Genomic DNA, 72,089 nt, shown 5'->3' on the forward strand with positions numbered 1-72,089 from the left:
ACAAGATTTCATGGACAAAGCTTGAAAGTTTGCAAATTTTTGTCTTCTGATGAAGGCTTATGGACCGCAAAGATAGTCCCTTACGGTCCGTAAGATGGCGGAGCTGGGCGATCAGGTCCGGAGAGCGGATACGGACCGCAAGGCCAAAGGCTTACGGTCCGTAAGACCTGTAACTGGGCGAATTTTTGGACAGTTGCCTGTTAAGCAGGTTGCACCACCTTATACGGGTGGTGTTCGAAAACAAGGACCTTGCAACTGGTATTTAGCAACATAGGGACACCTGGGAACATCTCATAACATTAGTAGAGTGGCTTGGCATGATCTTGTGCATTTGGGTTCACTATATAAAGGAATGGAAGTTGCAACATTTTTGTTTACTTCAACACTCACTTGGAAACATTGCTCTGGAGCTTCTCTGAACTTCAACAAGTTTTCTTAAAGTCCCTAATCATACTTAGGACTCTTGTAAGTGTCCTTAATCCTTTTTAATTCAGTTTAGCTTAGTTAATTAGCTAAAAGTCAAACCGTCGTAATTAAGGTTTGACTTCGAGATTAATCAATAATTATCCAGTCAAATCTCAAATTAAAAATACCTATGAGTGGGTAATTATGTGGGTAGCAAACCCTTAAAAGGGTACCCTCTGATTCCCACTCTATCTAGGTCAATTGTCGGGTCAAACTTGATCTTAAAAAGTCAACAAAAAGCTTAATTTCAAATAAATGCATAATTAGAAATGTATAAGCTATGCAACTTGTTTTATCATTAATATAACTTGGTAACTAATGTAAGAACATGTCTAAACATGTTCACCCCGACAATTTTCAGTTTAGGCTCGGTTTGGAACCGAAAGTCGCATAGTTTGACTTCTGCTTTGACTTTCAGTTCTGACCCATTTGAGCATAGTTTAGAAATGCCTTAGAGCTTATTTAGGACTAGGTTTCATGTTAGTATAACCTTTTGAGATTATACAACTTGATTCACTAGTTATCCAATTCACATGCATGTTTCCGTTAAATGCTTATATATTGACCATTATGCCCAAATGACCTTAAATTATGATTTTTGAAAATATAAAAGAGTAAACACCTTAGTTACTGATTTATAGACTTGTACCTAAAATTTGACATCAGTTTGAGGTATAGATTAGGAGTTATGCTCATTAGCGTAATTAGAAAGCTTTTTGTGAATTAAATGGCATAATTAGCATATAGCATATCTAAAACCAATTTTTGATACCAAACTTTATACCTACTGATATAAAATAATATTTTGGGATTTTAAGAGATTTTTATTTATTTTTAGGCTGAGCATAACTTAGAGTTCTAAGCTTATGTCGGTTATTGCCGGTTTTGCCCTTTCGGGCTATAAAATAAGTTTTACAAATCCTTTTGATACCAAACCTTTTTCTACTGATCTAATATGATAAATAAATTATTTTGAGCTTTCTGGAATTATAAAAATATCAGCTTTCCTTTGAAAATCCGGAAATGGCTCCAAATCGCCTTTTTAAGCGTTTTTAACGCATAGTATGGATCAAAATTATTTTAAACATATAAGGATTAATGCCTACTGATATATTCAGTAATTTTTTATACTTTAGCTATAAGCAAAAGTTTTAAACTCAGATTTCCAGTGTTGACCTTTTAGGCTTATGTGAAATTACCAAAATGCCCCTACGGTGCATAGTATGGTTATAATTAATAAATTTCACATATAGATGATACCCTACTGTTATAACTTGATAAATTAAGTATATTTACTGGTTAAATCAGACCTGTAACTCAGATTATTATTTAAACCCTTTTATAACCTTTTAAATGACCAAAATGCCCTTACGGGGCATAGTTTGAGTTTAAAATCATTATGGGCATAATAAAAGATATCTTACTGATATCACAACATATTTAAGGCATATTAACCTAGTAAACTTGTATATGACTCTTATGGTTACCCGTTACACACTTTCGCGTTCGAATCGGCTTATGTAACTAGTTTGCATATATTAGCCGAAACGGGTCAAACCATATCTTTTTGTCTCAAAATCCAGAATGTGTTTAGTTTACCCATATTATACAAGTATCCAAACTTGTCAGGTCTAAAACACATTCAATTCCGGTCTTCGCTTAATCATGCGTTTGAACCATATCTTTCTTTGAAACTAACCGGACTAAGCTTTGGCTAAATTAAAGACCCGTTAGAAATCTAATAGGTTATTATAAACCTTCGTTCCAGAATAGGAGACCTGATAAAAGCTACGTGCACTTGCTTATTGTGATTATTACTTGCAAAGGTAAATACTTTTAACTTATTTTCCCTTATACGGGCTTGGGGTACGGTATATAAAATACCGCTTGGTCGGGCATTGAATCTTTAATCAAATGAAGGTTAAATCATTGAAATGACCCGTTTATATCGTTTTGTTTGCTTAAAGCCTTTGGGGGGTTAATGACCATGTCCCGGATATCCTTGGCATCATTTTAAATGGCCACGACCTAAGCACGCGGGTGTAGTCGTACACCCGTTAGTGCATAAATAATTAATAAGGTATAACCGACGGTTTCGGGATTAACCGCTGCGGCACTATATCATGTGGTGTGTCTATTGATCTTTAACCCGGTGTAAACCCGGGCTACTGAACGCATAAGAAACATGTAATTCTTTTACAAGTTTATATTCAAATAATTATCCCAAGTTATAAAATCTTTTGTGCCATGTGCATTCAAATCAATTTTCAAACATTTTCAAAATGAGTCAGTTAAATTGTATTTATCAGTGCAAACTGACGTATTTTCCCAAAAAAGGTTAAGTGCAGGTACTACTCGTAATAGGCTGGCCTCTCCTTAGCATCAATAAGAGTCTCGCAAGCTTGGATGCATTAAGTCTGTTGAACAAGTTTCCTCTTTATTTTGATCCGCCTGTGGATCTGTTTCAACAACTTTGTGATACTTAAATATTACAATTTTATTTGGTTGAAATAAATCTATCTTTTGCTTCCGCTGTGCATTTAAATTTGTGTTGTTTGACTATGATGATATCAACTACGTCACGATACTCCCCACCGGGCCCACTGGTAATACGTGGAAATATCGGGGTGTGACAGCTCCCATCTCCCCTCGACGTTCGATGTTGAAGTCGCTACCGAAAGAACTGATGTCGTTAATTCTGTTCTCCGTGATTGTACTCTTGAGCTCAATAATCACATTTTCCCAATCGACCTTATTCCGATGCAACTCGGAAGTTTTGACGTCATAGTAGGCATGGACTTTCTTCACGAAAACCATGCTAAAGTTGTATGCTTCAACAAGATGATTCGATTCTCGCTCGCGAATGGTGATTTATTGTGTGTTTATGGTGAAACTGCTTTGAAAGGTCTCAAGCTCATGTCATGTGTCCAAGCTAGCAAGTATCTCCGCAAGGAATACGGGGCTTTCTTGGCTAACATCGTAGTTGCGGAGAAGGAAAAGAAAGGCAATCCTGGAAGGAACGATGTCCCCTTTGTTTGTGAATTTCCGAATGTGTTCCCTGATGATCTCCCCGGTTTACCTCCAAGTCGTGATATCGACTTCCGTATCGACCTCATTCCTGGAGCCAACCCTGTTGCCAAAGCTCTTTACCGACTCGCGTCGTCCGAAATGCGTGAACTCTCAAACCAACTCCAGGAATTACTTGAGAAAGTATTTATTCGCCCGAGCACCTCTCCTTGGGGCGCGCCAGTCCTTTTCGTTAAAAAGAAGGATGGGTCGTTCAGGATGTGCATCGACTATCGGGAATTGAATAAGCTAACCATCAAGAACCGCTATCCCCTGCCCCGCATCGACGATTTGTTTGATCAGCTACAAGGTGCTACGTGTTTCTCGAAGATCGATCTACGCTCAGGCTATCACCAGCTACGCATTCAGGAGGAAGACATACCCAAAACCGCTTTTCGCACTCGTTACAGCCACTATGAGTTCGTTGTTATGCCTTTTGGTTTAACCAACGCACCCGCGGTTTTCATGGATCTGATGAATCGCGTGTGTAAGCCATTTCTAGACCGTTTCGTCATCGTGTTCATCGACGATGTCTTGATCTATTCCAAATCGAAAGCCGAACACGCGCAACATTTACGTTTGGTTCTCGAGCTACTCCAGGGGAATCAACTCTATGCCAAGTTCTCCAAGTGCGAATTCTGGCTGGAGGAGGTTCAGTTTCTGGGTCACATCATAAATAGTCAAGGTATTCATGTCGACCCCGCGAAGATTGAAGCAGTCAAGAGTTGGATTACACCAAAGAACACGTCCGAGGTCCGTTCTTTTCTCGGACTAGCGGACTATTATCGACGCTTTATTGAAGGATTCTCAAAGATCGATGTGCCGCTTACCACTCTGACCCATAAAGACAATCCTTTTGTTTGGGGAACCAAACAAGAGTCTGCTTTCCAAGCCCTCAAGCACATGCTCTGCAATGCTCCTGTTCTCACATTGCCCGACGGAAACGATGGTTTCATTGTCTATTGTGATTCTTCCAACCTTGGTCTTGGTTGTGTTCTTATGCAACGGGACAAGGTTATAGCTTACGCATCTCGTCAGCTCAAAATCCACGAGAAGAACTATACAACCCATGATCTCGAGCTAGGCGCGGTTGTTTTTGCGTTAAAGATTTGGCGACACTACCTATATGGTACCAAGTGTACGATCTTCACCGATCATAGGAGTCTACAACATATCTTTGATCAGAAAGAACTTAATATGCGTCAACGCCGATGGGTAGAACTTCTCAACGATTACGACTGTGAGATTCGTTATCACCCAGGCAAAGCAAATGTTGTTGCCGATGCGCTCAGCAGACGGAGTTATTTACTTAGCATTCGCAATACTCAAGCCCAATACGATCTCGAAACTCTCATCCGCGAAGCCCAGCATGCCTGTTTTAATGAACGCACATTGAAGAAGGAGAGAATCTATCACGATGGAGCTCAGCTCGTAAGTAAATCCAATGGACCGAATTTGGATCCCTAAGCGGACCGAATTGCGAAAGATCTTGATGGACGAAGCCCACAAATCCCGGTATTCTATTCATCCCGGTGCCGACAAAATGTACCAGGATCTGCGCTACAAGTACTGGTGGCCGGGTATGAAAAGGGATATTGCTCTCTACGTTGGGAAGTGCCTGACTTGTGCAAGGGTCAAGGCTGAACATCAAAGGCCCTCTGGCTTACTCGAACAGCCACTAATCCCTATGTGGAAGTGGGAGAGTATAGCTATGGACTTCATAACCAAACTTCCGCACACGTCATCAGGTCACGACAGCATTTGGGTTGTTATTGATCGTTTGACCAAATCAGCCTACTTTTTGCCAATACGAGAAGACTACAAGGTGGAACGATTAGCCCGAATCTACACCGATGAGATCATTTGTAATCATGGGACGCCTCGCGACATCATCTCTGACCGTGATGCTCGGTTTACCTCGCGACTGTGGGAAACGTTTCAAGTTGCTCTTGGTACTACGCTTAATCTGAGTACCGCCTTCCACCCTCAAACCGACGGTCAGACTGAGAGAACGATCCGTACTCTTGAAGACATGCTCCGTTCGTGTGTCATAGATTTCGGTGGTAATTGGGATAAATACCTGCCGTTAGTCGAATTCTCGTATAACAACAGTTATCATGCCAGCATCCAAATGGCACCATTCGAGGCTTTATACGGAAGAAGATGTCGATCGCCTACTGTATGGCATGAGATTGGTCACTCGCAATTAACCGGTCCTGAGCTATTGCAGAAACGACTGACAAAGTCCTCTAAATTCGAGACAACTTGTTGAAAGCTCGAAGTCGACAGAAAAGTTACGCCGATAGACGACGTAAGCCCCTTGAATTTGACGTTGGCGACTACGTACTCCTAAAGGTATCACCTTGGAAGGGTGTGGTCAGATTCGGCAAGAAAGGGAAACTAGTGCCTCGATATGTTGGACCTTTTAAGATTTTGGAGAGGATCGAAAAAGTTGCCTACAGACTCGAACTACCGGAGGAACTTAGTAACGTCCACCCGACTTTCCATTTGTCGAACCTCCGAAAGTGCATAACTGAGCATGATTTAATTGAACCCCTCGATGACCTCCAAATAAACGAAACACTACACTTCGTGGAGAAGCCTGTCGAAATCATGGATCGCCAAACCAAGCAGCTCAGACGCTCGCACATTCCTATTGTGAAAGTCCGATGGGAAGGCAAACAAGGCGCAGAGTTCACTTGGGAACTCGAAAGCGACATGAAGACGAAGTACCCACAGTTGTTTGTTACGGATTCGGCCTAATTTCGGGACGAAATTCCCTAAACAAGGGGAGGCTGTAACACCCCAGTGTTTCGGAAGTCAAGGTCAAAGTCAAAGATTGAAGTCAAAGGAGGAAAAGATTGCTAATTGCAATCTGTCTCTCCTTGCTCAATTCTTGTTTGACTTCTTTGACTTATAGTTAGTCTATTTTATGTTTTACGTTAGTTGTATTATGTGGAGTAATTAATTATAATCACAGCAAAAGAAAAATATTATCGCTACGAATCGCTTTACGACTATGAATAATAGGAAGTAACAATGTGATAAAGTCAATTAAACGCTAATCGAACTAATCTAATCAACATCGCACTCGCAAACTCGAATTACGCATTTTTATGTTTGTTATACATGTGTGTGTGCCTTATGTGTTACTTGTGCATGTTTATTTATGTTATGTGTGGTAATCAATCGAATCGCAATCGAATTCAATCGCAATCGAATCACAATCGCAAACCAAATACGAAATAAGGATGATTGTATATTGATATAGTATGATAATTAGTGGAGAAGAGATAGTGCAAGATATGAGTGGTTGGGATTAAAAGTGATTTGATTAGGAAACTCTATCGCATCGCAGCACCCGCAATCGAAATCGAAATAGCGAAACTCGTCGCAGCGAACACTCGAACTAGGCGACCGATCGATCAGGCTATCAGCCGATTGACCAGCCGTCCGTTCGGACTGCCGTCCGATTAGACAGTCTGTCCGATCGAGCTGCCTAGCCGATCGGCTAGCCCTTTCCTCTTTTGGAACTCTATAAATACCCATGTCAGTTTCATTCTTTCTACTTTTGGCAACTCTCTAACCGAACAGCACGCTCTCCTCACCTTTTCTTCAATTTCTCTCGATTCCGGTAAGATCTCGACCTAAATCTTGTACTTCCTTAATCTACACACACTCCTACGCCTTTTCTATCTTTTAAATCTTAACTTTTAACTGTGAAATCACCAAGATTCAAGGTGTTCTAAGATGACGTCATCATATGTTCTTGAAGAACTTCAAGTTTTGGCCTCAATCCGCCAAGAACGACTTGAATCTAACCGATTTCCACATAAACAACAAAGATCTTTCATAGATCTAAACATATTCACGGTGAAAAGAATTGAGAGAATGTTTTCCAACCTTCTTTCAACTCTTTTACAATCAATGCACTCAAAACCGATAGAATCGGAGCTTGTACCGACACTCTACGCATTCTTGTGGTTGTGAGGGTCCAAGATCCGGATCCTATCGACGAGGGTTACCGATTATGGGTTAAACTTGGAACACCGTCCTGAACAGTTAACTGACCGGATTTGGGTGATTCTTGTCCGATCAGGAATACCAAGTATTGACGAGGTTTCTGTTGCTTAGCACGTTATCAAAAACATCTCGATAAAACGACAAACAATCAAAACCCCCAAGTGTGAGACGAACAGGACGAGGTGTCGTCCGATCGGACTGCTGTCCGAACGGACAGCCACCCGAATGGCCGGTCAGCCGAATGGCTTGCACTATGGGTCCCACACTTAACCAACTCTATCTGAAGTTTGAGTATTGAACGAATCGCTAACCGATCGGAATGCCACCCGATCGAACTGCTTTCCGATCGAGTGACATCCTGCTGAGAACTTGTTCTTGCTGAAGTGCCCAGCCGAACGGGTTGCCGGCCGATCGAACGCCCGTCCGATCGACCGACCTGAAAGGTAAAGATACTTCAATTTTTTCAAATGCTACAACAAAAACTTCAAAAGTCAAACCATCATACACAAACACATCCTTCTCAAAGGAAGAAACAATCCACTCGAACGGCCATCCGACCGGCCAGCCGTCCGAACGGATTATCAAACGCACGGCCAGCCGACCGATCGGACTACCATCCGATCGACCAGCTGACCGACCCATCGACACTTGTTTCCGTTTTACGCGTCACTTATCGTTATGCTATCGAACTATTCAGGCTAACCTCACTCTCAAGCGCTCCCTTCAATCCATCAACCGTTGTGAGTATACTCAATCCCTTTTTGCTTTACGCACTTTTGGGTATTACATATGTTACTTATACAAAATCACAATCGAACACACTACGCAATACTTTAAACGCTTACCATTACCGCATGTTATACGTGACTTAATGAATGCTTGTTTGTTATGTTTACACATGGAATGCTGTGTACCTGCCTTAACGACGATAGTACTATAGTTTGGACTCAGCACCCGTTCACACGGGGGCTGTTAAGGACAATTATTTGCATGGATTACAGTGGTGATCATGTATTACGAACTGCCTTGGGCAGTCAACCCGCAGTCATTGGTATCGATAGGTTCATGTCGATAACTAACATGCTTCATTTTCCTCTGTGTACGTGCTGGTTATGTGTAAACTGTTTCAAACTCTATATGCTATATCAAACTTGTATACTCGCATTTACACTATGTGTATTGACTTTATTTTAACGTATGTGACAGGTGTTTAGGATGCTTATCTGCTAGGAAAGCCAGGCTAGAATAAGGTCCTAGAGGCCAACAAATAGTTGTCTGTACAATGAAATCTGAGTTGTCAGAACAGAACTATTTGTCTAGATTTTGTCTGTAATAATTGTACTATCTTTTATGACATGGTATGGGACATGTTGTTTTAAGTAATTGATAAATATAATTGTTATGGAAACTTCTGGACAATCTGTTTCGCTCAGTGCCACGCCTCGATGTTTCCGTCATCGGTTGGGGTGTGACAGACTGACAATTATGATACTTACAACGAGGCAGACTTCGATATTTAGGGGGTATTATGCCCGAGTATAGTTTTATCACTTCAGAATTGAGAGAGGTCGAGAAAATTTTGAGCGAATTGAACTGAAGGCCAACGGCCTCTATTTATAGGGCTGATCCGACATCTGGCCGTGGCCAGCGACAGCCACAGCTGTCTTTCTCGCAGCCCGCGAGCTAGGTGGCTAGGGTTTAGCTTGAGTTAGTCACCACTATAGGCTCGCCGGGTGTTGTGCCACGTGGCACCCTAGGGTTCCGCCACCCCTTTACTCACTCGTGCCCCGCGACGGACCACGGGGGGGGGGGGGGGGGGGGGGGTCTGTCGCGTCCCGCCAGAACCACCTGATTTTTGTTTTTATTTAATTTTTATAAAATTAAAGTATTTAGGGCCCACTTTTCGTATACGGGGTATAATTTAGGACATATAGGGACATTTTAATTATATTAAGGGTGTCGGAAATATTTTGGAGGGTTGTTATATCCTCTCCACCTTGTTTTAGAACTCGTCCTCGAGGTCTACTGGAAAAAGTGTGGATATTTCCTTTGCATCTCTGATTCAATCTCCCATGTGTATTCTGATCCTCTTTTAGAGTCCCATTTCACTTTGACCAAAACTAATCTCTTGTGTTTGAGATTCTTGACTTTCATGTCTTCAATTTGTAGAGGTCTTTCCACAAACTTGAGTTTTTCATTTACCTCTATATCCTTAAGAGGCACTACCAGTGATTTATCAGCTAAGCATTTCTTGAGATTACATACATTAAATACATCATGTATTCCTGCCATTTCCTCTGGCAGTTGTAGCTGATAGGCTACAGGTCCTATTCTTCTAATAATCTCAAAAGGTCTAACATACCTGGGGCTTAGCTTTCCCCTTTTTATGAATCTTACCACTCCTTTCCAAGGAGAAACTTTTAATAACACCTTGTCTCCTGCCTGAAATTCCAACGGTTTTCGCCTATTATCTGCATAATTCTTCTATCGATCACGTGCTGCTTTCAGTCATTCCATGACTTGAATGATTTGGTCCGTTGTTTCTTGTACTATTTCTGGTCCAGATAGTTGCTTCTCTCCAATTTCTGCCCAACAGACTGGCGTTCGGCACTTTCGTCCATAAAGTGCTTCGAATGGTGCAACATTGATACTAGTATGATAGTTGTTGTTATAAGAAAATTCTATTAATGGCAGATGATCGTCCCAATTACCTCCGAAATCAATTACACAAGCTCTAAGCATATCCTCCATAGTCTGAATTGTCCTTTCGCTTTGTCCGTCCATTTGAGGATGATAAGATGTGCTTAGATTTAGCTTGGTTCCCATTGCTTTTTGGAAACTTGTCCAAAAATGAGAGGTAAAACGGCTATCTCTATCAGACACAATTGATAAAGGAATTCCATGTAATGAAACTATTTCATTCACATACAATTTAGATAATTGGCCCATACTGAAAGTCTCCTTCATTGGTAAGAAATGAGCTGAGTTAGTTAACCTATCTACAATCACCCAGATTGTATCATTACCTTTTCTTGTTTTGGGTAATTTGGTAACAAAATCCATTGTTATCAATTCCCATTTCCACACTGGCATTTCTAACTGCTGCAACAAACCTGAGGGATTCTGATGTTCAGCTTTAACTTGTGAACAGGTTAAACACTTGGAAACATAAGTTGTTATATCTTTCTTCATTCCTATCCACCAAAAATTCTTTCTTAAATCCTAGTACATTTTATCACTTCCAGGGTGCATCGTATATTTAAACTTATGGGCTTCTTCTAATATACGGTGGCGTAGGTTTCCTAATTTGGGTATCCAGATTCTTTACTTATGGAATCTCCAAATTTCATATGTCCCTTGTTCTAGTTCCTTAATCATTCCTTTCAACTTCTCAGTATCATCCTTGATTACTGATTCTTGTGCCTTTCTAATATGTTCATTTAAATCTACCTGTAGATTTAATTTAAGAGAACTTAATCTTTTTGGCTTTTCATGATACTTTCGACTTAAAGCATCAGCCACTACATTAGCTTTTCCTGTATGATACTGGATATTACAATCATAATCACTAAGTATCTCCATCCAGCTTCTTTACCTCATATTCAACTCCTTTTGTCCGAAAACATACCTTAAACTCTTATGATCAGTGAAAATGGTAAACTTACTACCGTAAAGGTAATGTCTCCAAATCTTAAGGGCAAAAATTATGGCTTCTAATTCCAAATCATGGGTTGAATAATTCTCTTCATGATTCTTAAGTTGTCTAGATGCATAAGCTATAACCTTTTGACGTTGCATTAACACACATCCATAACCTAACTTAGAAGCGTCACAATAGACTACAAAATCTTCAGTTCCTTCTGGTAATGCTAGTATGGGTGCGTTGGTTAGTCTTTGCTTAAGAATTCTAAAGGCTTCTCCTTGTTTTGGTCCCCATTCAAACATAACAGATTTACAGGTTAGCTTAGTTAAGGGAATGGCTATTCTTGAAAAATCTCGAATAAATCTTCTATAATAACCGGCCAATCCTAAGATACTTATAACCTCGGTTGGTGACTCAGGAGTTTTCCATTTAGTAATTGCCTCGATCTTGGTGGGATCCACATGAATTCCTTCATGATTAACTAAATGTCCAAGAAACTGTAACTGTTCTAACCAAAATTCGCACTTTGAAAACTTTGCATAAAGCTTTTCTTTTCTCAATAAACTTAGAAGTGCATGCAGATGTGCTGCGTGTTCCTCTTTACTCTTAGAGTAAATGAGAATATCATCTATAAAAACAATTATGAATTTATCCAAATATGGCTTACATATTCGGTTCATCATGTCCATAAATGCAGCTGGGGCATTGGTTAAACCAAATGGCATGACAGTAAATTCATAATGGCCATACCTTGTCCTAAAAGCGGTCTTAGGAATGTCCTCTTCCTATACCTTTAATTGATAATATCCTGAGCGTAAATCGATCTTAGAGAAAAATCGAGCTCCTTGAAATTGATCAAACAGATCATCAATTCTCGGTAATGGGAACCGATTTTTAATCGTGACTTTGTTCAATTCCCGGTAGTCAATGCACATACGCATTGATCCGTCTTTCTTTTTAACGAATAAGATCGGCGCTCCCCATGGCGATGAACTTGGCTATATGAATCCTTTCTCCAACAGTTCGTCTAACTGTTTCTTTAACTCTTGCATTTCTGCCGGAGCCAAACGGTAAGGTGCTTTAGCAATTGGCGATGTTCCTGGTAGTAGATGAATCCTGAATTCAACTTCCCTGTCCGGTGGTAGTCCTGGTAATTCTTCTGGAAACTGAGATACTACTGAAATATCTTTTAGTTCTTTTCCTTTAGTGTTAGTGATTATAGAAATCAAATACACTAATGATCCTTTTCTTATATAACTTGTTGTTTTCATCACAGAGATGAATTTCGTGGATCTAGAGGGCTTATCTCCTTTAATTGTGATCTTTTCACCCTTTGGTGAATTTACTTGAATCGACTTTTGATCACATAAAATACTGGCTTTATTGGCTATTAACCAATCCATTCCTAGTACAACATCAAATCCTGCCAGATTCATTGGATAAAGGTTTGCAATAAACTTTTGATTTAAAAATTCTATTCTTGCTCCCTGCAAGATTTCAGAAATCTTAATGGTTTCCCCATTTGTTGTCTCCACTAGACATTCTTGTGGGAGTTTAGTTAATGGTCGATTGAGAAGTTTGCAAAATGAAGTATTGATAAAACTTTGGTTTGCACCAAAGTCAAATAATACTTTAGCAAAAACATCATTAACTAAAAACGTACCGGCTATCACGTCCGGAATCATCTTTGCTTCTTCTGCAATCAGAACAAATGCTCTAGCGTTTTCAGTATTCTTGTTGCCCATGGCTGGAGCTAGTTTTGGACAGTTTGGTTTGATGTGACCCTTTTCTCCACAGTTGAAGCACATTCCGTTATTAGGTTTCTTCCTACAATCTTCTTCCTTGTGTCCTGGTATCTTGCAGAAATTGCAGTAGGTGGAGCATCTTCCTGAACGCTTCTTCTTGCAAGCCTTACAATAAGGTGCAGAGGTAGAACCTACATTTTTCCCACGGTTAGAATTTCCATAACGAAATTCTTGGGTAAGCCTTTGAGCTAGGTTCCTCCTCTGGTCTTCTTCTCGTGTACGCACTAATTCATCAGTCAAGGTGTTTGCTAGTTCTACAGCTTCTTCTATAGTTTGATGTCTAGCCGCCTTGACTACATGCCTAATCTCACTGATTAATCCCCAGATGTAACGGGAGATTAATACTGGTTCAGGTGATGCAAGGGTTGGCACTATTCTAGCATATTCAAAGAATAACGTAGTGTAACCCTTACTATCCACTCCAGTCATCCTAAGGTTTAAGTATTTATTTGCTATCTGTTCCTTTTCATTGGGAGGGAATAATTTTCTTTCCACCATGTTCTTAAATTCTTCCCATTCCATATTGTAAACTCCGTCACTTCCCCTAGACTAGAGGATAGTGTTCCACCATTCTAAGGCTGAGTTCTTAAACAGATTGGAGGCAAACATTATCTTATCCTCTTCCGCGCACTTGCTTATTTTCAAGACTGCCTCAATCTTTTCTATCCAGCGTAGAGCTGCAACGGCCCCTTCATTGCCCGAGAATTCCATTGGTTTACAAGACCAGAATTCTTTATAAGAACAACCATAAGACATGGTTCTTCTTCTTTTGGGAATGGGCACTTGAAGTATGGGTCCATTGTTTACGTTGGGTTCAGGTTCAGTAGGTCGTTTACTACCATGATTACTTTTATTATTATCCGCTTCCTTAACCGTTTTTATAATATATGGCATCGCATCTATAATTCCTTGTGCTACTATGTGTTGGATAGCACTATTATCCACTTGATTTCCATTGTTATTGTTATTCAGGTTATCGTTATTCTGGTTTTCCTAGTTCACTTCGTTGTCCATCTGAATTTTAAACATTTACCACGTATTAATATCACAAGATAATATTTAATGCAAACGATCACACAACACGCATATTGGTCAAAATCGTCGAACATTGCGACTTACTCTATTTTATATTATGCATCCATATATATTACAATACAACTGAAATTGAAATCATAATACTATTAGGCATCCGTAGCTATTTTCTAGATATTATATATATATATATATATATATATATATATATATATATATATATTTCAAACATACACACATATTATATATTATTATTATTATTATATTATTATTATTATTATTATTATTATTATTATTATTATTACTATCACTGGTATGGGATCATCCAGAACTCCATATTACGCTCATCATACTTCCATACGAGTCGTTCTCCTATTTGCCTCATCCTCTCGCTTCCTTCTAAAATCTTCTCACCAAAGGTTTGGATTTCTTGCAATTTTCTGCACTTATTGGGGGTGCAGGAGCTGGTACTGGGTTTAGGAACTGGGGCATGGGTTCTTGGTAAGGATAAGGGTTCTCTAGAATTTCCCTGATGTATTAGTAGGGATCTAGAGGGTCCAAGTCTGGGTAAGCTGCTAGGTTTGGCATAGGTTCCTCCGGTATTCGGTAGCATTGTTGGTAATCCCTATGGTCGTCAAACCACGAGTCGTAGTCTGGGTCTAAGGGATTGGGTGCGGGTACTCTAGGTATTTCTGCTGGGTCAAAGTCAGTCATTGGGATTTGGTTTTCTGGGTTTGCTTCAATTTCCATTGGCTGTGTGGGAAACAGTGGTAAGGGCTGGGGTGCTAAGAGTTGCTCTAGATTAGGGTCTGCAGCTGTAGTTGCTAAAATATGAAAGTTTGCTAGACTCCTATTGAGCATATCCTGGGTGTGAGCATCTGTTTCTCTCTTAACGGCTGCTAAAGCTCGCTGCTGTTGTAACTTTTTCATCCTTTTCCTACGTTCATGCGTTCCTCTGCTGAACCATCCTCTCTTCTTAGGAGGGAATGGTTCTTCAGATTGGGCCTTGAACACAAATATCCCATCTTCATTGTCAGCTGAATACCCTGAGAGGGTAGGCTGTGAAGAGGTGCCTTCGTCCCTAGGTGAGCCGGACAACAGACGGTAAGCGTCTGAAGGTCCTTGGTCGCTCATACTGTAAACTAACAAATAGTCAAAATAATACACAACAATAAAATACATATATGCACGTAGTTCCGTAGAAAATTTCCTAACATTTTGAATAATATCTTGGTGTCAGCAGAACACTTCTGTGGCTGAATCGGTGGCTTAGCTCTGATACCACCTTCTGTCGCACCCTCGTCCCCTAGTTACCTGGGAACGGGCGGCCGCGGCCAGTTTCAGTGGTATCGGTGTTTATCAGTTTAGCGGCGGAATTTACATCAGGACCGTAGTTAGGAAATATTTTATCAGAGTAAAATACCACGCTTTTATAATATTAAACGCATGGGAAAATCTCAAGTTTAAAGTACACACATTTTTATAGGGATAAACCCTATTTTATTTAAATAAAACATCTCTTTATTTTAGGTAACTTTATAGCCACTTTTCCAAGCCTTCAGTGCTGTCCAGCTGGCTTCTATTTGGCTTTCACATTTTGTTACCTGAAACGCGTTTAAAAACATTTTGTCAGTGGGAAATACTGGTGAGTGAATCCTAGTTCAATCACGATAAGTAAAACCGTTTTACAGTATTGAGGGTGGTCGCGCAATTACATTTGTTTCCATCTACTTTAATTACCACCCACGGTACTGTCAACCCGACTTGTGGTCATGTTACTACTCACAATGTAGTAACAAATTTTGTATACAAAATCCCAACATACCGACGATAATTGTAGAATACAAATACTCAATCACTGTTTAAATATAATTTAAAACATTGAGGTTTTGTAAAAACAGTTTGCAAAAAGGTTTACAGAAAGAAGATTACTCACATTGCTGTCTTAGGGTTTTCCTTAAGGATTTCCTGGTGATTATCTATTAGTTACACAAATGCACACGTGTTAGTATAATAACCCAATATTTACATTAGTAATACCCTCCCCGAGATGGCATTCCAACGACTACGTCGGGCAGAACCACGACAGCCGTTACGGAACCCTAGATCAATCGGGCAGCGTATCTAATACGTAACCGGGATTATGATACTTACAACGAGGCAGAACTTCGTTATTTAGGGGGGGTATTGTGCCCGAGTATAATTTTCTCACTTCAGAATTGAGAGAGATCGAGAAAATTTTGAGCGAATTGAACTGAATGCCAACGGCCTCTATTTATAGAGCTGATCTGACATCGGGTCGCGGCCCGCGAGCTAGGTGGCTAGGGTTTAGCTTGAGTTAGTCACCACTATAGGCTCGCCAGGTGTTGTGCCACGTGGCACCCCAGGGTTCCGCCACCCCTTTACTCACTCGCGCCCCGCGACGGACCACGGGGGGGTCTGTCGCGCCCCGCCAGAACCACCTAATTTTTGTTTTTATTTAATTTTTATAAAATTAAAGTATTTTGGGCCCACTTTTCGTATACGGGGTATATTTTAGGACATATAAGGATATTTTAATTATATTAGGAGTGTCGGAAATATTTTGGAGGGTTGTTATATCTTTTTACAATTTTTAAAGCTAAAGAACATATTTTTCAATTCGGTGTAAATATAAAGGACGTTTTTTCTAATTTACTCGACAAACTATGAACGAGTGTGAGGTGGGCTTCGAGTCGGTTATATCAAAATTTATAGGGAGTTAGTTACAACCTACTCCCTAAAGTTTAAAATCTTAAACATTTTTAACACTTAGGCTACAGGGTGTGGTATAAAGCCCCTAGGGGTTTTTTCACGCCATCTCACCGCCACCTCACCGCCACATCACATAGGAGGCTTTAAAGCCCCTTCCTTTAACTTGCATGCAATGGTTTAAAGGCCCCATCGTCATTATCTAATTATTTTTTTATTTAAGTATTTAAATTTAAACATTATTTAATTTTGATATATTAATTTAGAACTCATAATTTAAATAAAAAAATAAAATGCCATAATTTAAATAAAAAAATACAATGTCATAATTTAAATAAAACAATACAATGTCACTAAAAAAATCACTCGTCTTCGTCGTCTCCTCCTTGTTTATGATAAAACCATAGGTGCTCGGTCAGATCAGCTCGAAGGTTATGGTGCGTGTCTCTGTCACGTATCCTCGCTCGGATAACTTCTTTTTCAGCGTATGTGAGTAGTGGGTTCGTCAGTTGGTTACTTTCATCATAACTTTCTCCACAAAACGCTCTGCCCGAGTCCTCCAATATCATGTTATGCAAGATGATGCACGTATACATGACGGTTCTCATTTTACTTCTTTCAAGTATCCTCGATGACTGAGCAATGATAGACCATCTCTTTTTTAACACACCGAAAACCCGCTCGATATCTTTTCTTACTGACTGTTGTTTCTTCTTGTAATACATTCTTTTCTCGTCATCTGGACACGAAAGAGTTTTCACAAACGTCATTCACTCTGGATAAATACCGTATGTGAGATAGTACCCATACTTATACTCCACGTCGTTTGCATAGAATGAAGTATCTGATGCAACACCATCTATGACATCGTCTAAAAGATTCGAAGATTGTAAAATTGTGATGTCATTGTTTGCACCGGCCATGCCAAAGTACGTATGCCACATCTATAAATCTTGAGACGCGGCCGCTTGTAATATTAGGGTAGGACCATCGTGGTCACCACGATGGTGTTGCCCTTTCCAAGCGATTGGACATGTCGTCTACTCACAGTACGTGCAATCAAGACTACCCAACATCTCAGGAAACCCATGTATCCGTTGATGGGTCTCGTATAAAAGAGGAACGTCGACAGCGGTTGGCATTCTCAAATATCGCCTCCCGTAAAGAAAGATAACACCTAAAATAATAGTGTTAATAAAAAATAATAATAATAATAATAATATTAAACTGTAAATAATAAAAATAATAATAACAACAACAACAACAACAATAATAATAATAATAATAATAATAATAATAATAACAATACCTTCACAGAAATTTTCAAGACAATCACGACAACTTCTGGCCGATATCCTTAAATATTCATTTCACGCATCACTCGTTGTGCCGTATGCTAGTGCCTAATTGCGGCAGTACACTTTTGTATTCCATAGAAACCAATTTTGCGATTAGCACTTTCTCTTTGTGTGAAAAAAAAAGGAATTCGGCCGCAAGATTATTAGAAATTCTTAGAAAAAGACGACGGCTCATACGAAACCTACGCCTAAACTGTTCATCATCGTACAACGGATTTTCACAAAAATAATCGTGCACTAAACGTTCATGAGCACCTAACCGATCTCGTTCAAGAGGCGGTTGTCTAGTACATGATGTAGACGATTGGGCTTCTTCTCGCAAATAATTAATTGTCTCCTGCGTCACTGCGATAATCATATCGTCGAGAACACCGTCAGATGAAGAGCTCGACGAATCGGATGACATTCTTAAAAATGATTGGAGAGAATTTTGTGATTGTAGAGAATTTTGTGGTTGTTGTGTGTTTTAGTTTGTGATTGGTGTAGTTTTAAGTTTGTGATTGATGTGTATATATATATTAGATTTAATTTTTTTTTTAAGAAGTGACGGTTGCCAACGGTCTTGTTGATTGTTCTCCTTGAAATTGCCATTTTTCATCCGTTAGCGTGCTGGCGAACATGTGATAACCCCCCCCCCCCTGTTAACGATGGTGGGGTGGTTGATGGCGCCTGAGAGCGCTAAAATTCAATACGTGGCGAGGTGATGCTAAGCCACACCCTCTGGCCTTATAGTTCATGTAACTCAAAACCACATCGCAGCAAGTTAAGCTCGTTTTTAATTGATTCATTTTCTATCTCAGTTGCATGTATTCCATTGGTTCAAGTATTAGTTTGTTAGCTCGGAAATCAGTTCCTTATCATTTAACCTTACTTTTTTTTCCCTTGTAGCTACTAAGGAACAAAAATTAAAAAAGTAATGTGAACAATGTAAATAAGACGGAGACATTTATGCATATAATATTAAAGAAAACGGGCAAAAAAATCATAAGAGTTCTATCAAAGATGAGGTATCATTTCATAACCAAATATAATATGGTTTATTGATTGATGGGATCTTGGAGACAAAGATAAAAATTGTTTAAATTGTCGTCTTAAGCTTGGGTCAATCGAAAAATCTAAATCAACTTAATTGGATATATGCTAGTTTTCTCAACTTTTACGCTAAAAATAAGTATTGTCAATTTTAAATGAATATGATAAAGCACTTCAGCATGTAACATAATAGGTTTGGCTCTTTTTTTTATTCCTTTAGTGGTGTATCATATCCAATAATTGTTAAGTATTAGTGTTTTTAACATGAAGAATGCTGAATACACTGTTTAAAAAAATGAATATTTTGCCAGTTGTTTAACACATAAGTTTATGTAAAAGAAAATTTATAAAAGAAGAGTTTAAGTGAGAATAAATTGCTACAACACTATATTTTGTTTTTGTTTATTTTTTATTTTTTGTTATTTGATTTCTTTAGAAGTATATGCTATAAACAGATATCATATAACTTGAGAAGAAAAAAGTTGTAAGAAGTGTAGTCAACAAGACTTTCATTTCATTCATATATCTTTTATATAAAGTGTTTTTATTGAAACGTCTCTTTAAACCAGTAAAAATTCATGTTAGAACGTCTTACTGTTAAGGTCACTTTTTCTAACAAGACAATAGAAAGATGTCTCATGAACATCACAAGATTTTAAAACATGGTTTCATAACTTAAAATTTAAAATTTGGATATATCGCAAGTCTCGTAAAGTTTTATATCTATAAATTCCCGATATACATTTATTCCCTTCCAATACCCTTAATGCAAGTTAGCGCTAAGGACCAAGTGTGTTACAATTGTAAGGAGTGGGTGTGATCTCTCCTATGTAGAGGCTAAAACCACACTATAAACATACCACATGGATTAGCCGTGTACTTCCAACATATAATATTAAATTGGGTTAATTTCTTTTACATGTAAACATATATAGGTCATGTTTACTTTGAACCAGCCAATTAGAGCCCGCAAACCCAACATGAATCTAGAAGCATAAGCCACAAAAAATGCCCGCGAACACATCTTCGTAATTATGTCTTGAATGTAATTGACAAATCTGTAGCTACATCATGTGATGTAATAGTTGTATAATGTATATAATAATATATAAATATAAATATAATCTACAAAAATCAAATACATCAAAAGAAGTTTTGTTCTCATGAACTCTCTTCTAAAGCAATAGGCATCTCCAGTGTCTCAGTACCCCTCTGTATCTTTAAAATGACCTTATCTCCCACATTATATTCATCTAATGCTTTTAAAAACTCTGCTTTATTCTTCACCTGATTCCATAAAATCAAATGTAGCACCATTAGCGTTCGTCAATAATTAACAACCCGTTTAATATAGGAGAAAACTCACAGGCTTGTTGTCAACTGCTACGACGATGTCACCAAGAACAATATTACCGGCAAATCCCCTCGAGGTGGGAAGAAGACCAGCTTTTGCTGCTGGGCTATTCGCAGGAACCTAAATACAACATTTAAGCAAAAATGGTCAATTTTGATCTAGTTTTATTAATAACGGGTCAATGAGTAAGTAAGACTATGATGATAATAATGGTTTAAAACTCGCCCAAAATATTCTAAAAGGTTTACAACCTCCTAAATGGTTTTTAGTAAAAAAAAATGATCATCGTATCAATAATAGTTTTTGTAACCACGTTTAATATAATTTATTTAAAAAAATGGACAAAGATGTTTGAAAAGAAATTTTTAAAATTTAAGTGACAAAACAAAACAGCAGTACTAGTTACGATGATCATATTACCTGGAGAACAAGAGCTCCGTTTCGAACATTAAGTTGATTTGCAATAAGATCAGGCGCAATCTCAAGAGTTAGACCAGCTCTAACAACCTAACATCCATGATGCACAATATTACTTGAGCGGAAATTAACCCAAATTAGGTTATACATATGCCAGTTTAACTAATAAGTAATAATTAATCGTGACAACTAACAGACAAAATCAATGCAGCAATAATCTCAAATACTAAAATCAAAGATTAGCAGGGGAAATTTCAATAAGTACATACGGGTCAATTTAGCTTACATTCTACTCCTAACAAGTTAAAAAGTAAAATTTACAAAAGAGTTAACTGTCATTTTCGTTCATGTGCTTGGTTTAAAAAAGCGCGAAGCGCTCCGAAGCGTTTTGGTTCCAAAAGCTTTAAGCGAAGCTTCAAGCGCGAAGCGAGAGCTTCACGTATACGAAGCGCTCAAAATAAAAAAAAAATAAAAAAAAAAATATTGTACACCTCAATATGACCTATTTTACTTGTTAATCAATAATAAACACAAAAACATGATTAAAAAACACACTTAACACATAAAAAACATAGTTAAAACATAAATTAAAGTCGAAACACACTTAAAACATAAACATAAAAATAGTCTTTTCCGATGAGAAGGACTTTTCCGAGGCAGCAGTAGTGCTGTTTGATCCTGAGGCCATTATGATTTCTAAACAGAAATCAAGTTGCAGACAGCAGCAGCAGCGTGAAGAAGAAGCAGGCAGCAGCAGCAGCGTGAAGAAGAAGAAGCAGCAGCCAGCGTGATTTTTTTTAGGGTTTAGACTTGATAGAATCTGTTTTTAAAAGCAGGTCGCAGGTGGGCTTTTTTTCTTGGGTATATATTCTTTAAATTAGGCCCATGTTGGTGGGCTTTTTAATTATAAAACCAGCCCAGAATGGCGCCTCAGCCGCCTAACGCCTCGAAATACTAGCGCTTTAAGCCCGCTTCATAGCGCCTCATGTACTTTAGCGCTTTATGTGAAAAAAAGCGTTTTTATGGGCGCCTCGGGCGCCTCACGCCTTAAGCGCGCCTTAAGCTCGCTTTTTTAAACCAAGTTCATGTGGTTTGTCCAGTTATGCCAGTCCAAGCCAAATTTCAAATTTGTACCATTTTCGTCCCTGACGTTCTTGAAACATGCCAATTCCGTCCAAAAAACTAAGGTTGAATCGAATAATTGGACAAACCACATGGACGAAAATGGCAGTTAACTCATGTTTTTTTGGACGGAACTAGCATGTTTCAAGAGTGTCAGGGACGGAAATGGTACAAATTTGAAATTTGGCCTGAACTGGCATGATTGGACAAACTACAGGGACAAAAATGACAATTAACTCTTTACAAAATTAGCTATGATTTGAATTTAGAAGAATAATTTCTTGATAACCTGCTAGCATAAATCTGAATGTGAAGACGAATAACTTACTTTGCCGAACTGAATCAACTGAGGTACTATCTTAACCACAGTTGAGGAAGGGATAGCAAATCCCACGCCTGCTGAAGTCCCTGTAACATCAACATTACAATGTGAATAATGTGCCATTGGTAGTGTTCATATTTCAGCCTATTTGCAGATTATTTATTACATCAACCGATTTAAAAAATTATAAAAAAAAATACCTGTTTGAGTGAATATGGCAGTGTTGATCCCAATTAGATTTCCTTTAGAATCCAACAAAGGTCCTCCACTGCCAAAGTCAAAATATTTAGTAGAGGGGGCAATCCTGACCCAAGTGCTTTGGAATGGGTCATTTTTGACCCTTCATAAACCTTTTTGGGTGATTTTGGGTTAAGTGATACAAGTCCAAGGGTCAGACTGGGTTAATTTTAAAATAGAGGGATATAATTACGGGTCAAGTTGGGTTGAAGATATAAAAAGAACGGGTTGGAACGGGTCGTTTAGGTTTTCTGAGAACGGGTTGATCAGCTCTGTCTTCATCAAGATTGACGTGAAATTGACCCACGTTGCTTCCCTTCTTTGCTATTCTCATTGGAGACGAGCCGGGATCTAGGGTTCAACCATCTTCTACACGCCGTACAACTGGCACGATGCCCCTTGTTTCATAGATCATAATCTGGAGAGGAATTGAATTGAAATTCCAACCAGTTTATTGAACAATCAGCAACTGTTGAATGATTGTCAAAATCTCCATCAACCCCTTTGAATCCAGGTTTGATTTTTTGTCCAATCTCTACTTAAAGTCAAGCCAAAACAATGCCAATTAAAAGCATTGTTTTTGTATATTTTTGTCACCAAGTGTTCGATAAAAGTTCTCAATGAAAGCAATCATAATTTCATCTCCAGTAGTATGGAGCGCTTGTCAGATTTAGTTATAACTATGGAATAATTGCAACATGCTTTTATCTTCTATACAATGTATGCAACTATTAGTTATATAAAATATTATATTTGCTTAAGTGCAAGTAGTAGTTGCCATAAACTTAACCAATTTGGTAAAATATCGTAACTACTGTTAACTTTTAATGCTAATTGTTTGTGTTTTAAGGCATTTTTATAATTATTTTAACCAATCGGGCAATATTCGTTACATGAAAAACGTTCTTCGGGATATAGAATCAACTCTTACGGCTCCAGGACGGTCACGCGTGATTTTACGTATATTGATGATATTGTGAAAGGGTGGTTAGGCGCATTAGATACCGCGGAGAAGAATACCGGGAGTGGGAGGAAAAAGCGTGGGCCCGCACAGCTGCGCGTGTTCAACTTGGGGAACACGCCGCCGGTGCCAGTTTTGGATCTTGTTGGGATTTTGGAGAGATTGTTGAAAGTTAAAGCGAAACGGATGGTAATGAAGTTGCCGAGGAATGGGGATGTTTTGTTTACGCACTCGAATATTAGTTTAGTGAGGAGGGAGTTTGGGTATAGACCGAAGTTGATGATCTAGAAGACAAACTGCTTCCAGCTCATGTGACGACTGTTGTGTTTTAGGATGTTGGTGTTTGACTGTTAATTGTTTCTAACAAATTATCTTGTTATTGAGGTCAGTAATGAAAGAAATTGAAGCATTTTTTTGTTATGTATAAAATTCTTGTTGATTTTGATTGTCAAATGCTTTTTTAGCATTTTTAACCGACCCGAAACCCGTTCTGACCCGGACCCGTTTTGACCCGGACCCGTTTCGACCCGAACCAAAACAACCCTTTTTTTAATTGACCCGTTTTGACCCGAATCCGTTTTGACCCATGACCCGATCCGACCCGACCCGACCCATTTGCCATTCATTATTTAGATTCTTGATAGTATGCTCATATTACAAACTATTAAACCATAAAATGATAAAAGTGTGATTTATAAAAAGTGATAAAGAAAAGATACCTGTTTCCAGGGTTGATGGCAGCATCTGTTTGAATACCGCCACCAATTGTGACTCCCGTTTGACTAAATATGTCTCTGTTAAGCCCACTAATAACCCCCACTGTGAGCGTATGATCAAACCCGAATGGGTTTCCAATGGCTAAGCACTGCTGGCCCACTTTTAAGAAAGAAGATTGACCCACCTTCATCGGCCTTAGCAGATCCACAGGTGCTTCCACCTACATCAACGATAACAATAACAGGTACAATCAAAAAACCCAAAAAGCGTATTACGAAAAGAATTTTGAAAAATTAAAGAGATAAATACCTTCAAGACGGCAAGGTCCTTGGAACGATCTGCACCAATTAACGCGCCTTCGAAATTCTTTTGTACCCTTTCAATATGTTACACACAAGAAACGAGGTGAGGTGGTACTATATATAAATTACTAAAAATAATGTAATGTTACGTACCAATCTTACCCTTCTGATGCAAGAATATTAACGCGAGCAACAACTTCTCCAGGTTTTGGATTTCTCGACAAAGAATTGCCGATAACTGAACAACCATGCGAGTCGTTTAGTCTTTTATAACGATAATCATCTCATATATTGATTATAAGAAAAGAAAAAAAAACGGATGACTATTTGTTTATTTTTTTTACCATGGTAATTTGTGACAATGTGCCCTTCGTCATCCCAAACAACGCCAGAACCATTTCCTTCGGGAATCTGCCAATAATCTACAAATCAGATAAAACTACTCCTTACCAAATATTAGCAATAACACCAAGCACGTAAATGTATACATAAATGAAAATAATCTCATCCGCAATTACCTCAACTACCCCCGTAACATTAAGCTGAGGCCGTAAAGTTACATCAAATATATTGACTACAGAGTAAGTGTTGTTCTCAAAAAGATTGACGATTCTTTCCTGCCAAGCATACACATATCAATTTACCTGCCATAAACATACATTATAAAGGGTAGATTATACAGGAGTCTGACTTTAAAAAGACTCTAAACCACAAAAGGCGTGAAGTGGGAACAGTTTATACAAACCTCAGGCGGAAAAAGTGGCCCAGACGGAATTACAACAGGTGTTACTTGTTCAATTGTCACAGAAGGGTCGCCTAACGCATTAGCTGCACAACCAATGTTCATATAAAAAAATGAAGACAAATAAAAAAATAAAAAAAATAAAAAAAAAAGAGGTGTTAAGGAAAAACGGATGGATTGTTGGAACCTGACGAGTATCTTGATGGGGGATAACATAATGACATTAATAAACTTGCTAACAGCGTTCTGCGTGTTGTAGGGAACCCCTTTGTAACCTCTCCCAAATCTTTAAATGTTTTTTCACCAACTCTATAAACATGGAAGGGAATTCAGAATTACTTGAGAAATATAAGAAATACGGAAAATGCAACTTAAATCAGGTAGTAGCAGAAGCTTGCAATACACATGGCAATGCAAGTTAGCATGGCTTAAGGGGATGTTTGGACAAGTGTTGTAAACGTCTAGGGATGGCAATCAAACCCAAACCCATTGGGTAAACCCGAAACCCGACATATTTTGGGACGGGTTTAGGGTCGGTTAATCGGGTTAATCAGAATTGGTATCGTATATTGAAACTTGAAAATAATGAAGGATTACATCCAAATATAAAGAACAACTATTTACACTTTAATACCCTAGACAATAATAATAATTAACAAATAGTCTAAACTGACTTAGGCTAATATTCCCCCGCAAGTTCAGGGCGGTTAGCAATCTGCAACTTGGAACGCAAAAACTCAAACTTCTGGGATGACAAGGGCTTTGTAAAGATATCAGCGATTTGATCGTCAGTAGAGATGAACTTGACATTTAACTTTCCTTGAGTTACTTGTTCACGAACAAAGTGGTAGTCAACTTCAACATGCTTGGTACGAGCGTGAAATACTGGATTAGCCGTGAGGTATGTAGCGCCAAGATTATCACACCAAAGTGTAGGCGCCATGCTATCCAATCCAAGTTCCCGAAGCAAGGACTTCAACCAAATCAATTCAGCAACAGTGTCTGCAATAGCCTTGTACTGTGGAGGATCGAGATACAGTTTTCTGTTTGCGAGCAGACCAAGAAATGAGATTCGAGCCTAAATAGATAGCAAATCCCCCCGTGGATCGACGATCGACTGGGCAACCAGCCCAGTCAGAGTCCGAGAATGCATGAAGATTGGAGTTCCAATTAGAGTCCGAAACAGGTAAAGAACAATAAGAAACAATAGAACGAAAAACTTGAGCATGAGGATGTCCTAAACGTTGATGCCAAATGTTTGAAGAGGCTTTGACGGCAGTGAAAGCAACCTTGGGCAAAGACTTGAGTTGTGGAAGACGAATGGAGTACAATCCCTGTTCACTGGGGCCCGAAAGGAGGGTAGTGCGTGTAGACTCGTCCTTCACAACAAAATAAGAAGAGTGAAATTCAAAGAAAACATTGTTGTCAAGACAAAATTTTTGAACAGATAAAAGATTTTGTTTTAGTTGAGGAACATGAAGGATATCAGATAGGGTAAAGGTTTTGTAAAGGTTTTGTCTGGTGAGTAAATTTTGGATGAACCAATGTGAAAAATGGGTACTGAGTTACCGTTACCAACAAGTAAAGAATCATTACCATCATAGGCCTCAGAGCTATCCATGCTAGCCAGGTCTGGAGTGGCATGATAAGTTGCACCAGTGTCGGGCTTCCAAGTAGGTCCAGAAGATGGGCCAACCTCTGAGCGTGTTGTAAAGTTGGCCTGTGGAGCAGGTTGAGACTGGTTCGATTGAGCTGGACATTGAGATGGTAAATGTCCTATACCACACCTGTTGCAATGACCATAAACAGTGTTTTGGGTGGAAGCCCAAGAAAACTGTCGTGTGCCACTGCTATCCCGAGAGCGGTTGTTAAAACCACCACGTGAGTTGCCACGAGAAGATCCACGAGATCCACGACCGCCTCGATTGTTATTGAAGGACCGAGAACCAAAGTAAGCTTGAGGCCGTGGGGATTGAATGGGGTTTAGTTGATAACCCAATTGAGTAGCCATTAGTTGAATGTTTTGTAGTTGTTGTTGAAGTTGATCAATATTCGGTTGTTGAACCGAAGGGGCAGCAGTCGATGATGATTGTTGAATCGAAGGAGCATTTGCCATGAAAGCATGGGGGGTAGCAGTCATCATTCTTGTAAAGACATAATCATGGTCACACAGAAGACCATGTAATTCATGGAAGGAAACGGGAGGAACACGGGCTAATAAGTTGGCCTTGAGACCATTGTATTCCTCTCTAAGTCCGGTAAGAGTGAGCATGACAAGATCCTTGTCTTTAACCGGTTCTCCAATGTTAGCAAGGGCAGTGGCGTACTCTTGAGCCCTGCTGAGATATTCTGCCGGTTTTTCATCACCTTTCATGGTGATTCTCAGAAGTTGACTTTTAAGGGTAAATTCATGGGACAATGTAACAGGGGCATAAGCCCGTTCAAGAGACAACCATACCTCACGTGATGTTTTTCCCTGAATGTGCTGATAGGAATCTTCAGAAACTGTTGAGATGATTAGCATACGGATGTGAGCATCATTGCAGATCCACGGGGTGTAGCTTGGATTATCGGTAGTTGCAGACTCGTTTGTAACTTTCTGTTTGGGACATGGTATGGTTCCGTCAACATAACCAAAGAGATTATGAGATGTGAGAAAGGATTCGATCATAGATCGCCAATAACCATAGTTGGTAGGTTTGAGAGAGAAGGAGAACTTGTGAGAGTTGTGAATAGTTTTCTCCTGATGTGAGAACTGGATGATTGCTGCCATTAGGGACTGCTACTGTTAAAAAAAAACTGCTGTAGAAATCGAAAACTGCTGCTGTTGAAACTTGGACTTGCTTATTGTTGAAATTGGACTCCTGTTGTTCAGCCGATGTGAGAAGAGACACCTTTGTTGCAGTCGGAACTGGTTTTCCAGCCAGAAAAAGACCGCTGTTGATGCAGCCTGGATTTTTTTTTTTTTTTTTTTTTTTGCCGTAATTGAAATTTAGGGTTAGAGAAAAAAAAAGGAAGCTCTGATACCAAATCAGAATTGGTATCGTATATTGAAACTTGAAAATAATGAAGGATTACATCCAAATATAAAGAACAACTATTTACACTTTAATACCCTAGACAATAACAATAATTAACAAATAGTCTAAACTGACTTAGGCTAATAGGGTTTGGGAATAGTTTTTATTTTATTTTTTATTTTTTTGTGGGTTTGGGACGGGTTTGGGATTTAGTGATACCCGTTTACCCGACCCAATTACCCGATAAAGTGTACCCGTTTACCCGATTGTATACCCGATATAATTTCTTTTATATTATTAAATATGTATATATATGATACATACATTTTTTACACATATAGGTATTCTATTCCGTATACATTATAGTTATTTGATATAAATTTTTATAATGACAATACAAAATGTAACCGGTTAGTAGTTACCTGATAGATACCCAATGGGTTTTGAGATGAGTATACCCAACGAGTAACCTTTTTAAATTAACGGGTTTTACCCGAAACCCGCGGGTATACCCGATACCCGATGGGTATTTACCTGCTAGAAACCCGACGGGTTTTGGGATGGGTTTGGGACAAGCTTATCTAACCGGGTTTGGGTTTGGGATTACCTAAACCCGTCCCAAACCCGACCCATTGCCAAACGTCGATATTAATTGGCAATTCAATTTGTCATTGGGAGTTTACCGATTAAATTTCACGTAGACGGACCTAAGAAAAGAAATCAGTCAAACGTGGTCAAAATCAGTCAGAATTGGTCAAAACCTTTGAAGTATTTGAAAACGACACTTAGTAATCCAATCCGCTTAATAAGTTCGAAAAATTAAACATAAACGTTTTTTAAAAAACTTTGTATATAATAAGTTTGAAAAATTAGACATAAAATTCCACTCCGACTAATCCCCTATTAATCCTGATACCCGATTAATCACTAGTCGGTACCCCAGTGCCCGACTAACGCCTAGTGATCACTGCCACCTGAAACATCATAATCAAATAACCAAGCACTCAATATATATAATAGTCACATAATCTCACCCTAAATTTCATCATTTTGAAGGCATAACAATTCAAATCCGAACACAGGTTAGCTGTTAAATTAAGGTAGTGAGGCCAGTACACCATTCTACCTATACCAATTAGGGTTTCAAAATTCTAAAATTTCCCCCTTGCATTAGGCTTTCTCTCAAAAACAAATCCCCAAACCAATCAATTTCACAATTAAGAATCACAATCATAACAGTAAGAAATCAATCATCAAATAGCAATTGTAAGTAATTAAGGAGTACGTATATGGTTATTACGTGTTGATGAAAACGCGATGACGATGTGAAACGGAGGTATCCTCGTGATGTGTGCCTGAGGAAGTACAGACCGACGAAATTCCGTCAAAACAGAGTTTCCGGCGACCCACAAACCGCCGTGCGGGAGCAATATCCGTTTGAGGAGGAAGCATGTAACCATTCCAAGCCATTACCATCCCCATTTTCTTCTATACACTACACTAAACTTGCTCAAAGTTCGTCCCTCTGTTTTGCTGGTTTTTGATAGCTTAGGCTTTATCGGAATTGCTTCAAAAATATCTTTAAATCAGTAAAAACTAAACTGTTTTTGGTCGACCTTAAAAAAAACATGTTTACCTTGTTTATTTACTAGATTACTTAAGAGGTGGTCACTAGTGATAGACTTTCATGACTCACAATATCCAATCATGTTTCATCATGTCAACAACCATTTTTCCATCACTCATAACTTTTTTTAGTGGGGGTGGTCATCACTCATCACCACACCCAACAATTTCCCCCTAACCAACAATTACCCTCCCAAAACAAAACAATAACGCCGTGATAAAAATAACGAAAATTGATTTCATGGAAAATTAACGCGTGGAACTTTGTTGTGGCGGTGGGAATCACGGAACTTCAACGCGTTGAAGTTTGCCATCACGCGTTGAACTTTGTCGACCCCGCCTGGCCTAAGACTATCTCACCAACCCAACTTTTTATTAAAAAAATAATATCTCTTTCTTCCACCAACCCTACTCAATTTTTAACACATATTCACAACCCATCCCAACCTAAAAATACATGTTTTTGAACGAACTCGGTTTTTAAAAATATTTATATCGGGATGTTCACAAAAATAAATTAAGAAATACCGTGTATTTAGTTTTTCTTTAAAGTTTTAATATTATAAGTTATATGAATAAGTATATTCTTGGGGGTATTAGTTTAGGTTGCAATTAAGGTTGCTTCACCAACTTGGTTGTCAACTTTGTTGGTATAAATTATTTTTTTAATTTTTTTAATTACTCAAAGTTTTGTCTTATTTGTGACCAACCTAACATTAGGTCACCAATGAAGATAGCCTAATCGGAATCCCTTGCTACACGAGTGTAATTCGGATAGTATTAGTTCAATTTGTTATGATAATGATATTCGTTAAAGCAACTGAAAGAAAAGAAAATTAAAGTCATGATATGTTCAAAAGATACTGACATGTGTTTTACATCGATTAAAAACCATAACAATTAATATTGGAACCGGTTCTGATTATACTGGCGATGCTGATATTGTACATTCAAAATCATTTCATTTAGTCATGGTACTGGCATGGTATTGATATTCGTCGAGAAAAAAAATTAAACACAAAAGCGTATTCATTATTTTAAAAAAGTTAATGAACATAGGCTATTGGAGGAAAATTAAATAAAATAAGAATTAATTGGGTTAAAAATGTATTGAAACTTACAAAAGTTTTAGAACCCATTATACCTCATAAACGAAAGCACATTAAACGCTCAAAACCAAGACAATGCTGAACCCGACAATCAACTTAGGAGGTCATCTAGGCCCAGAAGGCCTACTCAGGGGCGAAAACACAATGTTAGGAGCTGTAGCACGGGCTACGGCTCAACCCCGTATTCGTAGTGTTTTTTTCCGGTTTTATACAAATGATACCCCTAAAAAATATAAGGATACTCCTAACCAAAAAATAGGATACTTGATATTACTAAAATCTCATTTTTTTATAAACCCAAACATTTTACAACCCGAAACTTGTATAATAATTAAGCCCGAATAATAAAATAAGCCCGATTAACAAAAATAGAATTGAAAGAAACCCCTAAATATAATTGATAAAGTTAGCCCAAGACTCAATACAATATTATAATTGAATAAGTGGTCTTGCTCGTTTTATGGTGGAAACCGAAACACAGAGTTCTTGTCCTTTGGTTTATCGGGTAGTGAAGCTAGCTTTCGTTTTACATGTTGCAACCGCAACCGTTGAAAGATGTTTTTTTTTTTAAATTGAAGTTTGTTAAGACGGATTTACGCAATCGAATGGGCCCGGAATATTTGAACAATGTTATGCTTTGTGCGGCTGAAAAAGAAACTTTTGATAAAGCAAAAGACGACGATGTAATGGAACGATTTCAAGGTATGAAAAAAGAAGCGGACAAATCTATTAGGTATTTGTTATGCTTTATTGATTATCGTTTTTTTATTGTATGATTGCACGGTAAAAAAAATTCGGGATACCCCTAAATCAGTGGGGCTAGCTCCGCCACTAGGCCTACTAATTGGGATGATTATGTTACCTACCTGACTGAAGTTGAAATGGATGCCAGAAAGCCCAATGATTCTATCTCTTATAATGAACCCATTAGTAGCAATCAGTCTTCTGAATGGAATAAAGCAATGAACGATGAGCTTGAATCCATGAAGGAAAACGACGTTTGGGATTTGGTAAAATTACCCAACGGTGTCAAACCCGTAGGATGTAAATGGCTATTCAAAACAAAACTGGATCCGAATGGGAACGTTGAACGCTACAAAGCGAGATTGGTTGCAAAGGGATACACTCAGAAAGAGGGAATTGATTATCAAAAGACGTTTTCACCTGTCTCTCGTAAATATTCATTAAGGATTGTTATGGCCCTAGTAGCTCATTTTGATTTAGAGCTGCATTAGATGGACGTTAAAACCGCATTCCTTAACGAAGACTTAGATGAAGATGTTTACATGAAACAACCTGAAGGCTTTAAACCTGAAGGTCAAGAACATCTAGTCTGTAAGTTAAAGTAATCCATATACGGGTTAAAACAAGCATCACGTCAATGGTATCTTAAGTTTGATGAAGTCATGAAGAAACAAGGTTTTGCAAAGAATCAAGTGGATCAATGCACCTACCTCATGATGAGTGGGAGCAACTTTATTAATACTTGTCCTTGACGTAGATGCTATTTTATTGGCAAGTAATAGTTTAGACATGTTGCATGAGTCGAAGTGATTACTCTCTCATAACTTCGACATGAAGGATCTCGAAGATGCTTCTTACGTTATTGGCATCGAAATTCACTGAGATAGACACAAAGGGATCTTAGGATTATCTCAAAAGGCCTACATAGATCGTGTCTTTACGCGCTACAAAATGCAACAGTGCAAACCATCAGTCGCTCCAGTAGTTAAGGGAGATGTTTTCGGTTCATTCCAATGTCCGACAACAGAGGTTGAAAAGGAGCAAATGAGCCAGATACCTTATGGGTCAGTAGTCGGGAGCCTGATGTATGCTGAAGTCTGTACTCGCCCAGATATCGCTTATATTGTTGGAATGCTAGGATGCTATCAAACTAATCTTGTCCTAGATCACTGGAAAGCAGCTAAGAAAGTACTTCGATGCCTGTAAGGGACGAAAGACTATAAACTGGTTTATAGAAGAAGTGATCACTTAGAAGTGGTAGGCTATTCTGATTATGACTTTGCCAAATTCAAAGATGACAAGAAATCCACTTCGGGCTATATCTTTATGTTAGCAGTCGGACCTATTTCATGGAAGAGTCATAAACAACAGTTAACCACAACTTCCACAATGATGGCAGAATACATTGTTGTTTATAACCTAACCTATCAAGGAATTGCTTAGGAAACTAAGGTGGACTCAACATCTTTATCCCATTTCTAGACCATTGAAGCTTTACAGTGATAACTCAGCTGTCGTTAGTTTATCGAACAGTAACAGTTCGACTGGAGCTGGTTTATATCTCGATACAAAGTATTTGTTCGTACCTGAACGAGTTGAGGGAAATAATCTTTGTATTGAGTATATAAGTACTAAAAATATGCTTGCGGATCCGATGACTAAAAGTCTCCTACCTAAAGTTTTCGAAGAACATGTTTTGAATATGGGATTTACTAAAGACCTTATTTAATAGCATATTGTACTTACTTGTGTTTTAATTAATGGAATTTCATCAGTTTAGATTTTGTATGTTTCTAACATATGTTCTGCCGGTATAATGACATATAGACAGATATAAATACAAATCAAACGTTAAATGGTTTACTTGCACATTTTGATCATAACTATTAGGTTTTAAATTGAAGCAGTAGTATGACTAATGAGGATCCTGAGTTGCATAATGACTCAACGGTTGTATTTCTCTGCTATAGTTTTTGGTTTAAAGCTAAAATGAATATGAACTCCTGATCAGGCTTATCTAATGCTCATGATAAATGATTACTCGGCTAAGTGGGAGAATGTAAGATTAAATATAACTATTATGTTATATTTAGTTGTGTAGCCATTATAATCATTTATATTATATAGATCAAAATAAATTATACCTATAATATAATTAGTTGGTAATTGTTTAGAACCATATTACCCTTATTAACTAATTAGGTTTCTCCTTAGGTGTATATAAGGAGATTAATAGAGAGGGATTAAGGTTAGAATATCATAACATCAACACATAATTCGTCTCCCCCCCCCTCTCTCTCTCTCTCCATATTACGAAATCCTAACCCTAGATTTCGGTACTACCATCAAGAACATACATCCTAAATGGAACCAGATCAAGCTGACAATCATGTCGAACTCCGTGGCTGCATCTGTCTCTGGATTCTTTGCTGGCTTGTCTCCTATAATAGGTATGATTTCATGTTTTCCGTTATGTTTGAAAAGAATTGATCAACAACTTCTTATTCAATTCTTTAAATTTAAATTTTTAACAGTTGTTAATTAAAAACATCCTAAACCAGAACTGATTCGCTTCTTCCAACTACCGAAATCAGCGGATCCTTTTAGTTTTAGAGGTCTGGTTGCGGTTCCGGTTTCAAGTTTAGCTTGTGCAATCGAGGTAAGTTGATTAAGCGACATTTTGATCCGATTTTAAGTTCAATTTGTTAACAGCAGGTTAATTATGCTGGTTTTCGTGAAACTGGGCACAAATACGCTGGTTTTAGCTAAATACACTAGTGGATCAGTTCTTAGTTCACAGTCAATTACGCTGAAATGAACAACTATGTTGGCTTGAAAGAAACTGTTTCTTGGACCGACAACAAAGGTAATTACGCTGACAAAACAAATAGCACAAGAACTTGGCTAAAAACGCCGAACAGCGTGATAAAATCGCAGAAGATTTATATCACTAACCCCGAAGTCGCCTTCGGATAAAAACGCTGACATACCAACTACGCTGAAAACACTAATACGCTGACTAAATACTGGCGTAATTGAAACTATGCAGCCTTCAAGCGTAATTACGCTGAATTCAAGATATCTACGCTGCCTTCAACTTACTTACGCCCAGAAGGGTTTTAGTACGAACAAAAACCCTCTAATCACACAAAAACAACCCAAAAACCATGGTATTTTGTATCAAAATGACCCAAATGTTAACACAAACACTGATTAACAACAACCTAAACATTAAACACACCAAATCAAGCCATTTGAGTCTAAAACTTTTGAACAACTTGAAAACTTGAAAACTTTGAAAAACCTTTAAGAACCTTCAAAACCTTGAAAATCTTAACAAATATCAGTCAATCAAGAGCACAAAGGCTCTTATACGAAATTGTAAGTCTCAAATCAGCTTTGGATCATAGTGATAATGATTGAGAAACACACAAACACCTATTAATTAGGTGTTTGGGTGATAAAAGTAAGAAAAATAAGTAGAATATGAAGAATCTTGGCCAAGGATTAATCAACCATTGTTGATTTGGAATCCCATAATGAAATGATCAATGAAACAGCCTAGATTTCGTATAAAAGCACAAGAAATCAAAGGATTTGCATAAGATGAACACCAAAACAACCTTAGTCCAAGAAACTTGGATACTAAGGACTCATTGATTCAAATATATAGGGTCTGTTTGGTATGGTGTAATGGAATGGACGAAGGAATGGAATGGACGAGGTAATGGAATGGACGAGGGAATGCAATGAATCATTACCATTCCATGTCTTGTTTGGTTACCATGTGAATGAAATGAATTATTATTGTGTATTGTTCGGTAGGCAAGAAAAACGGAGCAATAAAATTAGCGGTGATGGTGGTGGTTGGTGGTAGTGATTGTGGGTGGTTATAGGTGGCGGTGGTGGGTGTCGGCGGTGGCGATGGGTGGTGGTGGTGGTGGCAAGTGGCGGTGCGGCGGTGACGACAATGGTGGTGGCGACAAGGTGGCCGTTGGTGGTGGGTGGCAGCAAAGGTTGTGACACCCCAGGAAAACCAGTGAACGATATAACTTACCTAGCTTCCTCAGTGAGTGCGTACCAAATTTCGGGACGAAATTTCTTTTAAGTTGGGGATAATGTGACAACTCGAATTTCCAAGACTTCGATTTCGCATTTATTGCACGTTCATGTATTGTTTAGCTGTTTAGTTGCACAATTGATTGTTATAAAATTTGCATACGTTTTGATACAATGAAGTGTACTGTGTGATTGTGCATGACTATGTGTTAATTGTGATAAACTTGTCAAATGTATAAACTTGGTGGTGAAACTGCGAAATTGATTGTAATGGTGTACTTTTGTAAAATAGAATAATTGAAGGTGTGAAGAGTGATTAGTGAAAACTTAATTATACTTAACCCTAATTCTTCACTAAACCACACACACAAGAATCCAAGCACGTACTCTCATTTCTTTGGCTCCCTAGCAATCATCACCATCATCATTGGCACTAGATAATCATCACACTTGATTCCTCTTTCTCTAGAATCATTCAAGGTAATTGTTAATGATTGTGCGTTGATTGTTTATTGACTTCTTGATTATGTGTTCATGGAAAACCCTAGTTTCTCATGTGATATTCTGTGATTTAATCCTGGATAGTTGAGATTACGACGATGATTAGATGCATGCTTGATAGGTTATCATTGTGATGATTGTTGTGGTTTAACATCGGTCGAATAATCTTGTTTTCTGCCGTCGATACGATTGGATTTAGGGTTTGCTTGAATGATATACGTAACTGCTTGAATCACAAAGATCGTAGGATTGAAGTTGTTGTCTGAGTTTCTGTGCATAGTTGAATGTCTGAGTTTAATGATTAACATACGTCTGAGTTTATAATGAAAACATCAAGTGCCCGAGTTTATTTATAAAACATGCATGTCCGAGTTGTTATGTTAATGTATGCCCGAGTTTAAATGACAATTCATGTATGCCGAGATTAATGAAATAAAAGTTCTACCCGAGTTTATTAACAAACAAAAATGTTGCCTGAGTTTATTATAAGTGACATGATCCGAGTTTAATGGATTACCTATTGGACCGAGTTTAATGATGGTGTTGTGTCCGAGTTTCATTAAAATGTTGTTGCTTGTCCGAGTTTGTATAACACACTCATGGGTCCGAGTTTAATTAAAGAAACTCTCACACACTCATGGGTCCGAGTTTAATCTATGATCTCTAGGTCCGAGCTTGTAATGACATCATGGTCCGAGTTTAAGGGGGGGACTATATGTCCGAGTTTCAAGCATGAAACCCCCCCCCCCACTTAGTCCGAGCTTTAGGAGGTAAATGCCTTGTGTCCGAGGTTAAAGGGGAAGCCCCCATGTCCGAGTTTCTTGATGAAGAAACTAAACTAGGTCCGAGTTTTTGTGGCTTTACCTTGAGTCCGACATTGTGTAAGGACTTTCCCAGGTCCGAGCTTTTGTAACTAGGGCAGCCCCCTCTTGTCCGACCTTTAGGGTCCGAAGTTCATGCCCACTCTCATCTATGTCCGAGTTTTTAACCCTAGCTCCCCATGTCCCCTAATCCGAATTGTAATGGATGTTAAACATAGGAGACCGACTTTGTCACTATAGCGTGTTACCAGGCTCTCGTTGAATACTCAAGCATATAATTTGAACTTATAATGATTTTTACACTTGGTAATCTGCCTGACTCTTATGCATGATAACCTAGCTTGAGTTTTACTGTAAATGCATAGTCTGAACTGATTACGTGATAAATGATCCGACGTTGTTAATGAACTGTCGAAATTGGGTTGACGTTATGATCCGGAATGCTTGTTGTGATGCATGTACTGAATTATGTTTAAACTTAAAAGAACTGTATAATTGTGTGAAGTTGAATGCAACTGTATAATCCTGCATGCTACTGTTTACTACTGCATACGACTATGAGATACTGTCTGATTATGATGATACGTGTTACTGAATGATACTGCATGTTACCGTGCGATACGTTACCGTATGTTACTGTTTGAACACCAAAGAGTTGTAAACGTAATTGAACGTAAAATACTTACATCGAATCATGTGCAATACATCCTAGGTCGTGTGTAACGGACTTAGCCGATTAGCAAACCCTAGAAGCAATAACATACCGAGCAAACCAAGGTGAGTTCACACAGCCAAGGCATGGGGTTCCCAGGGTGGGAATGGGATTTGATTATTTACTGGTACTTATCTATACTGGAACGTAGTGATGTGATTTGATGAACTATTGTACAAACTCCACTGTTAGAACTACTACTAGACTAGTAACACTTATTGAACTGATCTTCGCACACCTGCCAAGGGTTGGCCGCGATATTATGACTGACTTCGCACACCTGCCTTTGGAAGGCCGCGAACTGTAATTTACTAATCTTCGCACACCTGCCTGGTAGGCCGCGATACAGGTAAACCTAGTCTAGAATATACGGGATGAACACCCACTGATATCTTCGCATACCTGCCTGGGAGGCCGCGATGGGAACTAATACGATACATGACATAACGAACGAACATACTACTACTCACACTGTACTACTACTGAACTGTTAACTGTGAACTCGCTCAACTAGTTGTTGATCCTCTGTTACATGCCTTGCAGGTCGTTAGATACTTATGGAGCTTGCACAAGGAGGAGCTGGTCATTGTGGAGCATGGATTATGTTTTGAAACTTATTGAACTTATGTTACACATTTGGGTTTTCGTACTTATGCTTCCGCTATACTTTAAAACTATGATTATGTTTGAACACCTATCATATTGAATGACTGGTTTACGATTATTATATTTGGTATTAATTACATGTTCGATATGATTGGTGGCTTGATCCTGGTCATGTCACGCCTCCAAGCGGTGGTACTCCGCGTGTGGATTTTGGGGGTGTGACAGGTGTGACAGATTGGTATCAGAGCCATTGGTTATAGAGAACTTGGTTTTAATATGGGGAAAACGTTTTTATTAAAACCAGACTATAACCAGAACAGTGCTCTCAACGATCCACAACGACGCTTCGCTCCACGTGCAAGACTCGACATCCTAGGTAATAAGGTTTATGTTTATTACCTGCTTGCTAGAACTGCATAGAACCTTGCTCGTAGTATGTTTACATTACTTTGCTCACTACTTGTTATTGCTTGAGAACACCTACGTGCTTACACTTTTCTGTCATCGCCCTACTCGCGAACCACTCTCACTTACAATTACTTTTACTATGAAGATCATGTCTGGAAGAATTAGCATGACACAAGACCAGCTAGAGGCTTTCGTTCAAGCTCAAGTTGCTGCGGCAGTTGCAGCAGCTCAAGCAGGTCAACACGCGCAGCAGCCTGTCTGCACTTTCAAGAACTTCATGGACTGTCGTCCAAATTCTTTCAGTGGCACCGAGGGGGCAGTGGGACTCCTCCATTGGTTTGAAAAGCTAGAGTCAGTATTCGAAATGTGCGAGTGCCCTGAGGCTCGCAAGGTCAAGTACGCCACTGGCACTTTGGAAGGAATCGCGTTGACTTGGTGGAACGCGCAAGTACAGATCTTAGGGTTGGCAGCTGCTAACGCCACACCCTGGAACGATTTTAAGGAACTTATCATAAGGGAATATTGCACGCGTGAAGATATTCACAAGTTGGAAGATGAGCTGTATAATTTGAAAATGGTTGGGTCAGAGATCGAAGCGTATACTAAACGGTCGAATGAGCTGGCCGTGCTGTGTCCAACTATGGTAGACCCTCCGTACAAGCGCATTGAGATGTATCTCAAGGGATTGGCGCCAGAGATCCAGAGCCATGTGACATCGGCCAATCTTGACAACATTCAGGCTATTCAGCGCCTCGCTCACCGTATTACAGATCAGGCAGTGGATCAGAACAGACTGCCAAAGCGTGTCAAGGCTACTGCTACTGCTGTCACTACTTCTACTACTCCCAGTGACAACAAGAGGAAATGGGAGGGGGATTCCAGTAAGGGATCGGTTTCTGTTCAGTCTCAGCAGCGCAAGACAAATGACTACCAGAATTCGAGTCAGCAATCATCTGGCAGTCAGGGGCAGGGTGGATATCGGGGAGTTCACCCACTGTGTAATAAGTGCAACCGACACCACAGCGGAAGATGTCGCAGGGAACGTTGTCAAAGATGCCTCAAGATGGGTCATGAGGCTAAGGATTGTAGAAGCTCTCGGCCAGCAAATCAGAACCAGCAACTCCCACCGCCAGCTCCACAGAACCAGCAGCAGCAACCACAGCGTGGGAACCGGGGATGTTTCCAGTGTGGGGCAGAAGGTCATTACAAACGCGATTGTCCTCAGTTGAACCAGAACCAGAACCACAACAATAACCAGGGCAACGGGAACAACAACAACAACAGGGGAAACAACAACAACAATGGCAACGAGGCAAGAGGTCAAGCTTTCGTGTTAGGACGAGGAGACGCAATGAACGATATTTGAATTTATAACTTATTTTGGGTTTTCATTATTATGTTTCCGCTACACAAACAAAGTTTGGTTTGAACATCAAATGTATTGGGTTTTATGAATTATTTTTAACTACTATACTTTATGTTTGATATGATGGATGGTTTGATATTATTGAACGCACCTGCCGTATTTATGGACCTTACGAACAGGGTGTGCAAACCCTACCTGGACGAATTTGTCATTGTCTTCATCGACGACATTCTGATCTACTCCAAGAGTCAGGAGGAGCACGAGCAGCACTTACGTCTTATCTTGGAACTTCTTCGAAAGGGGCAATTGTACGCAAAGTTTTCTAAATGCGACTTCTGGCTACGTGAAGTCCACTTCCTAGGCCATGTGGTGAACAGGGATGCGATCCATGTCGACCCATCTAAGATAGATTCGATCAGGAACTGGCCTGCACCGCGTACACCGACTGAAATACGCCAATTCTTGGGTTTGGCGGGTTACTACAGGCGATTTATCAAAGACTTCTCCAAGATCGCGCAGCCGCTTACTATGCTGACACAGAAAGGTGTCACCTACCGTTAGGGAGATTCCCAAGAGACCGCTTTTCAGTACTTAAAGGATAGGCTTTGCAGCGCACCTATTCTCTCATTGCCAGAGGGCACAGATGACTTCGTGGTTTATTGTGACGCATCGATACAGGGGCTTGGTTGCGTATTGATGCAGCGTGATAAAGTTATTGCCTACGCTTCGCGACAACTCAAGATTCATGAACGGAACTACACGACGCACGACTTAGAGCTGGGAGCTGTTGTTTTCGCGCTTAAGATATGGCGACACTACCTGTACGGTACCAGGTGCACGATTTACACCGATCACAGGAGTCTCGAGCATATTCTTAAGCAAAAGGATTTGAATATGCGTCAACGGAGATGGGTTGAACTTCTGAACGACTACGAAAGCGCCATCAAGTATCATCCAGGCAAGGCCAATGTTGTGGCCGACGCCCTCAGTCGGAAAGACACTCTACCTAAGCGTGTGCGAGCGCTACAGCTTACTATTCAGTCCAGTCTTCCTGAACAGATACGAGCTGCTCAGATAGAAGCACTGAAACCCGAAAACGTTATGGCTGAAGCCTTACGCGGTTCAAGACAGCGAATGGAACAAAAGGAAGACGGTGCCTACTATGTAACGGGGCGTATTTGGGTCCCACTTTATGGCGGTTTACGCGAACTTGTGATGGATGAAGCGCACAAGTCTCGCTACTCGGTACATCCGGGGTCGGATAAAATGTACCACGATATCAGAACAACGTATTGGTGGCCAAACATGAAAGCTCTTATCGCAACTTACGTCGGCAAGTGTTTGACTTGTGCAAGGGTTAAAATCGAGTATCAGAAACCATCAGGCCTACTTCAACAACCCAGGATACCACAGTGGAAATAGGAAGAGATTTCCATGGATTTTGTTACAGGTTTACCCAGATCCCAGCGTGGGAATGATACCATATGGGTGATCGTGGATCGACTCACCAAGTCTGCACACTTCCTGGCTATAAAGGAAACGGATAAGTTCTCCACTCTCGCAGACATCTATCTTAAAGAAGTTGTTTCAAGGCACGGGGTGCCCACCTCCATCATTTCGGATCGGGATGCACGATTCACGTCAGAGCTATGGCAAGCGATGCACAAAGCGTTTGGCTCTCGGTTAGACATGAGCACGGCGTATCATCCTCAGACGGATGGACAGTCTGAGCGAACGATACAGACTCTTGAAGACATGCTTCGGGCATGTGTTATTGATTTCGGCAACGGCTGGGAAAAGCATCTCCCTTTGGTGGAGTTCTCGTATAATAACAGTTATCACACCAGCATACAAGCCGCTCCATTCGAGGCATTGTACGGACGTAAATGCCGGTCACCTCTCTGTTGGGCAGAGGTGGGGGATAGTCAGATTACGGGTCCAGAGATTGTAGTGGACGCCACAGAAAAGATCGCACAGATACGACAACGCATGGCGGCAGCTCGTGACCGTCAGAAAGCCTACGCGGACAAGCGTAGCAAGCCTTTGGAATTTCAGGTCGGGGACCGGGTTTTATTAAAAGTCTCACCCTGGAAGGGTGTGGTTCGATTTGGTAAACGAGGCAAACTCAATCCACGGTATGTTGGACCGTTCGAAATCACTGAAAGAATAGGCCCAGTAGCCTACAGACTGAACCTACCAGCTGAACTCGGTGCAGTTCACAATGTATTTCACGTGTCAAATCTGAAGAAATGCCTGTCAGATGAGACCCTCATAGTTCCTTTTAAGGAACTCACTATCGATGAGCGGTTGCAGTTCGTCGAGGAACCAGTTGAAATCACGGACCGGGATGTTAAGGTCCTCAAACACAAGAGAATCCCTCTTGTTCGAGTTCGTTGGAACTCCCGACGTGGCCCAGAGTACACCTGGGAACGCGAAGACCAAATGAAAGAAAAGTACCCCCAATTATTCAAAATCAATGCAACCACTACTGAGGCTGAAGCTACTACTACTGAATTTCGGGACGAAATTCCAAATCAACGGGGGGATGATGTGACACCCCAGGAAAACCAGTGAACGATATAACTTACCTAGCTTCCTCAGTGAGTGCGTACCAAATTTCGGGACGAAATTTCTTTTAAGTTGGGGATAATGTGACAACTCGAATTTCCAAGACTTCGATTTCGCATTTATTGCACGTTCATGTATTGTTTAGCTGTTTAGTTGCACAATTGATTGTTATAAAATTTGCATACGTTTTGATACAATGAAGTGTACTGTGTGATTGTGCATGACTATGTGTTAATTGTGATAAACTTGTCAAATGTATAAACTTGGTGGTGAAACTGCGAAATTGATTGTAATGGTGTACTTTTGTAAAATAGAATAATTGAAGGTGTGAAGAGTGATTAGTGAAAACTTAATTATACTTAACCCTAATTCTTCACTAAACCACACACACAAGAATCCAAGCACGTACTCTCATTTCTTTGGCTCCCTAGCAATCATCACCATCATCATTGGCACTAGATAATCATCACACTTGATTCCTCTTTCTCTAGAATCATTCAAGGTAATTGTTAATGATTGTGCGTTGATTGTTTATTGACTTCTTGATTATGTGTTCATGGAAAACCCTAGTTTCTCATGTGATATTCTGTGATTTAATCCTGGATAGTTGAGATTACGACGATGATTAGATGCATGCTTGATAGGTTATCATTGTGATGATTGTTGTGGTTTAACATCGGTCGAATAATCTTGTTTTCTGCCGTCGATACGATTGGATTTAGGGTTTGCTTGAATGATATACGTAACTGCTTGAATCACAAAGATCGTAGGATTGAAGTTGTTGTCTGAGTTTCTGTGCATAGTTGAATGTCTGAGTTTAATGATTAACATACGTCTGAGTTTATAATGAAAACATCAAGTGCCCGAGTTTATTTATAAAACATGCATGTCCGAGTTGTTATGTTAATGTATGCCCGAGTTTAAATGACAATTCATGTATGCCGAGATTAATGAAATAAAAGTTCTACCCGAGTTTATTAACAAACAAAAATGTTGCCTGAGTTTATTATAAGTGACATGATCCGAGTTTAATGGATTACCTATTGGACCGAGTTTAATGATGGTGTTGTGTCCGAGTTTCATTAAAATGTTGTTGCTTGTCCGAGTTTGTTTAACACACTCATGGGTCCGAGTTTAATTAAAGAAACTCTCACACACTCATGGGTCCGAGTTTAATCTATGATCTCTAGGTCCGAGCTTGTAATGACATCATGGTCCGAGTTTAAGGGGGGGACTATATGTCCGAGTTTCAAGCATGAAACCCCCCCCCCCCCACTTAGTCCGAGCTTTAGGAGGTAAATGCCTTGTGTCCGAGGTTAAAGGGGAAGCCCCCATGTCCGAGTTTCTTGATGAAGAAACTAAACTAGGTCCGAGTTTTTGTGGCTTTACCTTGAGTCCGACATTGTGTAAGGACTTTCCCAGGTCCGAGCTTTTGTAACTAGGGCAGCCCCCTCTTGTCCGACCTTTAGGGTCCGAAGTTCATGCCCACTCTCATCTATGTCCGAGTTTTTAACCCTAGCTCCCCATGTCCCCTAATCCGAATTGTAATGGATGTTAAACATAGGAGACCGACTTTGTCACTATAGCGTGTTACCAGGCTATCGTTGAATACTCAAGCATATAATTTGAACTTATAATGATTTTTACACTTGGTAATCTGCCTGACTCTTATGCATGATAACCTAGCTTGAGTTTTACTGTAAATGCATAGTCTGAACTGATTACGTGATAAATGATCCGACGTTGTTAATGAACTGTCGGAATTGGGTTGACGTTATGATCCGGAATGCTTGTTGTGATGCATGTACTGAATTATGTTTAAACTTAAAAGAACTGTATAATTGTGTGAAGTTGAATGCAACTGTATAATCCTGCATGCTACTGTTTACTACTGCATACGACTATGAGATACTGTCTGATTATGATGATACGTGTTACTGAATGATACTGCATGTTACCGTGCGATACGTTACCGTATGTTACTGTTTGAACACCAAAGAGTTGTAAACGTAATTGAACGTAAAATACTTACATCGAATCATGTGCAATACATCCTAGGTCGTGTGTAACGGACTTAGTCGATTAGCAAACCCTAGAAGCAATAACATACCGAGCAAACCAAGGTGAGTTCACACAGCCAAGGCATGGGGTTCCCAGGGTGGGAATGGGATTTGATTATTTACTGGTACTTATCTATACTGGAACGTAGTGATGTGATTTGATGAACTATTGTACAAACTCCACTGTTAGAACTACTACTAGACTAGTAACACTTATTGAACTGATCTTCGCACACCTGCCAAGGGTTGGCCGCGATATTATGACTGACTTCGCACACCTGCCTTTGGAAGGCCGCGAACTGTAATTTACTAATCTTCGCACACCTGCCTGGTAGGCCGCGATACAGGTAAACCTAGTCTAGAATATACGGGATGAACACCCACTGATATCTTCGCATACCTGCCTGGGAGGCCGCGATGGGAACTAATACGATACATGACATAACGAACGAACATACTACTACTCACACTGTACTACTACTGAACTGTTAACTGTGAACTCGCTCAACTAGTTGTTGATCCTCTGTTACATGCCTTGCAGGTCGTTAGATACTTATGGAGCTTGCACAAGGAGGAGCTGGTCGTTGTGGAGCATGGATTATGTTTTGAAACTTATTGAACTTATGTTACACATTTGGGTTTTCGTACTTATGCTTCCGCTATACTTTAAAACTATGATTATGTTTGAACACCTATCATATTGAATGACTGGTTTACGATTATTATATTTGGTATTAATTACATGTTCGATATGATTGGTGGCTTGATCCTGGTCATGTCACGCCTCCAAGCGGTGGTACTCCGCGTGTGGATTTTGGGGGTGTGACAGGTGTGACAAAGGTGGCGGTTGGTGGCGGCGGTGGCGGTTGGTGGTGGCGTCGACGATGGTGGTGGCCGGCGGCGGCGAGTGGCGTTGGCGGTTGGTAGCAGTTGTAGGTGATAACAGTGGCGGGGTGGCTGTCGGGGTGAGGTGGGGGCGGGTGGCGGCGATGGCGGTGATGGCGTCTGTGGTGGGTGGTGGTGGGTTGTGGCGAAGGTCGTGGGTTGTGGTGTTGTTGAATGGTGCAAGAGGGGATGGAATGGAAAAAAAACATGGGGGGTGGAAGGAATGATTTTGAGGAAATGGAATGCCTTTTGGAATGGATGATTCCATTCCATTGACCAACCAAACACTTTTTTCTTCATTCCATCGTAATCACTCATTCCATTCCAACTCTCATTCCTGCATAATAAACACTACCATAGAGTCTGGCTACGCATCGTATTTATTAAATACGCTGCCCCTAATGGGGTATTTTACAAGTTTTACAGTTTCAGCCCTTCCTACCTTTTAAAGTATTACAATTACAAACAAACCCTAAATTATTAAACTCAAGTACCAACGGTCTAAAAACGTTCTAACAGAAACATATCAAGCTGACAATCATGTCGAACTCCGTGGCTGCATTTGTCTCTGGATTCTTTGTACGTCTACTGTAACAAGTATGATTTCATGTTTTCCATTATGTTTGAACATAACTCATCAACAACTTCTTATTCAATTCTTTAAATTTATTTTTTTTAACAATTTTTAATTTAAAAAAAATCCTAAAGCAAAACCACCAAAAAGTTTATAAAAAATTTAATAATTACTTGGACGTTTTTAAAAATTTTTAAATTCGTCATGGATTTATCAAATACTACAAAACTCGATCATACGTGCAATGTCGTTTACTAGAATACCACTTTCGCCACGTGACGTACTTGGTGCCCGACACTCGGCTCACACTGGGCTGCTGCACGGCACACGCCCTCGTGTGCCATCCTCCATAAACAATATCCCTTTCACCCACACACACGATCTTCACCATAATCCCACATTTCTTCTCATCTACACAATTATTTATAAAACTAGCCCACTTTTGCTAATCTTCAGTTACATCTCCTGTTAGTGTTTGAGATTGTAATTATGGAAGATTCAACATCTACGGAAGAAAACATCGATACAGCGAAGAAGAAGAAACCGGATTGCAGGTACGGCACGATTATTTTTCGATTTATAGTTTTGAATTCCAGATCCTGAACCCATTTTTTATTCTTGCAGCAAAAAGAGTGGTGCAAAGGTTCATAAGAAAATTCATAAAGCTGAAAGGGAGAAGCGGAAACGTGATCTTATGAATGATCTGTTTCTGGAGCTTATTAAAGCTTTGGGTATGGATTTTAAATTTTTAATCATATCTGGTTTGTTTTACAACACAGGTTAACAACATTACATAAAGGTTGTTTCATTGCTTGCAGAATCGGCTATTCCGAACACTGGGAAGTCTTCTGCATTGACGGACACAATTCGAATAATCGGGGACTTGAAAGCTCAAGTGGACTCTCTTAAGAAGGAGAATTCGGTTCTGTTAGCTGAATCTCAATACGTAAGTTATACAAATCCAGCCTTCCCGAGTTCCCGGCATAATTAAACTAGTTTTGGGTTGTCATGTCTAACCTGGTTCATAAAGAGGTCGTATTCGGGTTGACCTTTTTAACCAGGTTATTTAAACAGGTCGTGTTTGGGTTGAACTGTTCACCCTGTTAAATTAACAGGTTGACCCGCCTACCCGTTTAAAAGTTGGAATAAAAAATACCTAAAAAAAATGCTTTCAACCTGCTGACCCGTTTTAACCTATTTATTAAGCCTGTTTTTGCATTTAACTATAAACGGTTCAATTTGGGTTATTTTTATTTTAAACTTGTTAAATTGGTTATGCTTGAAAAAAGGAAACGGGCCAAAACTCATTCTTATTGTATTTTTTATACAACATATTAATTATGTATTTGTTTTGTTGGAATATAATTGTTTGAAATATAAATGAACAGATTGCTGTTGAGAAGGATGAATTAAAAGAGGAAAATAATACCATAGAAGCCCATATTAAAAAGCTTCAAAGTCAGATAGATGAGAGAGCTCATCCCCAGTCTTTATGGGCTTCAGAATGCAACCCTGTTGTGGGCCCTGTTTTCGTATTGCCCGTACAAAATGACCCGAAACTTTTTGCAGAGTCCAAGATCCATGAGCCCGTAACAAAGCAGCTAGGGCCAAGTGTGAGCAAACCACATGCTCGATACCCGTCGCCCAATGATTCATGGCCATTTAACATTCTTTCTGAACAAGCAAGAGCAGATTAGAATTAATTATTGGTTTAGTAAGAGTAGCTTTAGGGGCCAAATGTTAGAATTATCAATTAGCACTTATAAGTGGCATTTGCTCAAGAGACTGGAATTGTATTGATTAGATTTCAAAAAGATTCATCATATGTAGATTCGCGGTATCAATAAACACCAAACCTTGATGGTCCGGAACCACAACTAGTGACCTGACCTCCATGGTCTGAAACTGGACCCAAATCTAATACAACGTTAGATACAGAATTCGACACAGAAACTTATACATAGATATTGAAAAACATGTTATAAATCATCCCAAGAATTGTGTATGAGTGTTAAAGATTTTACTTCTTAATTTTGGTAAAGCTCAATGTAGGAACATAAACAGTGGCGGGTCTAGGATTCCGATCAAGCGGGAACGTTTTATAAATAGGCGGTAACGAAATCGAAAAAACGTCAAATTTTTCCAAAATTTACACTAAAAACGTCAAAAATTTTCCGACCAAGCAGTAGCGGAGGCTACCCCTTGTTTAGCTATATATCCGCCCCTGAACATAAATAGAAGGAATTACCTCTTTGAGTGTTGACTTAGCGCGCTTTAAGAAGCGTGGACTTGGCTTTAATACACTCATGAATGGATACAGACTAATGTTAAAATTGTCAAGTTAAACTCAAGGAGATTGTAGTAACCTTTGCGTATATTATCATGAGGTATTTAAGTGAGTATAAAGTTTTCGATCATTGGAGATGCCAGAAGCGGGGATGACGAAACTATCAGAAGAAGATGGCGGTGGTCAGGGGCGAAGTATAGAAGGGGGGGGGGGGGCAACCCCCGAACTTTTCGCTCAGTAGTGTTATATATGTAGTTTTCGTTAGAAATTTCTGGGTATATACGTTTTCGACCGCCCCCCGGTTCTATAGAAATTTTTGGGTATATACGTTTTCGACCTCCCCCCCCCCCCCGGTCATTCGGGTCAACCTTCACCACTGGTTGTGGTGCCGAAGGAAGTGACAACAATCGGGTTGCAAAGACGGTTATAGTTATAGATTCCAATTCTTTAAATTTGTCTCACCTTAATAAATCATAAATTCAAATTCCTTTTCAATTCCTTAAAAAATATGTGTACCAAAACCAGAAGTCACTAATTTATTAATTAACCCAATATAATAAAAAGCCGCACGATTATAGAATAAAAGTGTGGGTGGACTAGAAGAGTTGCACTGCATCATGATGTGGTTACTTTATTTACCCTTTACACTTATGGTTTAGTTGGACTAGAATAGTGCCAGGAAAGACTATGGTTGTGGTCCACTGGGTTTACCCTTACAGTTTAGTTGGACTAGAAAGAACAGTTGCATGATGTGTGATACCTTTCCTTTCTTGTTTTCATACAAAAGTTAGTGTATGTAATAATTACTTGCATTAGTTTCTTCTAATTCATAATTAGCTTCTAAACTTCTTCCAAGATTCACTAATCATCACCCTCAATCATTCATATTATTCATAAAATAGTTGTAGTAAATGCAATACATATCTATGGATATATTAATATTCGGATATTCTAGTTGTTTATTTATTTTTATTTTTTTGCATAACTGCATATTACTCAATTTTCATATTCTTTAGTATATATTACTCAATTTTCATGTTCTTTAGTATAAAAGATTTTATGAGTTAAAGAGAAATAGATAGTTTAATTTCTTATTATATTGTATCTACTTGATATAATCAAACATTAAAACAAACAAAAAAAGTTTACTTTGACTTAAATCATAAAAAAATAAATAAATAAATCGCCAGATTACTAACACTAACAAGAATTCATAGATAGAATTTTATGTTAAGAATTTACTAAACATGTGTTCTTAAGTTGTATTTAATGCATCCAAAGTTTTTAAAAAAAGTTTAAGTTAATGCATTATAACTATATCGATTTCTTTTACCTTTAAAAAAAATAAATAATCAAAGGAGCTAATAAACGAGATCAAAGAAATTTCAAAAGATACATATATACAGTTATATTATGTTATGCGAATTTTATTTGAACTAACTTCTTCTTATCACGTCCTTAAGGGGACATCCTGGTGGTTTATGTGTGTGTCTCACAACCAAAAGGTTGAGAATTCAAATCCTATAGAATGCAGGTCAGTCAGTCACTCGATTGTGGTGTATTTATCCTAGAAAATCTAGGAATTCCTTAAACTATATCATTAATATTATATAAAATGGATTTTTACATGTAACATGAAGTGGTCCAAAAGTTTTTAACCCCTAGAAAGCACATCACATGCCTCTTCATACCAACCCTTTGTATGTGGTACCACAAAGATGCTAAGGTTTAAATAATTTCCTAAAACTAATCTTTTGTCCCCCAAAGTCCTAACAACACAACCATAACCACTTTCTTTAATTCAGAAAAATACATGCATCTAAAAAATAAAAATTAAAGAAACTTTACTTTTTTCGAAAGTGTATTATAAAATGTCAGTTTGGAGACATATAAAAGAAGTAAAAAAAAAACAGTGTGAAAAGCATCATTTTAAACATTAGCGTTTGCCTTAAACTGAGGAATATATACATGATTCAATCTTTTTTCATATTTTTTAAATTTTGTTTGTCGAGTAGTTGGTATAGCATTTTTTTTTTTTTTGAACGGCAAAACTTCTATTAAAAATAGAAACCGAGCCAGCAAGAAACTGGAACCCGAAAGTTAAACAATTACATCACGAATATTAAAGTCGGACCATCTACTCCAATCAATATTACTAAATTTAGATCTACTCGTTATCCACAGGTACGAGTTCTCTTTGATAAGTTCCGCCGTCCTATTGAAGTGAGTGTGATGATTGTTGAAAGTGTTGTCGTTTCTCGTCTTCCAAATCTCCCAAGCCGCCACCATTAGGACCGCACCAATAATTTTCTTCCATTCTTTCGAACCCTTCATATCTTTAGTCGTTCCAAGTAGTTGACTAAGTGAACAATCTCCAACCGGAAAAGGTAGTTTAAGCCAAACCATAATCGTCCACCAAATAGATTTTGCTATCCAACAATCCCACAAAATATGTTCCACCGTCTCCGGTCTTAAGCCGCACCGCACACATTTATCGTCACCCATAATCACGCCCCGGTGTATAAGATTAACTTTGGACGGAATTCGATTAAGAGTCGCCCTCCACGCAAAGAGATTCACCTTTGGTGGGACCCAATTATTCCACCAAGACCATAATTCCCCATCGTTGGGTTTAGTGACTTCATAAATTTTTTGTCTTAGACCACCAACAGTAAGCTCTTCATTTTCATAGCCTTTCCATCTCCAAATGTCTCTTTCTCCTCTCACAGAAATTCCGTTAAGAGCTTGCACCAAAATATCAAATTGTTGTTTTTCTACCCCATCAGTGGGGTCATGCGCCCACTCCCATTTCCACCTTAACTGATGTCCCACTTCCATATGATCTTTTATTTTTGCTTCTTTATTATGAGTAATCAAGTAAAGGTGTTTAAACTGGTCCTTTAAAGGCCTATCACCAATCCATAAATCATGCCAAAAATATATATCATCTCCTGAACCAGGTATCCCCTTTAAGTTATTGCTTAAGGACAAATTCATCTTGGAGAAATCTTTTTCCACTGCCCCGATGTCTTTCCAAATTCCCGCTATTCTTTTGTTAAACGGGAACGCTTGAACCTCCTTTTTGTTGCCATGAATAGCAACCACCACTCGAACCCAAAGAGCGTTGTGGTTAGTTTTAAGTTTCCACCACCACTTGGCAAGTAGCGAAAGGTTTAAGCTTCTTATATCGCCTACCCCCAAACCTCCATGACGTTTAGGCGCAACCATTTTGTCCCAAGCGATCCATTTTATACTTTTACCACCACCTTTATTGCCCCACACAAAGTTTTTTCTAATTTTCTCGAGCATATTTATGACACCGATAGGCGCCTTAAATATCGACAAATAATAATTAGGGAGTGCCCCAAGAACCGCTTTGGCTAATGTTACCCTACCCGCCAACGACAATGATTTAGCTTTCCACCCGGACAATTTAGCATTAAATTTATCAATTATCGGTTTCCAATATTTGACGCGCTTCATATTAGCCCCAATGGGGAGGCCCAAAAAAGTGCACGGAAACATACCCGCTTTGCAATGGATGAGGTTTGCCATATTTTGATTCTCCTCCTCTTCCACCCCGACCCCGTAAACGCAACTTTTATTTAGATTAACTTTCAACCCCGAACAAAGATTGAAGCATCTTAAAATACGGTTAAGGTTTTTAATATTCTCTTCCGACCATTCTCCGATGAAAATCACATCATCGGCATAAAATAAATGAGATAAAGTCGGTCCTCCATTAGGTAAAACAACCCCTTTGAACACTCCCACATCCACCGCTCTATTCATTAAGATATTTAAGGCTTCCAACATCAAAACAAAGAGAAACGGGGACATCGGGTCGCCTTGTCTAAGACCCCTATATAGTTGAAATTCCGTGGTCGGGGATCCATTGACAAGCACGGAAGATCTACCCGACTTCAAACAAGCCTTAATCCAATTTCTCCACAAGGTCGGGAAATTCATCCCATTAAGAATGTCCAAAAGAAAGTTCCAATTCACCGAATCATAGGCTTTTTGGAAGTCCACCTTAAAAACAAGAATTTGTTTTTTGGTGATTTTAGCCCATGATAAAACCTCACTCAAAATAAGGGGTCCATCAAGAATAGATCTACCTTCAATAAAACCGGATTGAACCGGTGATACAACCGTCGAAAGAACCGGTTTTAATCTATTAGCGAGCACTTTAGCAATAACCTTATACAACATACCTATGAGAGAGATAGGTCGAAAGTCAGAAGCTTCCTTTGGGTCCCGGTTTTTCGGTATAAGAGCAATGAATGACGAGTTGCACCCATAAGTAATCCTTGGCTTGGAGTAAAATTGCTGAAAGATCTTAAAAAAATATTGCTCAAAAAAGCTCCAAAACTTCTTAACAAATTTGAAAGTAAACCCATCCGGACCGGGAGCCTTATCGCCACCACAATCCCACACCGCCTTTTTAATCTCTTCCTTAGAAAACCTCGAGACCACAGATTTAGCTTCAGTAGAAGATAATTTTCGGAACCCGTGCAAAGCAAGAACCGGTCTAACTCTTTTCGGTTCCGAGAATTGCCGTTTAAAAGCCGCTTTTAGTTTCTTTTTAATGAGGTTCGGATCTGAGTATTCGACACCATCCACGACCAAGGAGTGAATTCGGTTAGAAGCTTTTCTCAGGTTAACAACCTTATGAAAAAAGTGAGAGTTTTCATCTCCCAATTTTGCCCAATTATATCTCGCCTTCTGTTGCAAATCCGCAACCCGATTCTTCTCAAAATTCCGGATTCGAAGATTGCACATCACCCTTCTTTCTTTTTCAGTATCATTTAATCCAACAAACTTCGCCTTGACATCTATCGCCTCAATTTCATCTAAGGTTGATTTAAGAATTTTCTCTTCTTCTTGTTTGCCCTTGCTTCTCCATTCTTTAATATTAGACTTTAAAGACTTGAGTAAGTCTCTTAAAAATCCAAATTCATCACTATTCAATTGTTGCAAACCAACTGTGTTATTAACAACATCTTCAATACCCGGTATATCGAGCCAACTATTATAGAATCGAAACGGAGGTGGGCCAAAATCCAGAGTCGAACAAGATAAAAGGATCGGTGAATGATCCGATAAATATCGATTCAAAGCTATACACTTCGCATACGGCCATAAGCACATAAAATCTTCACATACCAATACCCTATCAATTTTACTCATACTAGACCCGTTGTATGGCATATACGTGAAGTCACATCCACCCATTCGGTATTCATTCAACCCGGCGTCCCGAATGAACTCATTGAAAAGAAAAGCACCCCGATTATCGAACTTTGAGTGTAACCGATCTTCCAAGTATCTCACCTCATTAAAGTCCCCAATGATCACCCATAACCCAGGATGCTGTGACCGAATAGCCAAAAGTCTATTCCACAATGAACGTCGCTCTGAAACGTCTCTTGGGGCATAGACGTTAACCACATTCACAAGATTACCCGACCCAGCCATAGAACCCGAGACTAAAATAAAGGAATCATCACAAATCACACCTGTCTTGACGAAAGTCTTTGGATTCCAGATTGAAAACAAGCCACCCGATCTTCCCCGAGCGTTGACTGACACCGAATTTGCTTCAAAGTTTCCCCAAAACCTCCCCAAAAAAGAATCATCCAAATTCGACATTTGAGTCTCCTGAACACAGAGAAACGTCACGTTATTGATACGAACCAATTTTTGCACCCATTGCGCCTTCTCCATCCCGCCTGCCCCTTTTATATTGATAGAGAGAAAATTCATGAGGATTTAAATTTCTCCAGTTCATCCCGAACAAGTGCATTCGTTTGATGTCGAAAATTTTGGAGATTAATTCCCAATTTGTCGCCGACTGAAATCATAGCCTCCGCTTCTTTTAGAATCTGCCCCTCCATCATGTCGATGTTCATGTCTATCGGGATACAGAAGTCTTTCTCCATCGAGTCAAGGTTCTTTACTCTGTTATGTTTCTTTTTTCTTGTGGTGATAAAGGAGACCTCTGATCTGAGTATCTCCTCAATATTGAATGGGTCGCTGTTAGGGATTGATGGTTCAGGGGACTTTTCTCTATCTTCATCACCCATGGTATTGGACTTGGGCTGCTCTAATTCATCATTGCGAGAATTGAGCCCATTAACACCAGATCCATTAATAAAAGTTGAATTACCTGTCCCCACTGGCCCACTATTTGAAAAGTGACCGTTGGAAGCTTCTGACCTTTCCTTCATGCGTGCGCCGCCTCCCTCCTCGAACTCCACCATCCCATGGTGATTTGTCTTTTCCCCATGCCCATGTACTGTGCCCCCATGCGCCTCTTCCTCTTCTCCCGCCCGATTCCCGTTTCCGGCAACAGATTGGGTTTTCGATGACGAAGTAGCTTCTTTATCTGGTGAGACCTCAACGTATCCCGACTCCGACCACTTCTTCTGGTCACCACCATCTTCCTCCGAAACCCGTAAGAAAGAGGGATTCCAAGTCTGATCGATTTCCGTAACCCATATGGGATATGACTTTCCATTGCAAAGCAGATTAATATGTTCGTTTATTTTGACCCCGTGATCCACCAATATTCCTAGTGTTTCCGAAGACAAATTACCGATTGAGACCGACGTTTCCGACGGTTGCATTATCTTCCCGAACTTGGATCCTATGTCATTGAACGTCTTCCTATCCCACAAGTGCCAAGGAACACCCGCAATGGATAACCATGCGATTCGTTGAAACTTAAGAACTTGATCCTTCCACAATTCCATGAGTGAGAACCATTTATCCCACCGTTCTTGCTTTTCTATGAATAAGTACGTGTCTTCCTTTGAAAAGAATGTTAGGATAACTCTAGCTCCACCCAAATACTTCAACTCCTTAACTCCTGTTTCAGAGAAAAGCATCTCCTGATGAAAGGCGTTCATTGCCGGGATATCCCGGAAGTTTCCTAGCACCACTGTGTCCTCCCCAATACCCGAGTTCACTGGCTCAACCGGCTTCACTACTATTGAACGTATTAACGTAACGACACTCCCTTTCCCGACAAGCGCATCCTTGAACGAGTGGTTGTTTCTTGATTTCTCCACCTTTGTATTCGGGGCATCATCAGTTGGGTATTGCTTAGTCTGATGACTCCTTGTGTAACCCTTCCCATTGTCTTCACTTATGGACTGAACCTTGAATCTCGACCCGTCCTTATCAAATTTCGCCATGTTTACTCCAAGTTTTGCTCCATCAATGGTTACCTTTGAGAGTTCCAGAATCCAATCCCGAGTCCTCACTATGTTGGAAAGTCTCAGAAATCCGAAACGGTTTCCTGCCGCGTCCCTTTTGGAAGGAACAAAGGCATCTTCCAAGTTCTTGAAATGACAAAACGCATCCCAAAGTCTGTCGGAATCGCACCAGTTTGGAAGGTTGGAAATAAAGAAAGTAGTCGTTCTTTGAAGATGGTTCCATCGGTTCCTTTGCTTTGCTTCCCATTTCTTCTGACTTTTGCTTTTGTACACATCCCAGTTTTCCGTTGCAGACCTCTCTCCATTAGCTATCTTCTCTTGTTCTATTCTCTTGCGTTTGCCTTTTACTTGTTTTTAAAAGGCAAATACGAATATGCTGAAACAAATACGAATATTTATATTTGAATCACACATTAAAATCATCTAGCCTCATGTCACGTGCTCTCCTGTCTGTTTCTTCATGTTTTTTCTTTTTTCTTTTTTTTTTTTTTTTGCATATGCTTATACTATAAGATAATGTAATTAGAAGTTTACAACATAGACCATGAGATTTCTCTTTTGAATGCTAGGATATTTAACATTCATGAGATTAATTTCTCTTTGAATGCTAGGATATTTAGAGCATTCACATCCAAAGAACTAAATTATGTGTGTGGTGCTTTTAAAATATAAAAAGTATAAAAAGTTGTTGTGAGTGAAGGAGGGAGAAAATGTTACTGTTCATCTATATATTTGGGGGGACACTGTTCACCCCCTATAATTTTTTAATATATTTTGAAAGTGGTTGTGAGTGGAGGAGAGAGAAAATATAATGATAAAGGTATAAAAATTATTATTTAATTGAAAAAGAGAGAGAAAATATAGTATTTTTTAGTGTAATTTAGGGTGAAAATATGGTGGATTGAATATGAATGCTCTAATAACATGTATTGAACACGTGAAAATAACATATTATAGATAATAAAATAGGATCCTACAAAAAATTTCTATTATTAGTATAACTTTTCTTCTTGTCTCTTAGTTTTAAGCATATTTGTCAATTCTATTCAAAATGTATATTTTGAATCTTGAGGTTTGATATTTATTGTTAGTTCTATCTAATGTCTTAACTTTGTCTATTTTTAGTTAGGGTTATTGGATTTTAATAATCATAAGTTTCACCTATTGGCCGATAATAATCCTAACTTTAAAAATTTCCTCTAATAATCCTAACTTGTAAAAGTTTGGCCACCTTGATCATTTTTAAACATATAAGAATTTGGTCTCCTTAATAGATTCAATTACACCTAGAGACTCCTTAATTGATTTAAGTGCACATATGTTAGAAAAAGATCAATGGCGGCCAAACTTTTACAAGTTGTGATTATTGAAGGGAATTTTTAAAGTTGGGATTATTATCGGCCAATTGGTGAAACTTATGATTATTAAAATCCAATAACCCTTTTAGTTAACCCAAAGGTATTTTTGTCTTTTTACATATTTATTTGAACCTTGAGGTTTGATATTTATTGTTAGTTCTATCCAATTATCCAATGTCCCAACTTTGTCTATTTTTATTTAACCCAAAGGTATTTTTGTCTTTTTACATATTTATTTTTGTTTTTTTTTTTTCTATTTTTTTCACGTTCTTAACTTACTTTATGTTTATTGTATAAACCCACTATACCCCCGCCCAATCCTCAACTACCCTCCCCCCCCCCCACCCCAAATCTCTATCATGAGGCATTCATTGACACCGACACCACCACACCACCATGAAAACTCAAACCACCCCATCAAACTTGGGAGAAGCTTGTGACGGCGGAGATTTGGCCCACTTAAAATGTGACGCTAGGGGCGTTGGAGGCGATTCCGTGGAGAGACTCTAGCCACCATTTGGATGGAAGGATGCCTAGGAAAGGGATGTCAGTGTTGTTGTGTTGCTGTTGGACAGGCAGTTAATTTGTCGGAAATGGTGACGAGAGAAAGGAAATAGTTGAATATGGATTTTATAGGTCCGTTTGTATTACAAAATGTGTACAAGTTGCGGTGGGATAATTGACATGGGAATTTAGGGTTTTTTTACTAGGAATTTCGGATGACGATGTTGGGGTAGGGCGGATATCGAAGAAGATGGTCTGTGGTGGCCAGATTTGTGAACATCTTCCTTAACTGTTCACTATCACCCACTTCTGCCCATCCCTCTACTCTATTTCTCTCTCTCTCTCTAGACCACGCTAACACAACACTAATCGACAGTTTTTAGTTTCTTAGGGTTCACCACTAATGGAAGTGGCTGGTTTGTAAATTAACGATAGTGGTGGTTTGGTGGTGGTGCGTTGATTGTAGCATGGTGGTGGTGACATTGTTGGTAGTGGTGTTTGTGTCAGGTGGTGGTAGTAGTGGTAGTGGTGGATGTGTTAGGTGGCAGTGGTAGATATGTTTGCGAGAGAAAGTCAATAGTAAAAGTTCAGGCTTTTGTTAGTTATATAATATTGATATGTACGAAAGCTATATATATATATATATATTTAATATTAGTTACACAAGTTTTAAATTTATAAGAATGGAAATTATCAAAAACCAAACTACACACATATAAGCAAGTATACCTATCGTATTCGTAGTATAGTGCTGGCAAGAACCAAGTATCATTTCTAAGGACAGAATGGCTCCTAATAGTCAATCGGCAGCCACTATCTAACCGATGTAAAAGGAATGGTTTGTAAGGAAACTAAGGACTGCAAATGAGAAACTGAAGAACAACTATAAAAGTCTAAAAAATCAGATATAGAAGAAAACCACCTAGGTGTCAAATCCTTTTGACTGGAATGACAAGTCAGAATGACTATACGCAATTGTGTGAAGTACTAGAGAGATTAGAACCCTACAAGGATAATCATCAAAATTCAGAAAACTATGCTATAGACACCAAAAAAAATCCAAATTAAAGTAGCAAGTTTATGTTATGATCACTTATGATTTAGGGTTTCTAGGTTAGGTTCTAGACTGAACAATAAACACTGCAACATACGAACTAATCAAGATCAACAATGTAAAAAACTATACCTAGTTTCTAGATCCTTTTATTTAGATCCTTCCTGTAACACCCTAGTTACTATTTAGCGATTTATATGTAAATACCAACAATTAGATGTGTAGTTAAGACTACACATACTATAAAAATACGGTTTTATTAAAATTTTTACAAATCATAAGTTATTCTACACAACGTGATCTAGTTCGTCGTTAAAAATTTACAACGAGGAAATGTGCGGAAGCATGTGTCTTTATCGTGTTCGGTTTTTAATTGAGCTTGATCGTCTTTTGGCATCCAAAATGTACCTATATTTCATAAACATGAAATGCTTTAGTCATACAAGGATTAAAACGTGTTTAAACGAGTCCGGTAACGAATATGAGAGGAGAAATCCCAACGTTAATCTCTTGATATCAAAACAAAAATTTCAACTTGGTCTCCACCGTAACTTACGGTGTCACCGTAAGTTACGGTGGCCTCTGAAATGATATTCCCCCACCGTAAATCACGGGTTAACTACCGTAACAGTTTTAGCTCCACCGTAACTTACGGTGAACACCGTAAGTTACGGTGGCCCCTGCATCCAGCCTTTCCATTTCGCCATTTTTGACACGAAAACTTTCGTATCTTTCAATCCGCTTGTCCGTTTGACCTGCCGTTTCTTCCTACGTGATTGTAATTTGATTCTCCACCTTATGGAGTTAAAAATCCAACATTTGATTTAACAATATTTCAGACTTTTAAGTCTTCGGCTTATTACCCTTTTTACCAAACTTTGACCCGTTCGATTTTTATCAAACAAACAAGTCTGTTTGATCCTTATTTCTCATAAACCCATTAAATTCAATGATGTCTAACATATTTGGTTTCCAATTACAAATTCATATACCTTCTTAAACCTATTTTCACTCATATGCTTATTTTGACCCGTTAAGGGTATTTAAGCATATTTTAAGCACCAATTGCTTTCATTCGTTTCTAAATACATATGCCCACATTTCTTATCAAATGATCTCCCACCACAACTATATTTGTGGTGGCTTCAATGTGGTGATTTATATATTCCAAATGTTACCCTTCAAATCGTTAGTTTACGGCAAAGACTCTTTATAGAGTCATTTGACCAATATTTTACATCTTTCGCTTTTGTACTAATTCTAAGTTTTGACTTGATTATAAAACTCGTTTTCAAGCGACTCTAAGGGTTGTTTGCTTAATTTTACTTACAAGGGCATTTTGGTCACTTTTAACCCTCCTTTTACGACGAAGGGCTTGCTTAAGCCAAGCACGCCCAAAAATCTCATTTTTTTTTTACCAAATCTTGTTTTCAAAACACTCTGTCTATAATTTAAATCCTTCGGTTTACCTTTTAAGGTAACCGAATGTCCCTTTTTACTTTGCCTAACTCTCATAGATCTCCAAGTTCTAGATGAGGAGTTGATCTAGTATACATACCTGGCTCGGATAAACGTATTAACCCGGTTTTAATACCTTGCTTTATATTCGCTAATTAAGAACAATGCGAATATCCATTTGGTATCTATTCCTGTAAGCATATAACTCGACAAAAGAATCATTAGTCTATATAGTCAAAAGGTGTTGTCTACACCTTTTGACCCGTTTGGCCGAATTGACCATTTATCTCTTGCGAGATGATATTTATTATCATCTCCTCTACATGACTCGTTCCGTTTAACACCGTACGGTCATTTTAACTTATAAACCGTTTATTACTTTCGACATAATATGACCGAATTATCGATTTACTTCTTTTTAACCATTATTACAGTTTCTTTCATCTTTGATTATCTTGTTCCGTTCGACTACACGACGGAACATCATATTTCAATTGTTTAGATATCTCATTCGTAATTTATATGATGAGAAAATATTCCACAATTTAAGACTAGTGTAAGCTATACTTACCTTGCATCGCGAATACGCTTTTCCTTTATGCTTGACTCGTTCGACCCGCTTTTTCCCCAAGCTTCACCTAGCTTGTTAAGCGCCAACTATCATTCATTATTCACAAGGTTGTTAGATTAGTCACTCCAAATCATGACTTATGATTCTTTGACTATTTTTCTCTTTAAACTCAATAATAAATCATGAGTTTAATCCTTGTGTCAAGACGCATTTCTAATCAATTATGAACTCTTAACAAAATCCCTATTTTGTTCAAGTAGTCATTCATACAAGTTAGTATGGCGTTTATAAACACCAATACTACATTAATTTCATCAAATCAACTAAACCCATTTCATAGCAATTATGATCTTGTGCACAATTCATGGTTTAAATCGAACACCTTCTATTTGTTATCATGCATGTTGATTCTAAGCATAGTTATATCATCAAAATCATCATAGCATCAAAACCCACTTATCTAAGTGTGTTAATTCACCAAATTCATCAATCTATAGCATGTTATGTATGATTTTCACTTAGGGTTTCGTTCCTAAGCAAGCATACATCACTAATCTAGCCTTAGCTTCTATAATCCATGCCTAATTCGCCATTAGGATGATTATCAACTTTTTACAACTTCATGAATGTTAGAATTCGACATACCTTAGGATCCCCTTGACTTGGTGATCACGAATATGTGCTTGAATTTCGATTTGGGTTTGATTTGCCCTTCCAATTTCTTGATTTGTGCTTGTTAGGGTTTTGAGCTCAAGATGTTCTTGGCTCCTGTGGATATATCGACCAGAACACACACTTTAAGTGTGTGTTTTGGTGTTTAACTTTTGTTTTAATAAAACAACTTTCCCACTTGGCAATATTGGTCCCTCATGTTTCCTTTTGATCAAATGAAGCTATACTCACCATTAGTCACTTAATCACATGCTACTAACTAGGTTAATTATTCCTTGTTACTTTAGCGGGTTCGGGAAGTCATAACCCGTTATGTTTTTAAGTCACGTTAATTCAGACTTCTTATAAACCTTATTTACTTAAAAACATTTATTAACGTTTTATTAAATATTAGGTTTATTTATTTAAATCCTAATATTTACCGGGTTACTTTCACCACTAACGGTATTTTACCCGCTCTTTTGTATTAACGGGGTTTAATTACCAAACCCGTTTTCGGGGTGTTACAAGTCTACCCCCCTTAAAGAGGTTTCGTCCTCGAAACCGTTTGTTACATAATTCATTGAGTTTAACTCAATGCATCTGTTCCGAGAATCTTTAAAACATTACTTTATACTTTAACCAGTTATTAGTATTACCAGAGAAGTATGGTAATATCTTTTTGGTTAATAATCATCTACGTATTATATACGGCATAATGTAGCTTGAAATAACGCAATCTCGTTATTTCCACTAGTTCAATTAACTTAGCGGTATCCATCACTTTCGTGTACTATCGAATTCTTTATGAATCCGTTACTTTGACTCGTTTAAAGGTCTTTAGTGAAATCTTTCACTTTTAGCAACAAATTCTTTTATTTTCAAATTTATTTATTCGGTTTAATTATACCGAATCTACCACTTGCAAGCAAACCAAATTTCCTGATTTGAATTGCTGACCTTAACCGGTCTCACTAACTAGACTTATTAGTCCAGTTACTTTTACCGCTCGCCTGGTTATAACGTGATTCTACCTAACATTGCATTTCTTAACCGTGATCGTGTCACATTATGTTTAATTCATATCAACCTTTCATTTTCGAAAACATCACTTTTTCGAATATATCGTCTTACGCCTATTAGTGTCAAGACTTGTATCCTTCATGCTTACTATTTAAATTCCTATCAGGATTTCTATTTGTAAAAACATTATTTCTTACTAAAACCGAAGTTTTAGTTTAGGATGTTCTCTTTATCTTTTGTCAATTATCCATACCAGGATATTGACAGTCCATAATTTATTCTTTTACAGTCTTAGTTTCATGCGGGGATTCTCTACTGGTTCCATTGCTTGTCTAAGTAACCCTCAGATTCTTTCACTTAGCCTCGTAGGCTATATCTTTAGGCTTTTACCTCTTTAGGGCGTTGCCTTTATGTCCCTTTTACCTTTTATTCATGACCCGTGGGCCAGTTTAGTCTCGTAGACCTTTCACAATCTTTTCACTTTTAATGCTACTATTATCCCGCTTGTGTTTACTTACGCCGTCCGGCATGATATTAAATTCGACCCGTTCAACTTTAAAATAGTTGAACATAATTTATTCACAATTTCCTTTTTACATTATTTTGTCATCTTTTGATTATGACCCACAACCCGAGTCTTTTAACTTTCCATCAAAGTTCCCGTTTCTCGGTTTACGCATGTGTTTAATTCTTACCCATTATCCGGGTGTTTTACCGAAGTCGTTATTATTGCAACCCTCCGGGTATGCATTAAGACCTCGCTTCATTTTTATATTTCGACTTTGTCCTCGAGTTTGAAGTTTTACAAAAACGACCCGTTTAAAGACATATCTTCATTTTCCGGGTTCGAGTGTAAGTACACTCCCTCCCAATGCATATCTTGATCATTCTACATGTTTATATTCTTCGGGTTCGAGTGTAAGTACACCCCCTCCCAATACATGCCTACATCATTTTACATGTTTGCATTTTCTGGGTTCGAGTGTAAGTACAACCCCTCCCAGTGCCTATCTTAATCATTTTACATGTTTCTTTGTCCCTTCTCCCGGGCTCATTATCCTAATGTAATACGCTTCCGTCATACGGCTGTGCATTTACATTATTATCAAATATCTTGTTCATTTGATTCATTTGGGTACTTTTTAAGTTAGTCCCATTCACCCCGCCCTTACTACATCGGATGTAAATGTGTCCCTTATAAGAAACTCATGGTATCATATGCCACCACTTACTTGGCCAGAGTAAGCGATTAACACATGACATACACGACCTTCTTATAGTTTTCACATCACGCCTTATGTAAGTAGTGCCTCTATTTAGTTTTATTGGGAATAATATCCTGGATATGTATTCTATTCAAGTTTTCCCAAGTTTCTAATTTACATATGCAGCAATCATTCTCTACATGTTTGTTGCATATTGTTATTTGTGATTATATTTAAAAGCGTGCACCTGGTAATGCTTGCCCCGTCGGGCGTTCCCTGCCATTAACCTTGTTCGCGGTCGTTATGCGATTTAGCCCTTGGTGAGCATGCTCCTCTTGTCATACTTCAGACCGTTCCTCTATCATATCCTTAATTTGTTCAACTCTTGTCATCTTTGAATGCAAGTATCCTTCAAATAAGACATTCACAAAAGTTAGTAATGTCAACTTTACTAAGTGTCCGTATCATAATACAAGGCTTTTCTACCATAGGTGCCAACGCACGAAATTTTGTTAGCTATAACTATCATTTAATTAGGGTAACGTGTATTACACGATAACCCTATGTGTTGTTTACAACACTTTAATACGCTAAACGATTAACATACATACACTTACCGGATTTGCGATCAAGCCTCGAACCGAACATTATTCTTTATCAAGAGCGTAAGGTTTAAGTCCAAGCATGGTTCTCCCCACCATACTTGAATCTCTTAAACCAGGGCTCTGATACCAACTTGTAACACCCTAGTTACTATTTAGAGATTTATATGTAAATACCAACAATTAGATGGTAGTTAAGACTACACATACTATAAAAATACGGGTTTATTAAAACTTTTACAAATCATAAGTTATTCTACACTACGTGATCTGGTTCGTCGTTAAAAATTTACAACGAGGAAATGTGCGGAAGCATGTGTCTTTATCGTGTTCGGTTCTTCATTGAGCTTGATCATTTTTCGGCATCCAAAATGTACCTACATTTCATAAACATGAAATGCTTTAGTCATACAAGGATTAAAACGTGTTTAAACGAGTCCGGTAACGAATATGAGAGGAGAAATCCCAACGTTAATCTCTTGATATCAAAACAAAAATTTCAACTTGGTCTCCACCGTAACGGTGGCCTCTGAAATGATATTCCCCCACCGTAACTCAGGGTTAACTACCGTAACAGTTTTAGCTCCACCGCAACTTACGGTGAACACCGTAAGTTACGGTGGCCCCTGCATCCAACCTTTCCATTTCGCCGTTTTTGACACGAAAACTTTCGTATCTTTCAATCCGCTTGTCCGTTTGACCTACCGTTTCTTCCTACGTGATTGTAATTTGATTCTCCACCTTATGGAGTTAAAAATCCAACATTTGATTTAACAATATTTCAGACTTTTAAGTCTTCGGCTTATTACCCTTTTTACCAAACTTTGACCCGTTCGATTTTTATCAAACAAACAAGTCTGTTTGATCCTTATTTCTCATAAACCCATTAAATTCAATGATGTCTAACATATTTGGTTTCCAATTACAAATTCATATACCTTCTTAAACCTATTTTCACTCATATGCTTATTTTGACCCGTTAAGGGTATTTAAGCATATTTTAAGCACCAATTGCTTTCATTCGTTTCTAAATACATATGCTCACATTTCTTATCAAATGATCTCCCACCACAACTATATTTGTGGTGGCTTCAATGTGGTGATTTATATATTCCAAATGTTACCCTTCAAATCGTTAGTTTACGGCAAAGACTCTTTATAGAGTCATTTGACCAATATTTTACATCTTTCGCTTTTGTACTAATTCTAAGTTTTGACTTGATTATAAAACTCGTTTTCAAGCGACTCTAAGAGTTGTTTGCTTAATTTTACTTACAAGGGCATTTTGGTCACTTTTAACCCTCCTTTTACGACGAAGGGCTTGCTTAAGCCAAGCACGCCCAAAAATCTCATTTTTTTTACCAAATCTTGTTTTCAAAACACTCTGTCTATAATTTAAATCCTTCGGTTTACCTTTTAAGGTAACCGAATGTCCCTTTTTACTTTGCCTAACTCTCATAGATCTCCAAGTTCTAGATGAGGAGTTGATCTAGTATACATACCTGGCCCGGATAAACGTATTAACCCGGTTTTAATACCTTGCTTTATATTCGCTAATTAAGAACAATGCGAATATCCATTTGGTATCTATTCCTGTAAGCATATAACTCGACAAAAGAATCATTAGTCTATATAGTCAAAAGGTGTTGTCTACACCTTTTGACCCGTTTGGCCGAATTGACCATTTATCTCTTGCGAGATGATATTTATTATCATCTCCTCTACATGACTCGTTCCGTTTAACACCGTACGGTCATTTTAACTTATAAACCGTTTATTACTTTCGACATAATATGACCGAATTATCGATTTACTTCTTTTTAACCATTATTACGGTTTCTTTCATCTTTGATTATCTTGTTCCGTTCGACTACACGACGGGACATCATATTTCAATTGTTTAGATATCTCATTCGTAATTTATATGATGAGAAAATATTCCACAATTTAAGACTAGTGTAAGCTATACTTACCTTGCATCGCGAATACGCTTTTCCTTTATGCTTGACTCGTTCGACCCGCTTTTTCCCCAAGCTTCACCTAGCTTGTTAAGCGCCAACTATCATTCATTATTCACAAGGTTGTTAGATTAGTCACTCCAAATCATGACTTATGATTCTTTGACTATTTTTCTCTTTAAACTCAATAATAAATCATGAGTTTAATCCTTGTGTCAAGACGCACTTCTAATCAATTATGAACTCTTAACAAAATCCCTATTTTGTTCAAGTAGTCATTCATACAAGTTAGTATGGCGTTTATAAACACCAATACTACATTAATTTCATCAAATCAACTAAACCCATTTCATAGCAATTATGATCTTGTGCACAATTCATGGTTTAAATCGAACACCTTCTATTTGTTATCATGCATGTTGATTCTAAGCATAGTTATATCATCAAAATCATCATAACATCAAAACCCACTTATCTAAGTGTGTTAATTCACCAAATTCATCAATCTATAGCATGTTATGTATGATTTTCACTTAGGGTTTCGTTCCTAAGCAAGCATACATCACTAATCTAGCCTTAGCTTCTATAATCCATGCCTAATTCGCCATTAGGATGATTATCAACTTTTTACAACTTCATGAATGTTAGAATTCGACATACCTTAGGATCCCCTTGACTTGGTGATCACGAATATGTGCTTGAATTTCGATTTGGGTTTGATTTGCCCTTCCAATTTCTTGATTTGTGCTTGTTAGGGTTTTGAGCTCAAGATGTTCTTGGCTCCTGTGGATATATCGACCAGAACACACACTTTAAGTGTGTGTTTTGGTGTTTAACTTTTGTTTTAATAAAACAACTTTCCCACTTGGCAATATTGGTCCCTCATGTTTCCTTTTGATCAAATGAAGCTATAACTCACCATTAGTCACTTAATCACATGCTACTAACTAGGTTAATTATTCCTTGTTACTTTAGCGGGTTCGGGAAGTCATAACCCGTTATGTTTTTAAGTCACGTTAATTCAGACTTCTTATAAACCTTATTTACTTAAAAACATTTATTAACGTTTTATTAAATATTAGGTTTATTTATTTAAATCCTAATATTTACCGGGTTACTTTCACCACTAACGGTATTTTACCCGCTCTTTTGTATTAACGGGGTTTAATTACCAAACCCGTTTTTGGGGTGTTACACTTCCCATAGGAGCTCACACGTTTTACAAATTACGTTACCAAGTTGTCTATTGTCTATTGTCGGGTAAGGTTTCCAGCCTTAGATGAACGAGTGCTAGTATAATCTAAAGATAGAAGAAATCAAATATAACTAACATACCTCTTTGAAAGATCGATTCAACCACACAACTCTATCTCAAAACCATTATTTAGCATGCAATCATACATATCGTTCAGAAAAACAAAACTTTATTGTAATCACACATAAAGTCAAACCAAATCAATAAACCTAGATGATTACAAGAGTTTAGCCAAACATAATCAAGAACTATACAAACTCAGTAGCAAACATCTCTAAAACTAGAAGAAAATGAAAGATGAATAAACAAATCGAGCTGATTAACGCGAATAAACGTTAACCGGGTGATAGATCTCGATCCAGACTTCAAGATAACTTCGTTTATGCTCCAAGATCCTCCAAAATCACTCTTTGAACATCCTTTGTTGTTCTCTGATCAAATTATGCTTTTTACGACCGTTATAGGGATATAAATAGTAAAATCTAGGGTTTTTACGCGTCTTGGCCTATTCTGGGTTGGGTACACGCTGTACCATTACACTAGGTGGGTTGTACCCACTCAGGAATCCCATATTCAAATTCCTCTTACTGAAAAACTCAAGATTAATATATTGTGGGCCTCATAACTCATTTTTCTACCCCAATATATGCCCATTTAAAGTATAAACTCTTTTCTGTCAGCCTGTTTTGCTTATTTTTTGCCTCATTTCTTTGGGGTTTCATCCAAATACTTCACAAACACCGTCTAAACCTACAAATCCATAACACTAATGAATAATTATCATAATCATATCTAATTTGGAATATAAACCTGATAAATGTCTCTCTCTCTCTCCTTACCGAATTTGGAATGAACATATTTATATATTACCAATAAGCAACATGTGGGTGCATTTGTTGTTTGTACCCTATGCTTATTGGTTTGTTTATGCTTTGGAGGCTTGTATCTTAGGCTTATTTTGTTGTATCTTGGGTGGGTATTTAAGTGTGCGTTTTGGGTTAAGTCTCATTTTGAAGTCACACCTTTTCTCACCTCCGATTCCATCTATGCCTCCCTCCTCCACCATCGCACCACCGCCAATCTGGCACCGCCGCCCCTAATTTCCAATCGTTCTATTTTATGGTATCGCTTGGGTTATTTTGTTGCATTCCTTTTTGGTCGGTTACTTTTAAATGCCAGTGTAATGGGTCAGCGTGGCCTTTATTTTGCCGATGGTTGCCTTTTTGGTCAGAGCGGCCTTTATTTTGCCAGTTTGTTTTGGCTTTTTTATGGTCTTTTGGTTCGGTGATTTGATGTAGATGCATGCGTTTTTTAGACGGAAAGGGGTCATCCGTAACCCCCATAGTTATGTACTTCTTTTGTTTCGTTGTTGTTATTTTGTGATGAGGTTTTTAAGGTAGCCTTTTTTGATTGTTTGATTTGTTCATTTGAACTCTATTTTGGTCATATTTTGTTGCTTTATGAGTTTGTGTTGATGAAGATTACACCTGTGTGTTCATACCAGACTCGGTCTCGATGAAGATGAAGATGAAGATGACACATGGTTGTTCATCCGAGACTTTTTTTTGGGGTAGTAGATGTTGTATATGTTTAAAAGACGTGTTTTGGCTAATGCATTTCCCTTTGGTCTCGATATAGATGCTTTGATGGTCATCTGAGAGCATAGTTGTGATGGTTCTTTAGTTTTGGCTTGGCACGTTTTATTGCAGCATACTGAAGATTCTGAGCCTGAGTTGTTTCGTCTTGTAAGTCTGGTTATGACAGTGAGAACATGCATTGTTATCTACATATTACCATTTAGCTAAATTTTGTTGCTACGGAATGGTGTGAATATGTTTGACCATATCCGGATTGTTTGTTTACTTACCTATATACTATTAGTTAGCAACATGTTGGTGCATTTTTTGTTTGTACCTTATGCTTATTGGTTTGTTTATTGGGGGACTTGTATCTTGGGTTTATTTTGTTGTATCTTGAGTGGGTATTTAAGTGTTCTTTTTGGGTTATATGGCTTCATTTTGAATCCATACCTACTCTCACCTCTAAATCACTCTCTAGCTCCCTCCTCCCATCGTCGCACCTCCGCCGATCCGTCACTTCCACCCCTAATTTCAGATTGTTCTATTTTTTAGTATCGCTTAAGATGCTTTGTTTCATGCCATTTTGGTCGACACGTTTTTGTTGTGGCCTAGTTGTTTCATTTTGTAAGTCCGGTTAGGATTATGAGAACATGCATTATGATCTACATATTACCATTTAGCTAAATTTTGTTGCTATGGAATGGTGTGCATATGTTTGACTGTATTCAGATTGTTTGTTTACTTACTTATATACTATCAATTAGCAACATGTGAGTGCATTTATTTTTTATATCCTATGCTTATTGGTTTGTGTATTTATTGGGAGCTTGTATCTTGGGCTTATTTTGTTGTATCTTGAGTGGGTATTTAAGTGTGCTTTTTGGGTTGAGTGGCTTCATTTTGGTTTGGTACGTTTTTGTTGCAGCCTACCGAAGCTTTTCAGCTTGAGTTGTTTCGTTTTGTAAGTCTGGTTATGACTGCGAGAACATGCATTATAATCTACATATTACTATTTAGCTAAATTTTGTTGCTATGGAATGTTGTGCATATGAACGACCATATCTGTATTGTTTCTTTATATTTATATATTATCAATTAGCAGTATGTGAGTGCATTTGTTGTTTGTACCATATGCTTATTGGTTTGTTTATGCTTTGGGGGCTTGTACCTTAGCCTTATTTTGTTGTATCTTAAGTGGGTATTTGAGTTTGTTTTTTCTTGTGAGTAGCTTCAGTTTGAAGTTGTTGCTTTTCTCATTAGCAATATGTTAGTGCATTGGTTGTTTTGGTTGTACGTTAGGTTTACTGTGATGTATTTGTGGTGGTTGTTTAAGGTTGGTCTTTAATGTGGTTTATCATAATTTGGAAGCCATTTTGTTGGGAACATAAGTAGAAGGTGACTTTGTAGTCATCTAAGATTGATAATATTGTTTGGGTTTGCTGGCTATGATGGTACACATCATATGGCATGGCAATATTTATTGCCATAGTCTCGTGTCTGAGCCTTAATAGATTCACATGCAGCTAACTGATAGTATGTAAATATGTAGGTTTAAAGTTAGTAATTATGCTATTGTTGCGTTACTTGTAAACATTTTGTGAAGTCAAATATCTTGGTTTACTAAACTGTAATGGCTTATTAGAAGCAACCGATAAAATGTTAAACACATTAGTTTATGCTTCATTATTGCCTCTTTTTGATGTCACCCTATTTATATTAGGTTGACATCTTTATTCACTTTTAGGTTGACGTCTTTATTGGTGATGATGATTTGGGTATTTCGGTTTTTTACATGACTGACCTAACATCAAAGAAGCGTAATGCTAAAAGTGATGTGTACGAGCCTTCTTGTTCCTAATATAAAATTAGTTTGTGTTGTTTTGTTTAGTTTTTTTAAAACTTTGAAAGTAGAGACTAACTTCTACATCGACTTATAGGTTAAAAATATCCAACTCGAACGAAGAAGCTAACGTTTTCAAACAATTTGGGTGCATTCTCGAACAAGTGAGCCGGATGGTAGAATAAATGAAAAACTAGTCGAACTAACCGAGGGCATGTCGTAGATCCGTGAGAAACAAGATGAGCTACAACTTGAATTAAACGCATTTTATGCGCTTTATGCTAAGTCTACCAACGTTAATAAAAGTTAACATGTCTAGTTATATTAGTTTTTTGTAATCATCATCATCATCATCTCATACTCGCTAAATCACACAAACAGCAAAGCAAAGGTAGGGTCTGAGAAGAGTAAGATGTAGACAACCGTAAGGAATAGAGAGGCTGCTTCCAGTGAGAACACTGGCTCGATAGTAGTTTTGCATCAAGCCTTGGACATAAGGCACATAACACTCAACAATCGGGACAAAGACCGATTAGTGCATGTACCATTTTGTCTTTTAGCTATTAACGCCACTACACGATGCATGATTAACCGTCCTCGGCTTTTAACGTTATTTTCACGAAATTAGTAAAATAACGTTAAAATTAGTGCACTTTCACTTTTGCCCCCCGATGGCCCACACATATATACATTATATGCGCATACCGCAAGCGGGACGTAACTAGGTTTTTTGTAACCGTGGATTGTCAATTTTGTAATAGTTTTTATTAACAATCAATGATATAATCTAATATTTGTGATTGTACCTTTTACATTACGTCGACAAACTAACATAGCCAGTAATGAATTTGACAAATTAACGTCCTTGGTCACAAACCCTCTCACAACGGGTAGTTGTATATCAAAACAAAATCATTTCAATAAAATTTCATTAATTTCTTTTTCTCAGTTAACAAAGGGAAAATCATGACAGTGGCCGAACTCATTTCAACTTTTCAAAATTAGCATGCTGTAGCGGCTCAGGGACCTTCTTTACGGAAAACATGGCTGTTGAGTCTTTAAAAAGCCTCTTTAAACCAACCACGCTTCGCCACGTGTCAAAAAATGATTGTAGAGGCTTGGAGCCGTTTCAGCTT

General features: G+C 38.4%; 4 protein-coding genes across 7 annotated transcripts; 2 read left to right on the forward strand and 2 right to left on the reverse strand.

The window, feature by feature from the left end:
* Positions 1–17,126: 17,126 nt before the first annotated feature.
* On the reverse strand, positions 17,127–17,708 carry LOC110876607. Its single transcript, XM_022124773.1, has 2 exons — positions 17,552–17,708; positions 17,127–17,503 (listed from the first exon to the last, which is right to left on the reverse strand). The coding sequence occupies exons 1-2, from the start codon at positions 17,706–17,708 to the stop codon at positions 17,127–17,129; spliced, it is 534 nt and encodes a 177-aa protein (XP_021980465.1).
* Positions 17,709–20,179: 2,471 nt separating this feature from the next.
* Positions 20,180–29,943, reverse strand: LOC110879214 (protease Do-like 8, chloroplastic). Of its 4 annotated transcripts, XM_022127632.2 has the most exons (13): positions 29,649–29,908; positions 25,516–25,637; positions 25,332–25,414; positions 25,105–25,203; positions 24,931–24,997; positions 24,749–24,824; positions 24,594–24,660; positions 24,287–24,504; positions 22,570–22,637; positions 22,376–22,455; positions 20,929–21,015; positions 20,521–20,628; positions 20,180–20,441 (listed from the first exon to the last, which is right to left on the reverse strand). In XM_022127632.2, exons 1-13 carry the CDS (start codon positions 29,828–29,830, stop codon positions 20,316–20,318), a joined length of 1,383 nt encoding a protein of 460 aa, XP_021983324.1. In that variant the 5' UTR covers positions 29,831–29,908; the 3' UTR covers positions 20,180–20,315. The 4 variants fall into 4 exon arrangements, with proteins under 4 accessions (XP_021983324.1, XP_021983325.1, XP_021983326.1 ...); XM_022127633.2 differs by lacking the exon at positions 20,929–21,015 and having other exon boundaries at positions 29,649–29,909; XM_022127634.2 differs by lacking the exons at positions 20,180–20,441; positions 20,521–20,628; positions 20,929–21,015; ... (7 more) ...; positions 25,332–25,414; positions 25,516–25,637 and adding exons at positions 25,875–26,707; positions 26,925–28,278 and having other exon boundaries at positions 29,649–29,940.
* Positions 22,744–24,012, forward strand: LOC110879215 (UDP-glucuronate 4-epimerase 2-like). The gene is made up of 2 exons (XM_022127635.2): positions 22,744–23,120; positions 23,525–24,012. Exons 1-2 carry the CDS (start codon positions 23,083–23,085, stop codon positions 23,853–23,855), a joined length of 369 nt encoding a protein of 122 aa, XP_021983327.1. The 5' UTR covers positions 22,744–23,082; the 3' UTR covers positions 23,856–24,012.
* A 16,763-nt stretch (positions 29,944–46,706) lies between the features above and the next one.
* On the forward strand, positions 46,707–48,264 carry LOC110879213 (transcription factor bHLH47). The gene is made up of 4 exons (XM_022127631.2): positions 46,707–46,941; positions 47,012–47,118; positions 47,206–47,333; positions 47,776–48,264. The coding sequence occupies exons 1-4, from the start codon at positions 46,877–46,879 to the stop codon at positions 48,082–48,084; spliced, it is 609 nt and encodes a 202-aa protein (XP_021983323.1). The 5' UTR covers positions 46,707–46,876; the 3' UTR covers positions 48,085–48,264.
* Positions 48,265–72,089: the final 23,825 nt, after the last annotated feature.

Source organism: Helianthus annuus, chromosome 9 (assembly GCF_002127325.2).
Source record: "Helianthus annuus cultivar XRQ/B chromosome 9, HanXRQr2.0-SUNRISE, whole genome shotgun sequence".
Lineage (NCBI taxonomy): Eukaryota > Viridiplantae > Streptophyta > Magnoliopsida > Asterales > Asteraceae > Helianthus > Helianthus annuus.

Excerpts from the sequence above, each read along its gene's own strand:
- LOC110876607 (XM_022124773.1), bottom strand. The coding sequence starts at position 17,708 with ATGTGGCATACGTACTTTGGCATGGCCGGTGCAAACAATGACATCACA. Across the intron at positions 17,504-17,551 it reads TGGGTACTATCTCACATACG|ATGACGAGAAAAGAATGTAT; the intron begins GTATTTATCCAG and ends TTTCGTGTCCAG.
- LOC110879215 (XM_022127635.2), top strand. The coding sequence starts at position 23,083 with ATGATTGTCAAAATCTCCATCAACCCCTTTGAATCCAG. Across the intron at positions 23,121-23,524 it reads ATCAACCCCTTTGAATCCAG|AATCAACTCTTACGGCTCCA; the intron begins GTTTGATTTTTT and ends TTCGGGATATAG.
- LOC110879214 (XM_022127632.2), bottom strand. The coding sequence starts at position 29,830 with ATGGGGATGGTAATGGCTTGGAATGGTTACATGCTTCCTCCTCAAACG. Across the intron at positions 24,998-25,104 it reads ATGTTACGGGGGTAGTTGAG|ATTCCCGAAGGAAATGGTTC; the intron begins GTAATTGCGGAT and ends GATTATTGGCAG. Across the intron at positions 20,629-20,928 it reads ACGGAGCTCTTGTTCTCCAG|GTTCCTGCGAATAGCCCAGC; the intron begins GTAATATGATCA and ends TGTTGTATTTAG.
- LOC110879213 (XM_022127631.2), top strand. The coding sequence starts at position 46,877 with ATGGAAGATTCAACATCTACGGAAGAAAACATCGATACAGCGAAGAAG. Across the intron at positions 47,119-47,205 it reads GGAGCTTATTAAAGCTTTGG|AATCGGCTATTCCGAACACT; the intron begins GTATGGATTTTA and ends CATTGCTTGCAG. Across the intron at positions 47,334-47,775 it reads TGTTAGCTGAATCTCAATAC|ATTGCTGTTGAGAAGGATGA; the intron begins GTAAGTTATACA and ends ATAAATGAACAG.